This window comes from Gordionus sp. m RMFG-2023, chromosome 2 (genome assembly GCF_954871325.1).
Source record: "Gordionus sp. m RMFG-2023 chromosome 2, tfGorSpeb1-WG-v2, whole genome shotgun sequence".
In the NCBI taxonomy this organism is placed as follows: Eukaryota; Metazoa; Nematomorpha; class Gordioida; order Chordodea; family Parachordodidae; genus Gordionus; species Gordionus sp. m RMFG-2023.
In genome coordinates, this window is record NC_088776.1 from 36,355,590 (window position 1) to 36,427,678 (window position 72,089).

Sequence of the window (72,089 nt, forward strand, 5' to 3'; positions counted from 1 at the left end):
ATAAATAAGTGAAACTATTAATAATTAATTTTTAAAAAGTAATGTAATATTTAAATATGAATTTAATAATTGAATTTTCTTAGCTTTGATTTTGAGAAAACGGGTAAAATCATATTTTTATCCATGTCGATGTTATATTTTTCCATTCAAATCAATTCCAACAAGTCTTTTTTATCTCATTAATTTCTCCCGAAGATAACATCCACAACAGTTATCTGTACTTTGGTATTAAAAATGTTAAAATTATATGAGGCATGTATTTTTCAATGTTTACCTAATAGTTTAAATAACTAATAAAAGCTAAAAAAAATTTAACCCATCCGCTCACAATTTTTAAAATTATTTAACTAGCCCTCCCAATTAGATGGACGGGCGTGGGCTAAAAACCAGCTCGTTTTAGCAAAAAAATTCGAAAAGCTTAAAGATTACGATATGACAATTTTCACTTTTCTATGGTGCATCCTTATTTAAATTTCAATTTAAAATGTTTATTGCTTCAAAAATGATTAAAAATATCGATTATGATAATTGTCACTTTTCTATGATACATCCTCATTTTAATTTAATGTTTACAATTTTAACCAGTTGTTTCAAAAAAAATAACGATTATGACAATTGTCTTTTCTATGGTACATCCTCATTTAAATTTTAATTTAACAAGTATATTCTGCTTATTTGCTCCAAAAAATTTTAAAAAAAATAAAAAGTGCAAAAATAACGAATATGAGAATTGTTACTTTTATATGGTTCATCTTCTCTAATATCTCAAGTAGTCGGAAAAACTAGACTAATTAACAACACTAACCCCGACTATACAGTGATGCAGGTTCGGTTCGGCCTAAAAATTTGTTTTAGTTGACTAAGCCGAGTAAATATATCATAAACGAATTTTTAGACAATAACCGTTAGTTATTCGAATTAATTTAGCCGATTAACAACACTACTAAAGAAAATTGAATTTTACATTATAAATAATATGCTTCTTAATGATATCTTTTCCCATTTTTTAATATACCTATTATTTTCGTGAATACTTTGTAAGCTTATATTCATGCAATAATTCTTAAGAATATTTTTGTGCATTAATCTATATTTCTATCATTTACTTTTTAAAAATATATTAAAATTTAAATATCAAGTTTTAAATGTCTAAAATATATATATTTTTTTTTACAAAGTTCTTTTTCGAGACATTTATTTTATAGTGTTTCATATGCCTGATTTTATACATTTAATATTTTGTCATAATTTATTAGTCAATATTTCAGTCACTAGTACTAATAAATTTTGGAGACTTGAGATATTCTTAAAAAACTCCTAGAATATTTGTAACAAATAAAATTAATTATCCTCTCCCACCCCCATAGCGAATTCCTGCGTACGTGCTTGGATAATTCAAATAGAAAATCAAGGCGAGGAAAAAAATTTACCATTTTATAATCAGGTCGACAGCCCATTAAATTTTGCACGGTTGCTAGAATTGACTTAATTTTTGAAATGCGTTTACAGGGCTTCATACTTATTCCAAACCGACTTAACAGTGTGAAGACTGCCTTCAGCAATTGAATGCCTAATTCAAACGTTGCTGTATAAACATTATTTAGTGTAGGCATTACAGTTATTAATGCCTGTAATACTTTTTATTGCATTGGACACTGCTAATTCTAAATGCTGTAAATAATGCAGGTTATGATCGTTGGATATTACATTTTTAGGAACCAATTAAAATATGGAATTGTTAGTTTCTGAATTAAAAATGTTTAATTACATTACCATTTTGTTGATAAAATATTTTGTTCATTTCATAGTAAAAGTATTAATATTTTAAAATACCGCTATATAAACAAAAATTTAATATTTTGGAAGGGGTATCCTTGCTCTCTACTTTTTTAAAAAAAATTTTGGCGGGAGCACGCTTTATTTTAATCGAAGGTTGCCTGCCCCCCACCTAACTACACACCTGGTTAATAGAAAAATATTAATATGCTTTCAAAACATCTTAGTAGCATTGAACGCCGCTAAACAATGTTCCAGTTACCCTTAGTGTTCTTTAAATTATAGAAATTTAATTCTAATCCCAAATTTTCAATTATTTTTTTTTATCAAAATTTATAAGAATAAAAAAAATTTATTATAATAAAATCAGCTTATAGATTGAAAACTTATATATAAAAACTATTAAAACTTTAGGTTGGGATTAATAAGTTGAAAAAAATGAAAATAAAAAAAAGGATCTAAAAGTTACATATATGGAAAATCGTTTAATTAGTATGTGTTGAAGAAATTTCTTTGTTCAGAGAATCGTATATGGCATTCAGTTCTGTATTCGACTTCACAAAATTTTGAAACTCAATCACAAAAGCATTCTTATCTATATGATAAAAGTAAAATAAAAATTTTATTTGAGAATTTTAAAACTTCATTAATTAGAAATATAAAAGATTTTAAAAGTACATATATAAATTCTTAGAGAGAAATAAAGATGATACACTGCATATCCCCATACGGCCAGGTATTGCTGATTAGATGGGAGGAGCTCTGAGTTTTAGTATATCATTCACACATAACTATTTCCTAAAATCTCGTTTATATAAAAATAAGGTAAACCACTTATAAGAAAATTGACAAATACCTCAACCCCAAAGAAGATTACAATTTCAGGGGGCCCAAAAAATTTTATGAAATTCTCAAATATTTCAAAAAATATCTTCTTTTATCTAATATTTTCAAAAGAACTTTTTTTAACTAAAATTCTTAAAATGACCTTTTTTAAACTACATTTTCAAAATTACCTTTTTAAATGATTTTTTAAAGCTATATTATCAAAAAACCCCCTTTTTTAGATAATATTTTCAAAATGACGTTCTATTTTTAAAACAAATTCAGGGGGGCTCTTTAAATTTTTCAAGGGACTCGAGCTCGCCCTAGTGAAGCTATTGGCGAAGAAGGCAATAATCTACTATCAAATAGAATATAATTAGAATTTTTCGAATCTCCTCAAATTTTATACTAATATTTACCGAACCGTAATAATAAAGCGTAATGGTTACCATATCATACTATCCTAAATTATATTAGATCGCCATGAATCTTATTTTGATAACTACTAAATTTCAAGATAAAATTTAATATAGACAGAATAGTGATAAATTTTTATCTATAAATCGTATAGAGGCTTACATGCACTATATACTAAGGGTAAATCAATAAATTATAAATAAATTTTAGTAAATAGCATACAAATCAAAATGAACGCCACTTTAATATTAGTGATTCAAATTGATTACTAATTTTTCAGACAAGTTAAAGGTTTGTATCTTCTGTTTTCATGTTTATTATTATCTTATGCAATTGTTTTCTGTTTAATCCTCGAAATCGCAGGTTGGGCATAATTAGAACCTCAAGAAATTTTAAAATATGATTTTTTGAAATTATTAAGGTATTTTGATGAAGATTTTTCAATAGCTTAATAATTTTAAGGAAAATATATGTGTGCAAAATTATCTTGGGTTTCATTCAATCCGTAGTTTGTGATTTATAGCTATCTTTAGCGCTTGTGGGGGCCATTGAGCCCATTTAATCATCGTTGTATTTTTTTGCCCGTTATTTTATTAACATATTAAAATACTCATTATGTAAAAAAGATCCCTTTAACGCATTGGTATATAATGCAAGTGGAACTGAAATCTGTTTATTTATACCTTTAATAATTTAAATACCTATAATTTTGGAGAAAATCTGATGAAAAAAAAAGTTATTCTTTAAAATCAACTTAATTTTCCAAATAATATAATATATATTTTATAGGACGTGCCGATACCACTTTTTGGAGGCCGATCCGATATTAATTGATATCGGCCGATTCTGATCCGATCAGATATTGTATTTGATTTTGTATTCTGTAAACATACAAATCGTTTTAATTTTTAATGCATACATCTACTCATTTCATATACTTTTTGATAGTATTTAACATCTATAATTTAACTATACCATAACATGTCATTAAATATATTATAACGATCAGTTTAAGTTTATATTTATGAATATAAGAGTATATAAAAATTTTTATTGATAAATTACTTATTTATATAATAAGTAATAAAATATGTAAATTATAAATTAATTATTAAAATGGATTTCCATTTTATTTATAAAAATAGTGGTTTTTTTTAGATATAACTTAAAAAATTTTTTTAATATCCTATCGAAAAATTTTATAATATCGACTGATAACCAATATTTTAAAAAAGATAAATTATCGGCCCGATCCGATAAAAAATAATAAATAAAAATATGATCATTCAATTTATCGTTATCAAATTCAGGTTCAGAAGATTATAGACTAATTTTATTACCTTTTGATTGTAGGTAGTGAACCTAGATTTCGCCGAATTTAAAAAAACAGCCAAAATCTAGATTTATCAGCCTTTTAAAAATAGGATAAATCCAGATTTTCGGCATTAATATTTGTACCCGATGCTGAATTTATATCTATTGAATGGTTGAGTAAATATATCAGAAATGAAGTTATGTTTTAATTCCTTAAATTATAAAATTGAACGATATCTATATTACTCATTATTAGAGGTTGGTGCAGTCAGCCGGAAGCCTGACAAATTATGCAAAATATTTTTATGAAGTGGGCCAATGTTTTGAAATGATTTTAAAGTTGATAATGTGGGAAATTAATGTTGTTTTTTCATAAAAAATTATTATTAGCTGGGTTAGACAACTTGTACAAAATATATTTTATGGGTTGGGTCGGGTAAAAGATAATTAAAAGCTAGACCAATATCGGATAGAAAATTTCCATGGGCCAATTTGGGCCGACCTCTACATACTACCATATTGTTAAAAAAGATAGAAATTAAATTAAATATAAATTATTAAAAACGATCGGTATTATAAAAAGATTAGTCTATCTGATCTTATGATCAATATCAGCGCCAATCCGATACCAACATTAATATCGGAGCAGCCAAATTATAAATATTAAAATTTTTAAAAAATATTTTAATGATAGATTTTGTTTTCAAAAATTATTTGAGGAATTTTTTTAATACGGCTTTCTAATATGATTTAGGGTAGCAAAACTGAGCCATATTATAGTTATGATTTTGAAATCATATAAGAATACGACTTGTTTTTTCAACCCTTGTAAAATATAAGCTAGAAAAATCGCATGAAATATTAAGAGGCAATTTATCTTGGTCTCAAGCATATTACCAGCATCGGGTAAGGTTAATAAGGATATAGAAGCCCTAAGAGCGCATCGTTTAAGATCCTCTTGTTTCTCAAATTCTTGTTTAACGGAATTTGCTTTGACTTTGCTATTTAAAATTGTCTTCAAAGGTTCCAACAACCGTTCAATTCCTATCATATAAGAATTATGTAAATATGCTTAAATTCAAATATGAGCAAAACAAAATTTACAACAATATGAATATAAATTTTTTTAAATTAATTAACAATTCTTATTTATAACGACTATATTAATATACTACCACACATCATTAATATCCGACCACTCTTATTTTTTTTAGCTCATTAAAAAAATTAATTTAACAAAATACTTTAAAAAAATTAAAAAACTTTATTAAGTAAAAAAATACCAAAATATCATGAAAAAAATTTAATGTAACTTATTTAAATATATATGATTTAAAATAGGTAAATCTATTTAAATGACCATTATTTTCGCCTATTCTAAAATTTTGTTAAAACACCTTTAGCCTTAACAAATTGAAATTATGTGGAAGAATATCTAAGTATAAGGTGGCCACCTTTAAAACGCATATATTTTCCTTATAATTTACAAAAATGAAATTTGAAATAATTTTTTAAGAGATTAATAATTATATTTAAATTTGAGGTGGCGAATATCAATGGTGGAATAGTATTTAAAACTAGCCAAAAAACTGGCTAAAAAATTAATCTAAACTAAAAAAAATGTAAATTTTAATTAAACTAAAACAAATAATATACTTGGTAAAAGCAAAGCAGAGGGACAAAGGCAGGCTAAGCGTGATAGCATCAAGTAAGTCAGCATTTTAATGTCGTAATGATCTTTAAGACCCGTTTCGACGTGATTTAGGAATTGATCCAAATCTAATTTCTCGAAGCAGGTTGGAGAATCAACCAGAGTATACATGCATTCGTAGGATGTCTGAACCGAAAATAAAATGAGATTTAATTTTTTTTTTAAATCTAAAATAAAAGGGAGAACGGGCTAAATTAATTATAAAACAGAGACCTTCGTTCGCATGATTTTTTAGCCCTATAAAATAATATTCACTAATATAAAAATTCCAATATTTTCATATAAACATTCAGATAGGCATATTAAGGATGTTATGAACTTTGACTCTAAAGAGCAGCTTTGTAATTATAGATAAAAAAAATAGTAATAGGCCCCCGTAAAGGTGACTAATTCGGCTAAGTAAAATTATAAAAGTTTAGTAATAAAAATATTTTATTAAACAAAATTTATTTTAAAAAAATCATCAAATAAAAAAAATTAATTAATAGCAAAACAATCATTATATTTCAAAATATGGACACCAACATTTGTGAAGTGAGGAATTTTAAATAATTTTACAAATAAAACGACTATCGTAATTTTTTCATTGGTAGCCGTCATTCCATAACAATCGGGTTGAAAAATAATAACTTATTATAATATGAGAGCAGTATTAAGTAACCTAATCTCTCTATAACGACTCAACGTATAGTGAAATGACTGTCCATGATAAAATGACGATGAGCTTTTCAATGGTACATCGATTAGTATACTATATTAATATAATAAAAACGTACCTTTCTTAAATCTAAACCATCGTCCACGGAATGTTTAAAAGGCCCCATTTCGACTTCCCTTATTAGTTCCTTCTAAAAAATATAAAATAATAATTATAAATAATTACTTTATTTTATATCTGTTTGTGACTGTGTGTAAAGTCGCAAATTCTATTTTTTTCGGCCCGATATTTATTTTTAAGCAGGAGCTCGGCTCGAATTTTTAATTTAAATATAAAAATTGAACGCATTTTTATAAGTAAAAATTACTAATTGTTATGTCTTATAGCAGATTAATGAACAAGAAGAAATTTTTTTTCAACTTGTAAATTTAATTTTTTTTGTTTAATAACAAGGATTAGTATTTAAAGTAATGCAATTTCTGGAATGTGGTAATATAATAATTAAATTAAAACCAGTTTTGGTTATTATTATTATATTATTCCAATTTATATAGTGTAAGTTATACCTTTCTTGTAGATCTAAGTCAAGGGTATAACTACGAAAAAAAGCTATATGCTATTTTTAGGTTGACCCCTTTCCATTAACCATATATAGTGTAATTTATTTATAATTACGAAAAAAAACTATTATGGATAACTACTAGCACAATTATAGTGTAAATTATACCTTTCTTATATATGTTGTCGAAGTCAAGGGTATAATTACGAAAAAAAAACTTTATTGTATTGCTAGTTTGACCCTACCCCACTCCCCTCCCAATTTATTTGATTTGTTGGTATACTAATCATTTTACTATTTCTTCCAAATATTTTCTTATAAATTTTTGATAATATATGTATCACATATACCCCGTAATACAAATTTTTAATTCTTGTTATGATATTTGATATACTTTTCCCAGTTTTTTGATATTCTCTCAAAATTATTTCTCAATTGTATTGACATTACTTAATTTTTTTTTAATATTTTTTTTAAGGGGGGGGGGGGTGATTTATATTAAATACAAGTGACAATGTTTATTAATGGATTTTGTATCGTAGAGGACTTAAGGCTTAAAACGATATATTATATTATATTTAATATTAAATTGATGTTTTGAAAAGTTATACAATGATTTTTATTTAATATTAAATTGATGTTATTTTTGTAAATATACTTAAATGATCACTTTCACCTTTTGTTTTTTTATAACGATTAAATTGAATCATTCTTTAAACAAAGGTCTCTTCATCTTCAGACCCATACCTAACACGCAAAGGATGTAACCAGTCTCTTCAACTCAGACCCATACCAGGGGCACATATGTTGAATTCAGTCTCCGCACCAGCTTCCAATAAGCTGGTGCCCCTATCCTCCACCATAATGGACTAGTGGAAAAGGTATAGAAAGAATTGGGGACGATTGTATTGAATAACTACGGAAGATTGAAGGTTAAGAATATATCATCAATTTTAGAATGTGGAATCCGTGAAGATTAAGAATATTAATAATTTAATTCTTTATTTTCAACTAAGATTGTAACATTTTGAAAGTTTTGAAAGGATTGAGAGATTAGAACCGTTGTCAAATAAAGAAAGGTTAAAATAACATGATACTAAATCAGACTAATATCCTCGTTAGAACTAAAATGATACTAAATCAGACTAATATCCTCGATTATATATACTTTTCTATAATATTCGTCCAATAATAAACGTTAGAACTAAAATGATACTAAATCTTTATTAAATAATATGATAAAAATATAATCAAACTAAATTAATTTAAAAAAAATTAACATAATTTTTAATTTTGTTGTAATTGTTAAACCAAATTACAAAGCCGAAGGATATTCAAATCTACTCAAGAAAAAAGAATTAAATTTCGAATGCAAATGATTTAAAGAAAGATGAATAAAAAAGAATGATTATTCAAATTAAAGAAAGTTCAAGATTTTTTTCAGTTTGTTTGTAAAACATTATATAAATGAATTATAGAAAAGTATATATATATTCGAGGATATTTGTATAAGGAGATCATGATTTTACGAACTTAATTATAATTTTTAATTTTAATTTTTTATTATTTTAATTTTTTTTAAATTAATTTAGTTTGATTATATTTTTAACTTATTATTTAATAAAGAGTTAGTATCATTTTAGTTCTAACTTTTCTGATTTGACGAATATTATAGAAAAATATATATAATCGAGATATTAGTCTGATTTAGTATCATTTTAGTTCTAACTTTTCTGATTTGACGAATATTATAGAAAAATATATATAATCGAGGATATTAGTCTGATTTAGTATCAGTTTAGTTCTAATGAGGATATTAGTCTGATTTAGTATCATTTTTTTCTAACCTTTCTTTATTTGACAACGATTATAATCTTCCAATTCTTATTCTAATTTTTCAAAATGTTACAATGATGTTGGAGAGTGGAGGCGACAGGGCAATTTCAACAATTCAGTCTAATTAACTCTCCCACTAGCCTCAGCAATATAAATATCAATACCATATTGGTTCAGTGGTGTCTTACAGCGATTGATCCAAGATTTAGAAGATCAAAAGTCAGTCTAATTAACTCTGAAAAGAGATTCTAAATAAAGGGGGAAGGGGATGTATGAGATGACTATCACTAAGACAAAGAATGAGAGCAATAAAACAATGGTATCAATATTAATGGTCGTATTTCGGAGAATTAGTCGTTTAGCTAAAAAGAATGCGTCACAAGAGATCGTTATACGTACAAGTGATCGATGTAGCTAAAAGAAATTCGTTATAAATTTTTATTAAAGATATATGGTTGACTGTTATTTAAGTTGATAATATTTAGCAAAATATCAGGTTGTTGATTAACCTAAAAATCTTCATAAAGAGAAACGGCTTTTCGTCATTAGAAAATTTATGCCGCAATCGAGCTCAATTAGAGATCGGATTTTTATTTTGGATCAAAAGATACAAGAAATCATTATCGTATAAGAGATCTTAAGGCAAAGTGGATATATTGACAAGAAGACCAGGATGCTATCGTTAATCGTTGACAAATTATAGCCAATTGCTTATCAAAAATTTATTATAGGATAAAAAATCGAAGAAGAAGTCGTGGAAACCATCGTTACTCGCAGACAAATTATCGTCGTTTACCGTCATTAGTTACTAGAAACCGTTAGAAACAAGCAAAGACTAGGTTAATGTGGGAGTAAAACGAGATATAATTAAAAGAGCTAGAAGAATGTATCGGGAACCATGCCTATACTCGCAGAATGGTGGGACTAATCTAAGTGGAAGGGTGTTGTAATTGTTAAACCAAATTACAAAGCCGAAGGATATTCAAATCTACTCAAGAAAAAAGAATTAAATTTCGAATGCAAATGATTTAAAGAAAGATGAATAAAAAAGAATGATTATTCAAATTAAAGAAAGTTCAAGATTTTTTTTCAGTTTGTTTGTAAAACATTATGTAAATGAATTATAGAAAAGTATATATATATTCGAGGATATTTGTATAATGATAGATCATGATTTTACCAACTTAATTATAATTTTTAATTTTAATTTTTTATTATGTTAATTTTTTTAAATTAATTTAGTTTGATTATATTTTTATCATATTATTTAATAAAAGGTTGTTGATTAACCAAAAAATCTTCATAAAGAGAAACGGCTTTTCGTCATTAGAAAATTTATGCCGCAATCGAGCTCAATTAGAGATCGGATTTTTATTTTGGATCAAATTATCGTATAAGAGATCTTAAGGCAAAGTGGATATATTGACAAGAAGACCAGGATGCTATCGTTAATCATAGACAAATTATAGCCAATTGCTTATCAAAAATTTAGTATAGGATAAAGAATCGAACAAGAAGTCGTGGAAACCATCGTTACTCGCAGACAAATTATCGTCAGAGATTTACCGTCATTAGTTACTAGAAACCGTTAGAAACAAGCAAAGACTAGGTTAATGTGGGAGTAAAACGAGATATAATTAAAAGAGCTAGAAGAATGTATCGGGAACCATGCCTATACTCGCAGAATGGTGGGACTAATCTAAGTGGAAGGGTGTTGTAATTGTTAAACCAAATTACAAAGCCGAAGGATATTCAAATCTACTCAAGAAAAAAGAATTAAATTTCGAATGCAAATGATTTAAAGAAAGATGAATAAAAAAGAATGATTATTCAAATTAAAGAAAGTTCAAGATTTTTTTTCAGTTTGTTTGTAAAACATTATGTAAATGAATTATAGAAAAGTATATATATATTCGAGGATATTTGTATAAGGAGAGATCATGATTTTACGAACTTAATTATAATTTTTAATTTTAATTTTTTATTATTTTTTTAATTAATTTAGTTTGATTATATTTTTAACTTATTATTTAATAAAGAGTTAGTATCATTTTAGTTCTAACTTTTCTGATTTGACGAATATTATAGAAAAATATATATAATCGAGGATATTAGTCTGAGTTAGTATCATTTTAGTTCTAACGAGGATATTAGTCTGATTTAGTATCATTTTTTTCTAACCTTTCTTATTTGACAACGATTATAATCTTCCAATTCTTATTCTAATTTTTCAAAATGTTACAATGGTAAACATACAATTTGATAAATTAGAATTATTGAGAGGAATTACATTATATATTTTAGGTACTCAAGGGTAAGTTATTAAACATCATTATTATTAAAATTAATCTTTTATTTTAATAAAGAAAGATTTAACAAACCTTGGATTCTTAATGGCTCTCCCAATACTGATTAAACACCCTGAGTTAAGTTCGGAATTATAACAATTTGAGATCAAATAAAAACAAAAGGTGAAAGTAATAATGATCATTTAAGTATATATACATCAATTTAATATTAAAATAAATATAATATAGTATAACGTTTCTAGCCTTAAGTCTTCTACAATAAAAAATCCATTAATAAAATTGTTACTTATATTTAACACAGATAAATTTTATTATCATTTTATTTTGATCGAACATAATAAAACATCATTTTATATATAATCTATTTTTGTATTTTTTAGGCCATATGCTCGATTTTTTCTAAAAAACTTAAAAGAGCCATACCCGAAATATTTTTAAATATCTAGATGAGAGCAAGACTCTGGGTCGACTTGCTGGGCTCTAGATGGATGTTTGAAATTGAATTAGATTTAATATAAACCAAAGTTAAAAATTTTCAAATATTGAGCATATAATCTTTAAAAAAAAATTTAAGAAGTTCAAAATCATTGTTTAAAAAATTTGTTATTTCATCATGAAAGATTTTTTCATTTATAAAAATCATGGTAGATGCTTATAAAAGATTTTTTACAAAAAAGATTTCAAATTTTAGATAAAATTTAATCAAAAACATGTTTGAGCATTCTTAAAAAAATCTTTGAAGATTTTTTATATTGAAGAGTATTTCGAATTCTGGTATACACCAAAAATAATCAGAAAATGTTATAAAATAAAAGATAGATCATAAGTGATTGATGCAGTGGCTTCCCTCTCTTATCCTAGCAACCGGCACAAAGAGCCTAGTTAGAGATTAGCCAAAGAATAATTATTAAAATCTTTGATGTCCCGGAAAATTTTATAATATACACTATATTGAAAATATTTCTTCAAATTTATAAAAAAAACTAATAAAATATCGGTCTTTTGGCCAAAAAAAGATATGGAAGGTCATTACCAGGATAGGGAGTTATATGAAGATAATCAACTTTTAACCCGAAGACGCTTTTAACAGCGCTAATTGGAGAAAGAAAATATGAAGAGAAAAACAACTAGAACTAGGATTCTTGAAAATCGACTGACAATGAACATGATATAATCCTAACATGTTATTAGTTATTACTAACTAGATAATATAGACATAATTATATATATTGAGATTTTAATAACTTCAACATTATTTTATTATCATAAATATTTCATTTAATTATTAAGCCTTGGGTTATTTATTTAAGTTGTCACCAGAAAACGATTTAAATAACATTAATACTAAATAGATAAATCTGATTTTGATAATAAGTAAATCGATTTGTATATAAAGATTGGATTTTTTAAATATATATATTATAAATATCTGGATTTTGAATATTTATATTATTATAATCAATACTTAAATCTAATTTAATCATTTTTAGTATTATATTATTTCAATTAATTTGTTTGACAAAATATCATTTTTTTGTACAAGGTTTATTACTTTTATTTTCCTTATTTTAATTTTATTATTCAAATGTTTAAATATAACATTTTCAAAAAATTATATATATATATATAAGGATTGATTATTTTTCATTTTATTATTATTGAATAGAATCTTATGTTAGTTTTAAATTATATTTCTTCAAAAAATGAAAGCTGAATTAGTCCAGACATATGTAATATATAGTTAAATATATGTTACAAATAAAGCTACAATTTTATTCAATTAATTTTAATGATTTAATTATAAGTCTTGGGTCATTCCACGTCAAATCGACCAAAAAAACGAGATTTTCGGACGACCATCTTTAAAATCAACGAAACTTGGCATGATAGTTATTTATGTTGTATATGTTAATAAAATCAAAATTTTAGAGTGCTAGTTCCATCAAATCCAAAGATATACGCCTTCAAAGTCGAAAATCGCGAAGTGCGAGATTTCATTAAATCTTATTTTTTTTCTAAAATACTTAAGATAAAGTTACAAATTATATATCATGAAAATTTTACATTGCAAAATTCGAAAAAAAATTAATTGTTAGGAAGGGATTTTTTTTGCGTGTTGATATTCTCTAAAATGTTTATTACCTTTATATTAAACGATTCAATAAAAAATCTTGATATTTTTGTTTTTTTAATTTTATTAAAATTTTATTATTTTTATAAATAAAAAAGTTAATATAGATGGCGTTATATTAAAAAGATTTTATAATATGATATATTTAATAAAAATATGTATTCCTCTTACAACATTTAACCATATACATATATCTTATTCAAAAATCCCGTCAAACTCATAGATGTACCATATCGGCAGTAACTGATACCGGATACTTTATATTTTTATTTTTAACGATACCAGTAACTGATATCCATTATAATGAATAACCCTAATAAATTTAAAAAAATAAATTGGCCTACATTAAGCCAAGAATTGATGAGAAAAAAATTTTAATCTACAAATGTCTATGGAGCAAGAAAAGGTTGATAATTATAATTTTTCATTTAAAAATTTTGTTTTAGAATTAATCTTATTATAAAGAATATATATCGGAGACCTGCAGGTCCGGCCCTAAGCTCGGGTACAAGGGCTGGGCTGTATTTTAATTTTTTTTAAATATATCTGGGCCGGGCCTGAAAATTTTTTTAAAAAAATATCCGGGCCCCGTATATTTTAAAACCAAATATTTGAAATCGCCATTAGCTATAAAAATCAAAAATAAATATAATATATTTTCAAAAAAAGCCGGGCCGAAAATTTTTTTTTAAAAAAAAATCCGGGCGGGGCAGTGCAAATGATACCCTTGCAGGTCTCTGAAAATATTAATATTAAAAGAAGATAGCTTAAATTAATAATTAAAAATAATTTTGTGTGAAAAATGTGAAAACTTAAATTTTTGGGATAAAAATATTTTGGTATAGGTAAAAAAAAATTGGTATCGGAACCAAAAAACAATTTAAATTGAATATTAACCAGTCAGATAAAAAAAAAGAAACTATTTTGTTGACTTAGTCACCCCGATAAAAGAGTATCTCTAATTTGTCCGTGCATGGTTATAATTTAAAATATTCATCAGCCACTTATTATTTTGATAATTACCCTAATTTTAGTTTCGTTATAAAGGTAAGGCAAGATCTCTTTTAAGGAGTCCCTGACCAGAAAGGGTTTATTATGGGCCGCACAATTTAAGGCAATCAATCCCATCCTTCTAACATTCGGGTCTCCATCCTGTAGACTCGATAGAAAACTTCCGAAATGGTTCTTGAGCAATTTATCTATCGTGCTCATGCAATTGATTTGTTGAGCGTATTTAGGATAATTGTGTTGGTTTTGTATAAAAGAAGGAGGGCCATTGTCAAAATCTATTGGATTGTCCAGGTTTTCTGATATATTATCATCCAATTGGTTTTTGTTATTGGAGCAAGTTGAAAGGCCAGAATAATTGACCTGTGATTGTAAATGGTGGGAAAGGCCCCCGTTAACGTTTTGATTCCTTTGCTAGTTAGATTTAAAGAATGTTTGTTTATAATAAAAATAAATTAATAGATAAAATGCTATGGTAAGTTGGGATAAAAAATATTAATTTTCGAAAACAAACAAAAATTATAAACTTGAGCAGTGGACGAGACGCAATGAATTATTGATGCGACTACTGTACATTTAGCCAGTGATTTTGTAGCAGACAGACTCGTTTCATTGGCATCCAAATGAATCTTGTCATCTGCTGCTTTTAAATATTTAAATACAATGACATTATATTAAATCTTTACTATAAAATGTTAGAGATTTAGGATAAAAGTATTATAGGCCTGTTTAATAAATCTTAAATAAGCTTTCATAAATTTGTATCTTATATCTTTAGCTTTTTAAACTATTGGCTGAAAAAGAAAAGGGGTGATTGAAACAAATATTTTCGATATATCAATTTTAAATAGCCAAATAATAGTGTATTTGTAAAATAGTATGTCTTTAATCGAGGAATATGATTGTAGATTTTTAAAACAATAATATATTCTTTTTATCGTATAGAAAATATGGTCAATAGAGGATTATATTATTCCGTCCTAATTACAATTTTATAGAATAACATTTTCAAAATAGTAAGAGATGGCGTCGTATTTTAGTCAACTAAAAAACAGCTTAACCAAGTTTTAATTCTAAAATATTCGTCAAGTTGTGACTCAAATAATGATATATGTATTAAAACTAAAAAAAAACATGTTATATAATGTTATTACCTTTGATTCCGTTGTTCAGTGAACTTAAAGTGTGGTCGAGGGCGGGAATTAAGCCCTCGGGATCTAGGGCGCAAAACTCCCCAAGGCATTCCGAGATAACATTACGCGTTCCTTCCTCCCCAGAACCTAATAAATTTATGTTATCTAAAAGGGCAGACCATATAGGTTTAACATTATGGCACGATAAACGGGAAAATGTGAGAGGAGAACGATCGTTTAAAATCTGTTTTAAAAAAAATTAAATGAAGATGCACTGAAACACATATTTTAGAAATTTCATAAAAGCAAGAACAAAATAAGGCAAAAATCAAATAGAATTTTTTTTAATTTATACTATAATACCAAACCAAATCAAATTTATTTTAGATTATTCTTTTTTAAATGCATGATAAGTAAAATTTATACTAAATCTGAAATGTCGATGTTAGCAATTAATCTGCAATAATTTTATTTTGAAATAAAATTCAAAAAAATAAATAATAAATTGTTATATTTTGAAAAATCTAAACTCAAAATTAATTTAGAAAGAACACAAAAGACAAACTGTTTTTTTTTAATTTTATACTTTTTTGCTGAAATTAAGATATAATAATAATAATATCAAACACATAATGTATATTGAATGTTAAACTCAAAAAAGTATAATATATTACTTCTTTGAGGGCGTGTAGAGGCAAATATTGTTTGTTGGGAGATTTTTGTATTTCCAAAAGTATATATGGTATGAATTTATACAAATTCCCTGAACCAATGTTTCCTGAGATTTAAGAAAACATTACTTTGTAATATTTGATTTTCCCCAAAATAATTTATAAGGATCTATTTAAGTTTTAAATAGATAATTGTTAAGACTTAGAAAATATTGCTATGTTTTACCTACGAAAAAAAGAATTTGAATAATTTATCTAACTTTAACCTATCCATAACCCTTATATTTGTTTCTGTTTATCTTAATATCTTTAATAGTTCAAAAAGCTCTTAACGTTTCTTAAACAATGTAAAAATAAGTAATAATATTGGCAAAAAAGGTTTTAAAAAAACTTGGCAAAATAAATTTAAAATTAGCAAAAGCATAAACATTAATTTCATAATTATTTTAATAAAATCTTAGTTATTTGATTTAAAAATAGACATGTATTTATTTGTTTTTTAATCTATTATTAATCCTTCTAATCTATATATTTACTGAGATAAAAATAAAATAAGTTACAAAATAAAAATATAATATATAAGAGATTTTACCCAGAGCATAGGCGGCCGCAAATTTGATATCCTCACAAGGGGATTTAAAACAAACAGACATCAAATCACACACATTTTCTTGCAGCACGTCCTCAAAATAGGTGTACAGGTCGCATTCCTTACCCATTTCTCCAAGGCAGAGAAGTGAAAATATGACAACAACTCTTTCATTCAAGCTATTATTAACGGACATCGGTAAACTATTATCGACAAGGCTATGCTTTCGAGCATTGTTGTTTTGGGATATGGTGGTAAGATACTGTCTGATTTGAGCCAAAGAACGTTGAGCTAACTCTATCTGCTTGGGGTTAGGAGTAGGTATTTTGGCATTATCAGCATAATTCAAATTTTCAGAATGGGAAGATGGAAGAGATTTTAAAATGGAAGACGCCGACACCATGATACCCACAACTTTGGCTATGTTGACCAAGGCCTGTTTACCAAAAAAAACAATTTTAAATTAGCTTATCCCTTAATAAAAAGCAGACTAATTATATGCAAGTTGGTTTCGTGAGAATAATTTATTTAACTTGTTTATGAATAGCAGTGAGATTTTCATCGTTATAACTATTAAAATTCACAGGTTGATTTGGAGCCGGTGGAAGAGGTGACGAAAACCCAAGGGGAACTCTGTTAAGCTGTAGTTGATTTTGGACAGGAGAGCTTGAAAGTCTCGCAGGCATAATGGAATTGTTATTTGATTGGAAAGTTTGTAGATTTTGGTGATAATTGTATATAGGCTGGGTTATCAACTATTTTATATTGTGTAAAAAAAAATATATAGTATATTTATTATTTATAATATCAAGACAAAAGGAAGTGTATTAGGAAGGGAAATAGTATGGTTCGGTATTTAAGCGGATAGCCTTATCATACAAATAATATAATTTCATCAGTGGGCTTTGAGCACTTCTTTGACACGCAATTTATAAATTAAGTAGTAAAATAAATAACATAAATAAACTAATGAATATCATGTCGGTTTAATTACTTGAGAGTGTAACTTGATACCAGGAAAGAAAAAATTTTATATTTTAATTCCTATGGAGAAGAATAAATAGCTTCATGAAAACTAGTAGAATGTCCTGATATAACGATCTCATAGTATAGACTTTGGAGTTTAATTTAATTAGGAAGAAAGCTGTCGTGCTGATAGATGGTTAGAGGATTTAGTAAAGGAGTATTGCACATAGGGTAAAAAAATGCTGGGATATGACATGGTTCCTTGTGATTTTACTTCGAGATATTTTTTACTATTTATTTCCACTTTTAAACATTTTTTCTTGATTTTTTAATATATTATATCTTTAGAAAGGTTTTTGTGATTGTTTGTTAGACTATTTAGATTATGAAATTATGTAAAACCCAAGAAAAAAAAGTAACTAGGTAAAATAGTTTAATTAAACTTCACATAATAATTTAAAATTTATGCGCTTTTTTTACATCGAGTTATTGTTTATTCTCGAAGATATTTTTCTCATTAAAATACATATTATCATAATTTAAGTTAGCCATATGGAAGCTATTATGATCAGTTTGCCACTCGAATTCTTGGAAGTGGAATATATCTAGGAATCTGAACCCTTTTTTTAAATTAAGAAAAATAAGCCGGTTTTAACAAAAGGAAAATTAATTTTGGAGGGTTTATTTATTCTTGTAATCTTTTTAAATGTTTTCTGGTAGCTTTAACCGCTAGGAACCGAAAGCATCAGAACCGCGTCAAACTTAAACACAAGGACCTGACCCAAATTTTAGGAACCAAAAAACCAATAATTTAGAAAATATCTTAAACTCAATAAAATAAAACCATATAAAAAAAGGAGTTAGGAAAGGAAATTTTATATTTCGATTTATTATAAGCCATTGTCACCTTAAAATATTATATTTAAAAAAACGTATGTTTGTATAACTTTAAATATTTTTTATAAGCCATTTTATTTTTTGTGATCCGTTAAGCCCACACTCTAGTTCACAGATTTTTCACCACCTAAACCCTGTCTTATAAGGAGTTTCACAGCCCAGATAAAATAATTAAATCGTTAGTTAAAAATTGGTAATAAATAAAACCTCCAAAAAATTTTTTTGTCTAATTTAAACATTAAAATATGATAGTTAATTTTTAAAAATTAAGCTCTAAGTATCTACTATACCTAAACTAAACTAGGTGTGGGTAAATGCCTGATGTGATTTAGGGATAGTTTATAATAAGCTGGGCATAGCTAAATAAATATTAATTGATAATTTTGAGGGTTTAAAAAAAGTAATATCTTGACATATATTTTTCGACTAAAATTATTTAACCGCTCAGTGTTGATCATTAGCCGGAATTGTATTTGTTTTATTTAACAAATGAAAAAATTATATAAAATTTAACCTCAATTATTTTATCCATGTCGAGTGGATGTGGTGATCGAATCATAACCAAATCTAAGAAAAATCTCAGTAACGAACGCAATGCTTCGCCTATAGGTTTTTTAAAAAAATAACTTGTAAATTTAAAAGTAATATCTCGTCTGTTGGGTATTAGATTACTCTATCTGAGCCACAATTTATTATAAAAGGTATTCTTAAACTGCTAACAAGTAAATTTAAACAATGTTTCGAAAAATAATGTTTTAAACAAATTTATATATCACTCAGTTTCTATTAGCAAACTAAAAAAATAAATAAAATGTCAATAGAGCAATAGAAATTAAAATAAAAAGGAGTAAAAATATGAATGGTCAACCTTGCAGCAATGGGGACATAATTAATCTGCAGAGCGATTGAACAAAATAATTTTTGTTATCTCCTTTATTATCCTTATCCACGGTCCAGGCTTTGTATATGCAGGAAGGGTGGAAACGGCATATGGTACTAAGTAATCTAAGTACAAGCTAATAATTTTTTTAAAGATTATAATAAGTACATCAAATCTGCTTATATACCATAAAAATAACGAAAAGAGATCGAAATATGCAATTTTCGGTCGAATCTGATCGAAACATGCAATTATAAGACTCAATTTTTACCAAAATGGTGAGTTATAACCTTATAATATAGGTTAACAATAAAACCTAACTAATAGAGACCTGCAGAGATAAAGGCAGTCTAGTTAGGATTTATATAAAAAATTTTGCCCCGGCCTATGTTTTAAAAATCTGATGAATCGGTCAATGTAAGTTTCAACTCAAATAAATTGAAATATGTTATAGCCTTTTTTTAAATCATCTTGATGTTCATATTATTGAAAAAAAAAATGTTTTAAAGGGAAGTTTACATCAGTTATTCTCAAATCGTTGTCGGAGATAAGAACGGGCAATTCTATCATCAAATAATCGTTTATGCAATCTGGTTCCGAATAACGTTTAATTAAGGAATTTAGTGTGAGTAGCGATATAATTTTTAAGGCGCGGTTATTTTTACGTAAGAAATGGCTCAGGGATTGAATAAATTCTTTCTATTATTATAAATCAATAATTAAATATGGTTAATGGCAACCTCATTTTTTGGATTTCATATGCCATTGATTGATGTATAAGAAAATAAGGTAAAATACTATTAGACTAAATTGTATAGCTTGTTGTAGACTTTGTCCAAATAAACATATTGTAATGTAAAATATAATCATTTTTAATTAAAGCAATGAAGAAATAGACCTTGGCTATCTCTCACAATGCACCACACACATTTTAACCTCTTTTTACCAAATTTTTAACAATATTTTAATGTTAGCGGCAATTAGAGGTGGACTAATATAAAAGTAAATTCAATCGGGGGTTATGGTCACATGGCTGGGGAAGGAAATGTGCTTGCTCAGTAGGCTTAAATAAAAAAAATTCATCATAGGAGCAAGCGACCCCACGAGTGGTGGTTAGGCTTAGTATATCTTATAATTTTATGTTTGGGTGGGACTGTAGTCAAGGTCTAAAAATTTAATTTTGAAGTTTACAGCAAGTGGAAAGATATCGATTTGAAAAAAATGGGATTCTGTAACGTCTTTGATAGCTTTAACCGCTTCAAGTCTAGTTATCTCGTTTTTCATTCGCTCGTTAAAAATCAATAAACAGGTTTTATTGAGTTGAGGATCCAATTTATCCCCGAAAAATTGAATTATGCGGGCCCTTTTTAAAATAAATATCAAATTTATTTTATATATTAATTATTCTCCTAAGTAAATTTCAGAAACAAGAGTATTTGTGACCTCAATGAAATCCGGTTCAAGCTTATATTGGACCATTGGTAATTTAATTAAAAAATTGTTAATTATTATATGAATCAATGCTCTTAATGAAAAAAAACGAATATATATTTCAATAACTAAGTTAAATTTGAAAAATGAAGCAAAGTAATGATTGGGCAATTCTTAATATGTAGTTGATAACTATAAATATGCAAAATATTTAAATAACAGTTGATTTTTGTTATTTAAAATATAATCTTTTAAGATAAATTAGGAAATATTATTATTTAATATTTTTTATATCAATAATATGACTAGTTTGATATATTTTAGCGAATTTTATTATCTTTATCAATCAATTATTTTTTTCCATAAAAAAATTTTTATCATTAAAAGAATTTGATATTATTATTTTCTTATGCGATATCCTTTTTAATCCATATCCTTATCAATCATGGGTAAAACTCGGGGAAATTTTTAATTTTATTTTTTATATTAAAAAAATAATAAATATGCGATCGTCTGGATATTGGTGGAAATTTTCTGATGTAATATAATAATTATAACTCGGGGAAATTTTTAATATTTTTTTATTAAAACGATCGCACAAATCTTAAAATTTTATATTTTTTCAAGTTATAACAATAATGAAAATAAATATGATCATTACTCGGTCATCACGTCAGAAACTTTACAAATGATATATCGACCCATACTCAACATATTGAGCGCTTATGGAGGGATCTAAGGCAAGCATCCCCAGAACTGAAAGAAAGTCTTCCTCTCATATATATATATATATGTGAATATTCTTATTTTAGTAATATTAAAAACATGTCAAATTTAAGTAAATTAATTAAATTTTTAAATGATATAAATTTATATAGAACTATTTATGTTTTTACTTAAAATTACATATATCTATATATTATCAGTTTATATGTTATGTTTATTCGAATAAATTGCTTAATTATCTAGTATTTGTTAATATTCCTAACTTAGTAGCATCCAATATAGGACACGCTTTTTTTAAATTTTTAAATAATATACTCTATTTTTAATTTAAATTTAAGAATTGTGAAAAATTTCACTAAAAAATTATAGTCCTAACTTAGTAGCATTTAATATAGCAAACACTTTTTCCATTTTTAATGTAAAATTAAAGAATTGTGAAAATTTTCACAAGAATAAAATATGAAATTCTTAAAAGTTTTGAGTAATGAAACTTTGAATTATTATTACATCAAAAAATTTTCACCCATATCCACAGATAGCACAGTGCCATAATAATAACTTACCTGTTGGTTAATAATTGTATCAATTTAATATCGCAAATGTAGTTTTTATTTAAACTTTTTAACAATTATATTCATGAATGACAATATATACTGTGATGATTATTGAAGGTTAATTAATTCGGGCATATAAACTATCTTTTTGTTCCTATACCTATATTCACATAGCTTATTTTTATATTTAATATAGGAACGTAAAAAAAATATGCTTAAGGCAGTGGTGTATTTAAATTTTCATTTTAAACCCGGATCAGAAGAGATGGGGTGGGGGGTTCACATCTAAACTGTTTTGTAAAAGCAGGAAACTCTTCAGGCTTATAATGTAGTATGCGAGATAGCGCTCGCTATATCAATCAAATACCAAAATTAATTTTTGATGCTTGGGGATACTTCAAATAAATCTTATTTTTAATCCATATAAATTTTTTTTAAAAAACAAGGGACTCTATAGAGTTTTTAAGCGGGTCTGAACCTCCATAACAAATTCACTTTGCTATGGAGATCCATGCTCTTTATTAAGTATGTTTACAACCATTTTAAGGTTGAAAGCGACATTTCCTTTTTACAGGTGCTTATGGGTAAATTTGCCATGAATTTAAAACAAAAAATACATGTAATAAAAGCTTCCATGGCATTTTTGAGGGTAGATTTGGTAACAATACGCTCTAAAATGGTGGAATAAAAAAAAATGAAGAAATAAAATATTAATTATAGCTTACAAAAAAAATGGAAAATTCAAAAATAAATAATTTTAAGTTAGAAAAATGTAGATAAAAAAATTATTCACACTTGGAAAAAATATAATTATTATAACGTTCTATCGGTTTGATAATTTTTCCCAATCAACTGGAAAGATACTGCTACTACATCAGTTCGGGCTCTTAATTTAATTTTTCAAAAATGATATTTATTACATGCAAGATATGGCGCGTTCCTTGACCTCTTGATCGATATCAGTGATATTCAATCTTTGGAGTGTACTTTGGTATAAGGGTACGATGTAAGGTGTATAATCGAACGGTAGTTGAGATGAAGCTTTAAAAGAAAATAGTATATTTTTTTATACTTTCAATTGAAGTTATAATTTTTAAGTATCAATAACAAACTATTTTTCATACTTTTTGATATAGATAAATATTTTTGCAAATAAAAATAGGTGTTTTTTTTTAATTTGATTTATTTTTAATGTCAAGAATTATTTATTTTATTATCCGTATTTGAGAAGTAATTTATAAATACGAATATCATCAAATATCTTATTATTAACTTGAATTTTTGAAAGCTGAAATTATTTAATTTATCAAAAAGAGTTTAATATTAACCTTTGGTTTCAGCAGGCCTCATAATTTGAACTAGTTGTTCTGTGACGTTGAGGGCCTCGGCTACTATCTTGTAAAATGGGTCGTTTATGGCATTCAAGAGAGCCTTCATGGAAAAAAAAATTTTAATTATATAAAAAAAAATCCATTTTAGTTTCTTCTTTTGTTTATTTTTTGGCTCTTTCTTTTTTCTCTGGCATTTTATAAAAAACAAATAAATTATAAGTAATTATTAATATAAAATTTTTATTTTATTTTAAAAAAAATAAAATAATTTTATAATATAAACCGGTATAAGTTGATGAATATAGGGGTAGAACACTTGGTGTGAATGAGTTTTCAGAAGGTGGCTCAAAAATGTAAGTACATCGATTTTAATTCCAGACGAGGTATTATTATTATCGCTTTTGTTAAAATAAAATATAAGCACTATAATATCACACGAATAATATATAATGGTATTTATTTTTTAATCACTAAATAATTATTTTTATTATATGTATATGGGTCGTAGCCCGTAGGTCACTATTTTATTCCCAATATTTCTTAAAAATTTATTATTATGACTGTTTCAATGAGTCGAAGTTATGAAATACTGAATGACCCACGCATATAATTCCAAATTCTATTCGTTTAAAGACTACGACTGTTTCGATAATATTCGAAACGAGTAATAAATTTAGTGTCAATACTTAAACAATTTCTCAAAGATAAATATTTAGCCTACCGAATACATTTGATTGTAAAATGTTATATTTGATTTAAGTAATCAATATGAATAATTTACCTTTATTTTCAATTACAAACAGTAATGAAGAACACTATAAAAATCGTTATTAGGAAAATGTGTTAATTATATTTTTGATTTAACGACATCATTAAATTTACTTATCCATAATATTTTATATATGAATGTATCAGTAACATTTACCTTGTTAGGTTTAAAAACAACAATATTAATTAAAAAGGATGAGATGAAAAAATATTTTTTATCTTTAACTGGGATATGTTTATTAATAAAAAGTGTATGTTATTAAAATTTCAGAAAAATTTTTTTAAACCGAATATTTAGAATAATTAAGATAAATAAAAATAAAATTTTTGTATTCGAAATTGAATAATAGGAGGTTTTGATGGAGGTCTTTTCGGAAATCATTTGTTTTTTTTATATTATCATATAAATAATATAAATTTAAACTCTAAATAGTAAATTAAATATTTTTATAATTTTTAAAATTGACAGTAATAATCAGGCTTGTGAATGGAGGAAGGGGTATTAAAGGGGCCAACTGGCCTTGGGTAATCTTAGAAAAAGTAATTAACTCAATAAAAAGTTGGAGTAAAATCAATCCAACATTTACTGAATATATTTTCAAATTAAAGTCAATAACTCTCATATATTTGAGTTCGACCTAGTCATGGTAACTACAAGGCCTGTGGTCCAGGAAAATATTATTTCATATTCTTCCTTTTTTAAATTTTTTTAAAAAAAACAGGAGGTGTAAATATATTATATAGAATAAATAAAACTTTATACCTAAAGCCACTAGCTGATAAAAGACAATTTATTATTAAAAACAAATATTTGTTTATATAAAAAAAACCAAAATTAAATTAATTTTTTTCGATCTTTATTTAATGATTATTTCATTAATTTTGCATTAAAGACATTGAAAAAATTTATGTAAAGAATTAATAAAATTAAATTATTGAAATGTACAAAAGAATTAATAAAATATGTTAAAAATAAAAAAAAATTAATTTTATATAATTTGATTGTTTTTTTATATAAGATTTAATTTTTTAAGAGTAAATTGTCGCGATTTCAGCTCATGGCACAATTAACGATTTAAAGTATCGAGTTTGGTATCAGTGCCTGTCTGAAAAGTATATTTACGTGAGTGAGAATATGATTCCAGATACAAGAGTAGACATTGAGTCCTTAAGACAACCTCCAGGCAACGTCAATGTCAATTGGGTGAGCAAAGTAAAACATATCTGCCTAATTTTATGACTCTTGTGTCTGATGAGTCGTTTTAAGGCTTTGAGCAACATGGGGATTTGATCCTTTAAATTGTGGCCCACAACAATGGATAATTCAACGTTGTCGATGGGCGATAATAAACGGTGTCTTTAATATATTGAAAGAGCTAGCTTTAAAAAATTCTATATAGTTGCCTAATTGAAGTTAAGAGATAATTTCATATGTTTTTTTAGTTTATAAATAATAAAAGCCTCATTAAATTTGATGTTTATTTCTTTCAATCTTTCTCTCTTTATATAATATATCATGTGAGTAATTAGATTTACAATTACGAAAATGTTATTCATCAATCGTACAATCTAACTCATGATATTGTCTTATTTCGCCCCTGGATTAAATTTTTTTAAATCTTATACATATTTTTACCCATCATCATCATCCATATGCTCTTCCAAGTATTTATCAGATTTTTTATAAAGGTCGATATTTTCAACGTTGCTAGACAAAAGGATCTTGGTTTGTTTTAAAAGCGCCAGATAGGCCTGGATCAAATCTAGTTTTACGTTTTCTTCTCGTTCTTTGAATAAAACATTATTAAAATATAATTACATTTTTTAATTTTTAGTAGCACACTTTTATATGATTACAATAAAAATGGAATCTTAAAGAAATCTTGAAAAATTGTATCTATATCTAGATAGATATATTTTATAAAAGTAATCTTAGCTTTTTTGTCATGTAGCAGTGAAAGTATCTTTTAGCAAATACAAAGTGTTCCTACCCAAAATTATTTTTATACTCCCCGACCAACAGAAATAAATCCTCACAATTAATAAAAACACCACAATACGCTTAATTTAACCCCCAGCTATTTATATACCCAACCCTATAAAAAAGAAGCAATTTAATATAAAATCCTTCAAATCAATTGTTAAACGAATAATAAAGAAGATATTATTTTAAGCTTGATAATAATTGCTTAGTTAAATATCGTATAATTTAAATAACCTTAGACCTTTACTAAAAAATATCACCATCTATAATTCGTAGAATGGATCAACTAACAAATAATAATATTTTTTAGACCAGTGATGGCTTACTTCGTGTGTAATCCTTGTTATTTTTTCCCTTTCTTTCTTTTTTCTTTGTATAAAAATTTCCCAAAAAAGTGCATGTTACATTTAATATTAAGGACTTATTTTATTAACAAATTAAATAAACAAATTGAAAATAAAATTTCATATAATATCTTTGATTGGGATTTTGTAAAAAAAATAAATCAAAGTAGAAAGAGAAAAACCTTTGAATCGCCCAATGAGTTTGGCCGATACTACGGAATAGTGTCGTGGCAACATATCCAGAGTTGAGCATTCTATAATGGCTTTGAGACATTTAGATGCAGCTCTCCTAACTTTCCAACTCATGTCCTCGTCATCTTCTTCCAAGCTATCTTCATTATCGTTGAAATTGTCTTCATTTTCGACTTCGTTCCCGATGCCATTATTTTCATTAGCAATTGATTTTTCTTTTATAAGGGTAATCAGTGTAGACATGTTATAACTCGTATTCATAATAATTTAATATGGATCTCGATATTTATTGTTTTAAATAGTCAATCATACATCCAAAAAAAGGTATTTTAATTTAAATGGAAGACTATCTAAAAGTTTAACATAAATTAGAAGGGCGAAACATCAGGTTCGAATACTACTTATTTGTAATAACAATTTTAAAATGTGAGGAATAGAAAAAAGACACATTAGCACACAAGGGTTATAAAATAATAAATGCTATCCAGTTTAATTTGATTGTTTTTTATAATTTAACATTTTAAAAATTCCAAAAAGTGACATTAGGCTATGTCCTAAATATAAGTAAATAAATTTATTAATTTTGAAGAAAAAAAAATAACATGCTATTATTAATGTAAAAATAAAAGAGTGTTCTAAATCATTTATTGTCATTTACAATTATTTTTTTTTAAAAATAATAGAAATAAATAAATTTGAATAAAATTTTTTTCAAATATATTTATTTGGGTAATTTTTATGAAAAAACTAGTAATATTAAAGTATGTGATTTTTCGTATTTTATTCACGTATTGTAAAAAAAATAATGAAATATTTCGGACAGGTTTCATAATTTTATTAATTTGCAAATATTTATGAATTTTGGGTATTTTTCAAAATATTTAGGACACAGTTTTAGGTAAAAAAAAGAGAAGCATTTTAAGTGGTCATTCCATTCATACATAGTTATATATTTTTTTTAATAAGATAACAATGGAAAAAAATATGCTCATGAGTTTAAAAATATATTTTCAGGAAATTTTAATCTTACCCTCGATACCGTTATTTTTGTTTGTTTCGCTTAAAGGCAAGAAGTCGGATGAGTCCATTTGACTATCGTCGTAATTGTAGTTAGGGTCATAGGAAGCAAATTTTAAGGAAAGGTCTATCAGCTGATATACACATATATATAGTTTGACGAAAGGAATTTAAAAATTAATGATTATATAGTGTTTTCTATTAAAATTGTAGTATTCTAATTTTTGTGAGATATGGTGATTATCTGCCATTACATGAAATAATTAAACACGCAAAAATGAATAGTCAGCATTAAGCCAATTCAAGAACAAATCGTCACGATTCAAAGCGAATACGAATAATAAATTATTCGTTTTGTTCAAATATGAGTACACAATTATTCGATTATTTGTTTCAAATATTAAAAATTTATATGAAATAATGGAGTATATTTGTTTATTTTAAGTTTTACACCATTTTTAAACCTTTTATAAAAATATTACCCATCTTCAAAATCAATATTTCGAATTCATCTTAATAACGTTATAAACTAATAAATAAAAATATGAATCAAATAAATTTATTGTGATGAATTATTACATACAAATCTAGAATTTTATTATAGACAATACCCCGATGAATTAATTGACTTTGATGATCAAGTTGACAAAAGGTTCTTCCAGAAATGAGGAGCCATTAGTAAACAATATAAATAAAGTAAAAGATAATTTTTAAAAAACTTGAATAATTGCAAGAGCATTATTAAATGTAATGAAGCAACAATATTTCCACTTATCAATCATTTTAATATGTTCCATTCAGATCTGAATTAAAAAAGTTACAGTAGAGATTGCAAGATTTGTGAGCCATATTCGGGATTCGCGAAACCGAAGTCTCTGTTTGGGGGGGGGGGGCAGTTTTCATTAGCAAAGACTTTAAATAATTATGTGCGGATATAAACAACATCCCTTGATTAAAAAAGTTACAGTAGAGATTGCAAGATTTGTGAGCCATATTAGGGATTCGCGAAACCGAAGTCTCTGTTTGGGGGGGGGGCAGTTTTCATTAGCAAAGACTTTAAATAATTATGTGCGGATATAAACAACATCCCTTGGCCCACTATATCATCCTAAATCTAATGGTTGCCATTGTTAAAAATTGTCTAAAGAAGGCCAAACATGAAAAGAGCGAGGTGACGATGGCCAACTTATATGATAATAATTCCAAAAATAACGTGGTAACCTGGTTACTAAAAAATTTTTCGGGTCGAACCCGATTTTTTATCTATTAAAACCGAAGGGAGGTATTAGAGTAATCCCATACCAAATCGATAACTTTTCGGCCCGACCTTTTAATTTAGATAAAATTTGCATACTGAGAGAATATCATTAGAAAGCATCGAATCCAAAATTATAGCCTCCTAGTACTCATAGTTGCTGAGATATCAATGGTCAAAAGTGCCAATACGATTTTTTAAAATTGAGATAAGTTAAAAAATAATGATTTTAAAATTATAAGTTATATGTCAATATTAAGGATTTTTTTGAAATATTATTGTTGCGGTTTTTATTTACGTTATAAATTTTAAACATAAAAATTCCAGGAGTTTCGCTTTCCAAATTTTTTTAAATTAAAATTTTCTTATTCTCTAACCTTATATCAATTCATAAAAAGAATTAAAACTTGGGACAGCCATGGGTTTTTTAGTTATTGGGATTTTAAAATAAAAAAATAAATATTTTTTTTCAAAAATAGGTTGGCGCTCCTTTATAAAATAACGTGTTTTGTTTTAATAATTATTTTTTTAAACTTTTTTTCATTTTTAAACATAAATAATAAGATTTTCCAGCATTAATATCATGAAATGAGATTATTTAGCTGCGGTTATAATCATTTTTTTTTATAAAAATTTTAATTTTCGAAAAATTATTTTATAAATTTTAAAGATATAATAGATAATTAAAATTCATGAAAGATATTACCTAATTTCGGTTTTTCATTAAATTTAGTTTATTTGACGCCTTGATAATTTCGTTTAGCGATAAATTATAGGCACTCCCAGTAGCCATTGATGGGCTAACTATTGTTAAAATATTATTTTTTGGTATGAATATCTTGTGCCGCTGGATAAACAAAAGAATTTGCTGGTCCTTTAGGGTGAAGAAAATTAATTTTTACTTCATCTCTAATTACATTCACTTTTTATACAAATCCTAACCACCAATCGTTTTCATATGCACATGTTACATATCCTCTAATCTCATCGATTAACAGATCCTCAATCAAAGGATTCTCACGTGGATATATTATATCTCCACAATAAATGTCTGCGAATTTGAAAATAGATTAATGTTAAGTTTAGTTAAACCAATCGGAAACACTGCATAAATTTTTTGTGTCCCAGGTATTGAGATAGATTTACTAAATTTCTCACTTAGCCTCATCTCTTCTTCCTCATACTCTGGTATAGTGGCATAAAAAAAATTTATACCTTTTATATGCTCCTCCGCATATTTATAAAATTGTAGTGTAATTATTTGATCAGTATAAGGTCTTTGTAAGCTTGCCTTGGCAACTAACCTTTTTACTGTGCCGCCTATGCCGTCGAAGGCACTTTATGTGCCGTAGGAAAAAATGTCATTCTGCTTGAACACCAAAATCAATTTCATGGTAGCAAACATTGATGAAGTTTTTCCTATTTTTATATTGCGCTGCTGAACCATCAGAAAAGTAGTGAATTTTTTAGGTGGAGTGTAGAATTATTTTTTTTTTAAATGAATCAAATGCGATTGGAATAAATGGAATGAAACAGTATTATGAATTAAGGATTCCGATATTACCATAAAACTTATGTTGTTTATTTGATCTCCTATTTTATAATAAATTGAGAATGAATGCATCGTAACAAGTTGTCCAATGATAACCCTGAACTTCATCTTAGACAATTAAGGAATAATTTTCTGAAAATTCACAAATAATTAGGTAGAGATTATTTTCTAAACTATTTCTAAGGTTATTGTGAAATGAACTTTGTTTTTCACAAATAAATGAATGGCGTATGAGAATATTCATTTTATCAAAAAAATCATTAATAAATTCATCTGAAGATTGAGAAATAGTCTCCAGAGTTGTTTTAATTACCGAAACCCACTGTTTAAACGTAACAAGAGCTATATCATTTTTTATAAATAATTTTTCGATGCGTTCTTTTAAGTGTGCCGAGCCAGGACACTCGTTGCAGTCACCAAAATAAGAGGTGGGTAATGGAGGATTGAAAATCATTCTGCCTATAACATCTCTATAAGTTGTTAATGTATCTTCACCATTTTTAGTCAATGTTGCTAATTCACAGCCTAAAATCATAAGTTTAATATTCTAGTGTATGCTACAAACGCATACACTATGTGTCCCGCTAGCCCCTGCTAATACAATTTTCTGGTCTTAAGCTAGCAAATTTCGAAAATCCAATTGTTATGTTTGAATTACTCGCCTTAAAATGATTATATCATTCTTTTAAATTATTAAAAACTAACCTTTTTTGAGCGCTCACTCGTTGCCCCTTTTTAATAATAGATATGCAATCTTTTTTTTCTGGTAATACCCTACTAACTTCATCACTACAAAAAAATTTTTTAACAATACAACTGTTTTTTGATTGAGATATTTTGCAGGCTTTCGATTTGGAGTTGAAAAAATTTAGGACATTTTACCAAAAAATATTAAGTAACATATTTTAGTTTATTACTTTCGTTATCATATATAGATTTTTCATTTACTTTTTAAATATTCTAAAAGTAATGAGACATTGATTACTCAATTGTACTGGACATTTAATTATTTTTTCCTATAATTTTATTTTATCTTCCAAGGGCTTAAATCGGATCTAGTAACAATATGCCTTAATAACAATTTTATTAAGATTTTAAAATTAAAGTAAAATCTTTTAATTTCAGATCTTATGCTTTTTACTTCTTACATTTAATATTACTTAGTCATGATATTTCTGTTTTTGGAGTGTAAAATTTACTTTTGTTTTCAATTAATAATTCAAATAATTCGCTAACATATAAAATAATTCATACCAAAATAAATCGACAAAATTTTTTTTAATGCACATTTAATTTTAAACAGAAAAAATGAACAAGCAATTAAGTTATTCGGAAAATTATCTGATCTAAAACCCCCTATTTGTAGATCAGGGTTGGGCAAATTTTCAGAAAATTGTATTCGGATACAGATACAGATACTTTATAAAATTTTGTATTTAAGATACAAGATACTAGATATTTTAGAAAAATTTCAATAAGATATAAGATAATAGATACTTGTATTTTTACAAAAAAAAAGTATCTAAGATACAAGATACTTTTTAAAAAAACTTTAAATAGTCAAAATCAAAATGTATAAAGCTTTATTTTCTTATCTATAATATAAATTTATAAAAAAATATTTAAAATAAATTGTAGAAAATAACAAATTTATTATAAAAGATCATGCGATATTCCATTTAATAATTATAAATAATTATATAATTAATAAATAATAATAAATCAGCATCATAAATCAGAATTATTTTTTAATATTATTAATTTTTCAAATGATTTATCGTTCAATCTTTGACGATTTGGTCTATTAACCATATTAGCAAAGCTAAATAATCTTTCAACGGGGGTTGAGGAGGGTAATATTTTTATATTTAATAAATATTTCTTTTATATATTTATAACTAACATATTTATACTCCGCCTGTCATCTTTCATATAATTTAGGACCTCTATTTCAATATCATTTATTGAATTATTAGAATTGGATGTGGTACTTTTAAGGAAAAAGTAATCATCATCTTCATCAATTGAAGATTTTGTTGAAGTATTAATTTCAATATTATTTTTAAAAACAATTAAAACTTCATGTAATAACAAATCCTGAAGGTAATTTTTTTCTTTTTCACCATCAATCCAACGATTTTTAAAATAGGCATGAGAAATAGTTGCCAAAAATACACTTTTAAAATTGTTATCAAAATCATATATATTTTTAAATCTTTTATTTAAATAATTTTCTATGGCAATAGCTAATGGTTTGCAAAATTGTAGATTGGTTTGAATTAAATTTGTAATTTTTTTAACGACATTTAAAAATGGAGCTGATTCTTTATAATAGCAGTTGATTTCACTCTGTATTTTGTCAATCGCTATAGCCAATGGGGCCATTATATTGCAATATTCTTCTAAATATTGAATTTCAATATCTCTTAATTTAGGAAATTCTAATTTTTGACATAATTTAGGAAGTTCGCCTTTAAATTTTAATAAACTATGAAGACTATCACATACAAACTATTCCATCTAGTGCAACAAGGTGTAACTAATTGTTTTCCTAAAACTGCTTTGATAAGTTCTGCAGTTTTAGGCCTATTATTTGCATTCCATAGCTTAGTACATTTAGCTATTGCAGGATGATGAATTTTAGAAATGTTAGGAGAATCCTTAATAGCTCTCTCGACATCTGTTGTGGCAATTAGACTTATCATATGGCACAAACAACGAATGTGTTGAGGCAATGTTATTGAGGCTTCTTTAGACCCTTAAATAAACAAATAAATAATTTTATTTGAATAAAATTTTTTACTAAATTTACAATCATTATAAATTTTAAAGAAGTATTAAATAATACTTTCAATGATTTCGAATTCTATACATTCATCATCATTGATGTCAAAGTCATTCTCTACAGCTTCCATAGAATATCCAAACTCCTTGAAAGCTTTCTTAAAGTTAGAGCCGTAATCTGTAACAGTTGTTATAACTTTTTCGTCAATACCAAAGTCACGATGAATTTCTTTATTATGATCATCTTGAAGTACTTCAAAAAATTTGCCATTAAGTATGCTTAGTTTAAATTTATTGTTATAATTTTCGGTTGAAGAATCATCTGAAGACGAAGATAAACATATTATTCTATTTTCTTCTTCCATAATTTTAATAGACAGATATAAAATGATTCAAATATGGTAGTTCTAATTGTTAGCAAATTGCTATATGACGACCAATGTAATATATCAAAAATTATCTTAAAATATCTAAATTTTGATTTAAATCTTAAAACAATATCATTTTAACTTTTAATACTATTTAAATTAACCAATATAAATTTTTTTTAAAGTATCTGTATCTTTTTGAATACAAAGTTAGTTAAGATACAAATACGATACTGGATACAAGATACTTTCCAAAATTTTAAAAAAGATTCAAGATACAAATATCCGCGATACTGCCCAACCCTGTTGTAGATAGAGTAGAGCTACGCTAGGTTTTCCTCAAATCCATTAAACTGAATATTTCATAATGGGAAAAAAAAGAGGAGCCCTTCAAATTTTTGTGGGCAAGCTGCATGTACTTATATGCCTAATAGTCCTAGGACTATTATTAAAACGTCCATAGGCTAAGAAAGCTGGGCAAACAAAAGCCTATACCCAAGAATTATGCATTTATTTAACCCATTAATGGTGACACTTTTTTCCAGCGGATGAAAATTCTTGATTTTTTATATTATTTCCTTTAGTTTAACTAAGAAATAAAAAAAATCGGAAAGAAAAAAATCATCCTAAATAGGAAATCTGAACCGTTGCATATCTGTAACGTTGACCATTAGGGGTATAAAAATAAGATAAAATTATATTATTGCAAAAATCTAAATACAATAGATAATTTCCAAATTTATTAAACAATCAATATGTATGACACATGTTACATATATATCTTGTTTGACTGACTAAGACAAAGCTTACAACTTCGCCTTTTTTAATCGATAATAGTTGTAACATAATGACCAAATTTTCAGGTTTGACTTAGCGAGGAAAATTGACTAGGATTGCCTTTACTTGTAATTATCTTTTTATTTACCAGGGGAGTTTTCAAAAGTGTCAGTTATTTCCAGCCGAAATGTTAGTAATAATTTTTTATCATCAGGATTCACTCGATTCCATAACTTCCATGAATTTACTACTGCTACATCCATAAAATTGCTTAGACCATCACCATTTTTTACTTCATATATTTATTCTATAGGTTGACACTAGGTTATCGCACAGATCAACGCCCCATATGGTAATTTTAGGAATTTAGATTAGGTTGTGTAATTTTTATTTTTGAGAAATCTTGATACGTTGCATAGAGGGGTAAGAGATGTTGATGCAGCTGTCACCACTGAACTATCATTCAATCGAACTACAAATATTTCATATGTCTCTTCAAATCGGTAGTCGTAATAGTCCCTCTCTTTTTTGCCATAACTTTAATTGTTTTTAAGTTTATTTTCTCTTATAGTCCCAGTTGCGAAAAATCCAAGATGCTTCAAATATGATCAAAGCCTTAAAGATGTAAAAAAAATTATCAAGGTAACTAGAAGGCAAAGAAAGTACTTAAATTTGTAACAACCGTACCTCCTAGTCCAAGATTCGAAGTTATTTGACTTTTATTTTTACTTGGAAAATGCAATATATATCCAGCGAAGTAAACAATGGTTAATGATTTATATCTAAATCGAATGGGTTTACCTTTGATAAACATTTTACATGAATGTCTTCCTCAATACGATATCATTTGCTCATCTATGCATAAATTACATAAAAATATACCGAATTGTTGAAACTTTTATAGTAAATTTAAATATGGGCGGTCTTTATAAAGATTATCTTCTTTATCAAAAGTTGAGTTATTAGATAAATGTAGATTCCTTTTGATATCGCGAAATGTATGTTGTCATTGAATTCCTAACGATTGTTATAGCAATATTATTGTCATTCGACCAATACATTCTTTCTTGCAGTAAGGAATGATATTCAGTCAGCAAAAGAATTCCTATAAATCTTTACTGGGTTAAAATAAAATTTGGTCTATTGTTTTATTTAGAATAATTATGTGATTGATCCACAAACAGTGAATACATTTCTTGATCAAAAAGTAATTCAAATATTTCTATTAGAGTTTTTCCGATCAAATCAAATTAAAATTCGCATTCAGATATTAAGGTTTCTGAGACAATATCAATGTCTGCTGGATATTGGATTTTGATTTTCTCTGGAAGATTAGATGTGTCAGTTAGATCGTTTTCATAGATATCTTCTTCATCACTAACTAAAACAGAATTAGGAAAAGGCTTTTCGAGTTTAAACTGTTTTGCTGTCTTAAAATTGCAAGTCTTAAGAAGAAAGATTGTATTAAAACATAAAAAAAACATTTTTTTAAAAAATATTTATTTTTGAGTGCGCTAGATGCCATTGAAGTTCAACAATTTTGGACTATCAAAATACCAAATGTTCTAGGCTCCCTCTTTGAAAAAGTATTTATTTTTATTTAATGCTATTGACATAAAATTTATTTTTAGATGCCTTAACCTATTCTAATTAATTTTGGCTCATCGTTCTATCTATTCTCGGATTTATAATCATATGTTTTTACTGTATCATTAATGCAACGTTGACCACATAAGGGTTCAAAAAAAAGCAATGTTTCAAATTATATATAAAAAATTTGGCTTAATATTTTATTATAAATTTTTGTTTATATTCTTATTAAACAAAAATCGCCGGGGTGGTGCAGTGGTGTGTGATGAAGGCTTGTTAACCGAAGGTCCCAGGTTCAATCCCGGGAAGGAGCTAAAAATTTTCGGGTTTTTCTTCGATGGTGTATGGCTTTATACATATGATATGATAAATTTCTGAGCTGGGAAATGCCACCCCGGTCACCGACAGGCTTGGACAGCCGAGTGCTAGGATACTTGTCCAATAAAACCAAAAAAGAAGGCCAACTGAACTCGTGGGTCAGATGATAACGATTTCTTGGCCAGAGCTAGAATGATGGGATGATGGTGACCTCGGGGGCCGTTCAAGCTCAAGTCTGTCTATCAAGTTACAATGGAATTGATAACGATACTCCGGTGGGATATCCATCGATATTGATACCAGTGGGAGAGATCAGGATTGGGTTATCTGTCGATTTGATAATTCAGTGTGAGGAATACTCAGGTGGGATATCTGGTCGATATTGATTTGATGCCCTGGTGGGGGAGATCAAGATACTTTGGCCTCGTGATACACCGGTGATCGATACAAATGAAATCACAAATATTGGGAGATCAGGATTGGGAGATCAGGATTGGGATATCTGTCGATTTGATAACTCCGTGTTGGGAATACTCAGGTAAGATATCTGGTCGATACTGATTTCATACACCGGTGGGAGTTCAAGATACTTTGGCCTCAAAAATGATACACCGGTGATCGATACAAATGAAATCGATCAGAAATACAAAGATAAAAATAGATAGCAAGATTAATATTATAATAGATAAGTGAAGGAGCTTACCACCAGAAAAGGTGAAAGCTTAAAAAAGAAAAAAATTCTTATTAAGCAAAAATACTATTTTTTCATCATGATATTTTTATTATTTATAAAAAAAATCCAGAAAATTCATAGTTTTTTTGTTATTTTCATTATATTTTTTTAATTGAATATAAAAATTATTTATTATCATCTTATATTTGTCAAATTTTTAAATAATATTAAAATATTATTATAACAAAACAATTTTTAACAGTTGAAGCCTTATCCATGCTTTTTGATGAAGGTCCTATTTATACAAAGATGTTGTAATTACAAGCAGTTGATTTATACTTTTTAAACACGTTACTTATCAGGTTGATCAGCAATCAATTGAAATGAACAAATAAATAATCATTAAAAATAATTAGTATATTCACTAGATAATTTAATTCAAATAAGATTTATTGGAATAATTTCTTGAATAAACAAATTATTTAAATAATTTGTCAAATATTGAAATTATTCAAATTAAATAATTCTTTATTCATACTTGAATAATTTATGATTTGCATTTGTTATTATTCGCTTCTATTTGTTTATGAATTGATCTATCAAAGAATAAATCCAAATATTTTTGAACAATTCTTTAAAAGTATTTTCAAATATAGCCAGATCCAATATTAATTAGATATGAGCTTAGCAGGCTTGGCTATTTCGCATATCTTTAGCTCAAAAAGAGTGGCAAAAATTAACAAAAAAATTTTATATAATAACTTCATTCATGTGTGGTAATATTTCATTATAGCAACACTTGAAAATGGACTCAAAAGTTTGCAAACAATACTCAATCATTTCATCATTCTCTTCTATTGTCATGGTTCCACTTTTATCCTGGCATATGCCTATCAAAATAGGTACAAATTTTGGGATATAAGATGACAGTCTTGATCCAGAAGTTCGACTTTATATTTTTATACAAATAAAATGTTAAGATGATAGATATATAATTGTTTTTAATTTAATGGCAGTATAAATAAATAAAGAATAAAAAGAAATTAAAATAATTATTATACAATTATACAATTATATTTTATAGATTATTTTTAAAGTCTCCATATAGTTTAATATAAATTAATTTTCAAGTAAAAATTACTAATCATTTACAGAGTTTATAACAAAATTATTAAATTTAAATATGCACTTTAATCTCAAATATACAGATTAAATTTAAAAAATAAATACTTAGAATACCAAAATATTATAAAATTACCTTATAGCTCCAATACACTGTATATAGGAATGAGTGATTGAAGGCACTTTATTCGTATGGATTTGTTCAATCAAATAATCCATTATTTTATTAAATAATGTTGAAGAACATATTATAGTGAGATAACCTAAATTGCATATTAATTTTAAAGAATAAATATATTAATCACTTAGGGCAATAATACTCCTCTTCCTAACTGCTAATCGTTGACTGGATATTAATGGTATAAGGGCCTCTTCTATTAAAGCTTGTTGATTGCTTATAAGGCCTGTTTAAAAGGTGGTTAAGTGTTTAATTAATTATTTACTTCCAAAACGATTTAATATATCTCCCATAATATCTAGTGCTTCTAATTGTATAGCTGTATCTTTCTGTTAATATATTTTTTTATATTATCTACAACATAATTTGTACTTTATTAAGAATCTTAATTAGATTTATTATTAATTTTTGACTAATGCTTGATATTGAATTCAGATATGACAAAGGGAAGGAATTTATGACCGTTTTAAGAGCTTAGAATAATAAATAAATAAATAAAATATAAACTATTATATACCTATGCTTGATATATCCCTTAACTCTTCATTATCTGATAACATATTGTTACATAAGGTAATAAGAATATCTTCCACCTGATAGGGTTTAATTTTATTGACCAATGGTCCTAAACTTAAAAAAAACTTTTAAAAGCTATTTATTAATATACCATTTCACTGCTAAATTTTGAACTTCGCCATTTTTATCTTCTAACAATTTTAAAATCATTTTAACTACCTTTTTCTCTGTTTCATCATCTAACTTTATTGAATCTTTATGTAATTCTGTAATTAAATCATTAGTGGCCATAAATCTAAAGTCTTTATCAGCCGATGACATCTTCAACAAATATAATAATTTTATTTCATAATATCTATTACCTTTTCTAACAAATTTGATATATGGTAAGTAGGACTTGCCATTAGATTTTTAAAAGCATGTGTTAAAAAATGGAAATGGATATACTTAACTTACCACAAATAATGGCGGCTGGTATATTTGATTAATTTATCTAAAATTTATGACAAATTTAATTTAGTATATTTTTGACGAGCGAATTTAAAACATATAGGAAACTTGTTGGTATCTTTGAGAAAAAAATTGGCATAATTATATGAAGGGTGGGCTTTCATATAAATCACTTTCGCTCAGTTTGGGTAGGTCTATGACAAACGTGCTAGATAAGATAAGATATTTTTTACATATTGATATTTAACAAAAATATATTTTTGAATTGATATCGATTTTTAAAAGGTATATTATTTATAATATAGCTATCTAAAGACATATTAATAAATCAATTGAAAAAAAATTAACATTTTTGAATGATAAAGAAATTATTTTGTCTCAAATGAAAACATCTTGACTTTATTTTATTCCTTAGAAGTTATAATTAATAATCATAGGCGAAAAAAAATGCATATTCGTAAATATGATATTGCTAGTTTAATTTTTTTTACTCCATACTAAAGCTGTTAAGAGTTCGGGTTCTTGTGTAATTGACTGAGGAGACACAGATAATTATAAAATTGTAGCTTATTAATATAACATTTTGTTGTATTTATTTTGTAACTGTTGTTTACAATAAAATATTACTATTTATAATTTATTTTAACATTGGTTAATTATTCTTGGTATATTACTCAAGATTTTATAAAATAAGGAATCCAGATTATATAAAAATATATATGTGAAAAAATATTTGTATCCATAAATAAAAGTAGCGTGACAATTCTTTTCTTTTAAATTTTGATCCTGTACTACGATGTATATATCTTAAGATTATGATCGTGATTCGATCTTTTTAAAAGGATCAATTAACAAATCTGTATACTGATATGTATAGAAACTAATCAAGGTGTAAGTTTTGTTAGTGATATGGAAGAAGCCACAAGATCTTCATTTATTGTATATACTATTTGAATAACCCTATAAAAAGAATAATATATCTTTATTTCTTTCCAAACTAACAATTGGGGGTTTTGAAATTACATATTTTAAAAAGATTATTTGATGGAATGAAAGTTGATTAAATCTGCAAAAAAAATCCAGGGGCGTAACTAGCCTTTACAATCTAATGGGGCTCAACAAAATTTATGGGGGCCTCACTCCCCATACCCCTTATTTTCTGGGCTTTTGGCCTTCTTTTGCCCGGCCTTTAGCTGGGTTTTATATTAATATATTATATTTTTTTAATTGAAATTTGCAAACTGTGAACAATTCTTAACAACCTACATTGACAAAATCATGAAACTAATATAACGTTGTGTTACCTGTTTTATGAATGGACTAATAAGGAAAAATTTGTAGGCCTTTCCAAATCAATTCTTGAAGAAGAGAATATAAACGACTAAAAATATAAAACTATATCTCTCAGATGTTATGGGAGCTAGATAAATAATCAAGAAAATTATTGTAGATATTCGAGAAAATTATGGTGAGATATTCGACAAAATTATTGTGATATTAAATTTCTAAAAGATTATCTTCAATTTTTAACGATATATAATAACCACTAGACAATTGATCATTGTTGCTCATCTAATTTATACAATCAAATGCTTTCAGCAGCAGGAGTAACAATCTTAAATTATATTAGCCACATAAATAAGAGATGCTGATTAATTTACAGTCATAGCCATGACACTCACGATGTAAACTCATATCAGAATATATTATGTCATATGCGTAGCCAGGATTTTCATAAGGGGGGGGGGGAATTAAAAAATTACTGGGGGCTTCGCCCTTAGACCCCCTTTTGGGCGGGTTTTTGGCCCGCTTTTTCCCGGCCTTCGGCTGGGTTACTTTAGTCTATATATGGTTATAAAATATTTTTACAAATTTTAATAAAAAAAATAAGCCTGGAACAAATATTAAATATATTTTTATTAGTTTATATAAAATATAATAAATTACTTGTATATACATTAATATAAAAGCATGGTAATGATTTATTTCAAACAAGTATAAAAAAATATTAATAAAAAGTAAGTAGACATATAGTTGATCTTACTCTATTATATAGAATTAGTTATAAAATACTAGGTAAAATTCCACTTTTACAGACATATTTGACAGTTAGAGAATATATTACAGTTTATAATTTAACAAATTTTACTAATCAATGCTCTTGATATTAAATATAGCAACAATTTGCATTCAAAAATTTAACGCCATCTATTTATTTTAAGTAAAAATGATATTTAAATTTAATCTTATATTTTTCATTCCACAATGTCTTTAAAAGATATTTTCTGATGTCCTTATCAATATTTTATAGTTTTCTGTAAAATATATAATTCGCTATATTGGTTAAAATTACTTGATTGTCATTTGATAATTAGATATACTGTAAATCTACGACATATAATATTCCACTGTTTGTATTGTGCTTTAATATTTTTCTAATTTATGATTTAATTTTATCAATAGTTTTATAATTATATTTTACTTTTATTAAGATAAATAAATTAAAATTACTCATTTTATAAAAAAATATATTTGATATATTATATTATTTAGTAATTTTATGGATCTATTATTAATAATTCACTTCTGTCATAAGAATTATCTTTGGCTTATATTCCATTTATTAAAAAACATTTTTGGTTCATTTTATATATTTACAAATTTATTTTCCCAAAAATCTATAAATTATGATGAATAGTTTTATAAAAAAATATCAACTTTTACATTCTTTGTTTTAAATTATTATTTAAGATATATGCATACATATTTGAGGGTCAGAGAGTGGAGGGAGGACTAAGGGGAATATTTTTTATTACCTAAAAATGATATTTACAAAAAGTGATAAATTTCTGAAGGGGGGGATTTCCCCTTGCCCCCCCCTGGCTACGCCTATGTATTATGTTATATAAATTGATTAAACAAATACATTTAAAATCTTTAGAAGAAATAATTATGCTATTGAAACCTTGAGTTATTTACATGGTAAGGATACTATATTAGAAATGAATCATTTAATAAGTAGAAAATAAGGACCAAAGTAATTATATGATGAAAGCAATTTAAATTTTATATATTATTGTGGCACCAACTCTTGTTGGTATAATATGTCTTTAAATAAAATTAGTTTGTAATAATATCAAAAATATACTCGTATTAAAAATTTAACTCAAAACATTTTTTTAAAGATGAAAAAATAGCTTTCGTTAAAAACTTATTATTAAAAGAGAAAGAAAAAAGATATCTAATAAGGATTACATCCATTGTAGGATGGATAATATGATGAGTAATTTTAATAATACTTTTTATTCAAAATAAATAGATGGTGTTAAAGAATGTAATGCAAATAGTTGCTTATATTTATTATTAAAAGCATTGGTTAGTAAAATTTATTAAAATATTAACTGTTATATATTCTCTAACTGTCAAATATGCCTGTAAAAGTGGCATTTGACCAAATATTTACAACTAATTGTATATTAGAGGATTATCATCTATATGTTTACTTACTTTTTATAAAGAAATTTCTTATATTTGTTTGAACTTTGGAAATAGTTTTAAGAAATGCTAATTAAATTTTAAAATGAATAATATAATTGATTATTAATTTTGAACTCGGTTAATTACAATATTTAATTTGTTAATTTTCAATTAATAATTAAATAATTTAAATAATAAAAATCAAATAATCTTCGACTTTTAATGCTAAATTGATATTTAGACATTATGAGTGATATTGATATTCCATTTTTAAGACAGAATTTAATTGTTAGATGACATATTGAAAATATAATTTATATGTTTTAATCTAATCTAATAATTAAAATTGCACTCATTTAATTAAATTTTAGATAGTCTTATTAATTTTTAAATAATAAAATTAAATATATATAACACTTAAGAGAATTATAAAAGAGATTATTCAGAGGGCTATCAAAAAAAACTTACTTATTAGAATGGGATATTAAGGAGCTATAAAAAAAATTTTTTGCTCCAGAGGGCTATTCAAATTTTTTAGAGGGTTTGAGCCCCTACGCACCCCCTCCTAGTGACGCTACTGCAAAATCTTATTTTTCTTAAAGTATTCCTAGACAATTTTAATGCTGAAAAAATGCAATCAGAAATATTTGGCTTGTTTCAAAATAATGACTATTTCAGTTATTTCCTTCAGGCAAAATTTACATAACTAAACACCAATATGAAATTAGAAATTCGAACTATTTATACATATAATATTTATATCAATAAATGTTTCTACTTATATCATTGAAAATAATTTTATAAGTGAGTTAATGCTCAAAATCAATATAATTTTAATTTTCCTTAATTTGTTTAAATAATATAAACAATCAAATAATTAATTATTAAAAAAAAGAACTTAAATATTCTTCAAAGTATAAAATTTCTATGCTGTATTTCATTTTTTGAAAAATATTTAAATATAAATCTAATTTAAAATATATTTTAAAAAAATGACATTTAAAACGGAATAAATTAATTAAGTAAACAATTTCAAAAAAACAAAAATAAGTATTTTTTTTTAAAAAAAAAACATGTGGAGGTGGCAAAAAAAAGGAACTGTTTGAGATGCCAGGAAATTAAGATTGCCTCGAAATGCAGCGATTTGAGTTGATTATAACATTTTGAAAGAAAATCCATGATTACCTTTAATTTAAGAAATTTCTTTACTCCAAATCTTTAAAAAATGCTAGCCTAGGTTACCTAAGGACCCATTAATAGAAATAACTATGGATAAAGTGAAAATCAGAAAAATCGTGATACTTTATAATTTTTGACCTTTCAATTGTAATAAACGGATCAATATTTGGGTAAGAGGAAAACTGGAAGACACAAGTGAAATCCCAAATAAAGTGTTTTCCCTAAACAAGGAATTTGTGAGCCCTCGGATTTTTTTCAGACAGGAATATGTTGATGGGTTTGGTAAAGAGCGACTATTTCGGCCCTAAGGGTTAAAGTCATTCCTGCACCCTACATATAAGAACATATGTCATAGCCAAATCTATATCCTATGGTCACCCTAAGCCCCTTGTCGGATAGCAAAAGATCGAGATCGGCACTTAGTTTCAAGTTAGTCATGGCCTGCGTTTTGTCCCAAGTATTTGAGGATTGGAGTGTCTCCGATTTCTTAGTTAGTCAGAAGGGGGGAAAGGCTGTCACTTTGTGGCGAGGTTGTGGAAGAGATAAAGGGCATCAATTTTTTTCCCATGCCACTAGCAGTTTTAAATAGACTATCTCTACTCCTCACTAGCCTACTTATGACCTCGCATTGAAGACGAGAAGAAAGGAATACTGATTAAGGAAGTTAATTAATAGGAAAAACCATAAACCACCTTACTTGGTAGTTGTACAATGGCCCAATTAAATTCGGAAAAATAAATGTTTAAGGTAACCTCAATGAAGTTCTTAATTTTCATGTCTAGGGCTCAAAACAAGGAAAAGTTAAAAAATGAAGATAAGGCCCTAGAAAAATGTAAAATTTTGTGAAGCCATAACGATTTCTTTATTAAATATAAAGATTGATGGGCGGGTACATTACGCAATATTGCTTCTCATTTAGTTAAGCAAAGAATTGCCTTCTCTAGACTTGCTATTATGGGGATAGCACTATATAACGGGAATCCTAAACGGGAGATTGACTCCCAATCAATAACTTTAAAACAATTAAAACTTCCTAATGGAAATCCATTTAAAAAATTAATTATCTTTTTATCCTTATTTAAAACAAGTATAATTTTCTATTCAATTGTTAAGAAATTAATAGCTCAAACACAGTCTCTAAACCCTTTAGGGTTTCGTATTTCTGGTACCAAAGGTGTCAAGATTGAAGACTTCATATTAGAAACGATGAATATTACAGAATAGAGGCGTCACTAGTATTTACAATCTCACAATTATTTTTGTTTCAATTTAAATTAAATGCATATATTAATTTTGAGCTCAGTGTTGAAGAATTACTGGTGATTTGAAAATATTTGATACAAGTATAATTTAATCCATTTTGGTATAGAAATTTTCAAAGAAAATCTTGATTTATATATTATAAAAATATATTTCAGCAATAGTACGATATTGAACTAAAATAATGCAAGATATTTTATCAATATACAGGGTTTGCCATTGTTTTCGCATAGAAACTCTATTTATGAGAGCACAAAATAATGGAACATTTTTTTATATTATGTTATCATTCAATTCGATCATCATATAAAAAAGTAATAAAATATCTTTATCATTCTTTTGAACAAATTCTCATTCAAGACAAACATTTATAAAAAAAAAAAATATTCTTTGCACTAAATAAACTTATAATTTATTTATTAAAAGTCAGCGGAATATCTATAAAATTATTAAAATAATTTTTAAATTAATATATTATTTAAAATAATTTTGTATATCAATGATATTAACCTAAGAAATATCATATATAATCAAAATTAGTAGATAACTCGTCAAAAATGACGGGGAATGAGAATTTTATCGTTCTCTTATGATTGAAATTACCTTTTATTAAAAACCATATACAATTTTTATACTTTTTATCCCCCTCCCCCTTTATACCAAGTTCAGCCAATTAATTATAATACTAAGTGAATAATATTTTATGTTTAAAAATATATATAAATTGGCTTTTACTCAAAATTATTTGTTAAAATATTATTGATTACCTATGGCTAATATTTAATATTAAAAAAATCTCAAACCCCCACAATAATATGGGAAAAATTTCCCCAAGCCCGGTTCTAAACTATAAGAATTTTTAAAATAAAATTTTTAAAAAATCGTAATGCATTAATCAGAGATCTTTATGGTCCTTTTTTTAATCAGGCCCGGCCCAGGTTGGCTAAAAAATTTTTTAGGCCAATGTCTGGCCCATATTATATTTTAAAAAATTCCCAATCTTCCAAGAGCTCAATAATTTTAATTTTTTCTAAACCCAGCCGAACCCATTATAATTTTGAAATTTTACATATAATAATACCTAGACTGACAATTCATTCATAAAAGCATGCATCAATTGAAATCAGCTGGAGACGCCATTAACACCATGTTGATTACCACGATGATAATGTGTCTTACTACCTATATTTAAATTTTTATAAATATTTTAATAAATACTTTGGTTATATATATAATTATTTTCCTATAGTTAGTTTTTAATACCATGATCTGTTAAAAATTATTATTAATTATTATTTTATATTTGATTTGCTACTTATACGATTTTATTAATCAAATATTTTATTTTATAAAAAGCATTATTTTTCTTTCTAAATTATTAATATTTACATTCATTACAATAATATAGTCATATCTTCTAAAATAAGTTTAAGCTCTTTGCTTATAATAAGCAGGTAAGCAATATCAGCAATTTTTATTCAAGTTTGTTAGAAATCTTATTATTTACTGTATGCAACCTAAACGGAAGATTCCATATAATAATATCCATACAAATCAGACACTGACAAACTTTTTTGGGTTCCATATAAATTACATTTAATTTTATAAAAACTTAAAAAATTAAGAATAATATTTACTTATGAAATATGGAACTAAAATGATGTATCATCATCAGATTTGTATTTAACAATTCTTAATGCATCATAGGTTTAAGTATTATGTCATTGACTATGCTATATGGGGTTATGAGTGTAAATTTTATAACTCACAGCTTATAAATTGTTTTATTTTAAAGGTATTTTTTGGAAATTATAAAAAAATTGAATTCCAATTTTTACAATACTATAATGTTTTTAAGTATAAATATTAACATTTATTAGGATTCTAAATCCATTTGAAGGGTTAGAGGTCTACTACTTACCTCTTAAAAAACAATCAGGGAGAAATAACATTAATAATTGAACGATATTTGAACATCCGATGATAATATTAGTCTTCAAAAAATGTTTATTATTAAAAATATCAATATTAAAAGTATACAGTCACAAAAAATCTAAAAATATTTTATAAGATATAATAAATATTCATAATAAAATATAATATCAACATTTAATGGTCATGATATTCAATATTAAATTTAAATAAATTAATCATAATTCAGGTACACTATACAAATTTATTTATTAGCCATTAAGTAAAATTGTTTTGGTTAATTTCTGATGAATATTTATATTAGATTTTCTATTTTGATTATCACCATAATGATAAAATTGGATGTGCAAATAACATTCAATTATTAATGTTATAAAAATTTGATAATGGGTGAATAGTGCTTTTTGATTATGCATTAAGAATTTAAATATTTGGTAATAAGGCAAATTATCATCGTGGTAATAAACATGGTGTTAAGGGCGTCTCCAGCTGATTTCAATTGATATATACTTAAAAATGCATTTTAATGAATGAATAGTCAGTCTAGGTATTAATATATGTCATTGGGTCCAACACATAATAATTTTAAAAAAATTTCCTAAGCCAGGTTCAATCCAATATTAATTTTGAGGAATATTTTCCATATTCAGTCAAACCCAAAATAATTTTGAAATTTTTTTCCAAAGCTTGGAGATAGTTAAATCTCTAATTAATTTATCTATCTCTGTTTTCGGTCTGAGGGAGTGTAGCCTGGGAATTACAAATGGCGAGGAATCTGAAATTCCCATGAATAACATATGGCGAAGGATCACAAAATATAATAAGGGTATGGGGTTAAGAACGGATATTAAAAAAATATTATTAATTTATGCATTGCTATAATATAAATGAGATTTTCAATAGCTAACTTTATTGCGAAGGAACCATGAGAAATAAAAATTATACAAATATTTACTATATGCAAAATAATAAGTATATATACGAATTAAGATGAATATTTATTTGGAGAACCATTTTGGCAAGCTTTCTATAATGTAGGATCCTAATATATTTTTTTAAAAAATATTTTTTAAAAAATAACCTTTCTTTTTTTGAATTGGAATTTTCCATCAGACCTTTTTTTTTGATAGAACCTTTTCCTTTTTTGATCAAACTTTTAATGGGAATTACCGATGCTGGGAAAAAAGTAGCAATCCAGACTCAGCTGGAATTAAACTTTTTCTAAGAATAATAGGAAGAAAGGGAAAAGAAAAATAGAAAGAAGCAGGAGAAATGAAAAGAATTGGGAAAGGGAAAGAATAAAGAAAGATAGAAAAGAAAACGGGGTAATGGAAGGTGAAATAAAAAATAGAGGAAAATGGAAAGTGGAAAAAAGAATAGATTAAAAGGGAAAAATGAAATAAAAATGAAAAGCAGAAAAAGAAAAAGGGCAAGGAAAAGAAAGAGCAAAGAAAAGTAAAAGGTAAATGAGGAAAAAAAATTAAAGGGGAAAAAGGTATAGGAAAATGAGAAGGAATAGAAAATGGGAAAGTAGAACGGAAATAAAATCTGGAAAGGAGCAGTGAGAGTATTAGGTAAAGAGAAAGAAAATGGAAAGGCAAGGGAAAGAGAAATGCTATATTGAAGAAAAGAAGGGGGGGGGGGGTAGGATTGTTAAAAAGTCTAATTTAGTTTTAAAATCAGCCCAATTATTTTAGCCAAAATAATATGTAAGACTGAAGATTTTATTTGTAGGTGGCAAAAATGTTTGGACCTATATTTTGCCAAATCTCTAGGCTTATACAATATTATTTTGTCTAAAATAATAATTGGGTTATTTTTTAAATTTACTCAAATCAGCATTTTAATAATCCTATAAAAATTGAAAGGTAACGAAATATGGTAGAAAAGGAACAGGGAAAGGGGGAAAAAAAGAAGAAAAAGTAAAGAACCAATACAATTTATTATTATTTTCATTGAAATAAAACGTGCAGAGGAGTCACCTAGTATTAATAGCCTTTAGAGAGCATATCCAGTGTAGTAGATTAATATCCATTGTTTGGAATTTTAAACCCATTTTATAGTATAAATTTCTAATAGGTGGTGATAAGGTACATCTTTGTTTTATACCACATTTTTGCTTAAAAAAAGGTGAAGTTATTATATTGTGTTTAATGTTAATGAAACTATTTTCATAAATATTAAAGGGAGGGGGGGGGGGGATAGGGCACATCCTTGTTGCGAAATCCTCCTAACAACACATTTAAAAAAATGAAAATAGCCACCCTTAATAAAATGTATATTTAAAATTCCTCTCCCTTTACAATGTTGTAAATGATATTTATGATATATATAGCTTTATCATTAATATAAAATAATTATTAGAGTATAAAAGATAATATATTTTGATTTTATAAATTTATAAAATGCTTTTTTAAAAAAATAAATCTTTAAATTTGAATGATGATTGATCTATTTATAAATAAAATAAACAAGAAAATTAATTTTGATTATGTAATATAATTGATATAATGAAAATATTATGTATCATATTGTATTTTACATTGGTGAATAATTGTTTTCACTGATAACAGATTCTTGAGGGAGTGGTAATATCATCTTGAATAGCTTTATAATTGATATAGTAAAAATATTATGTATCTTATTGTATTTTACATTGAATTGGTGAATAATTGTTTCACTGATAGCAGCTTCTTGAGTGAGGTGGTAATATCACCTTGCATAGATTTATAAATGAAATAATAAAATATTAAGCATCATAATGTATTTTACAAATTGGTGAATAATTGTTTTGACTGTTGGTATTTTATTGAGTAAATGTATTTTTTTAAATGGTAGTTTTATAAAATATTAATGATATAATATGAATATTTGTAATATTTTGTAACAAGATATATTTAATGAATTACTTTGACATCCAATACTTGCATAGGAAATAGAAACTTTAATAGTATATAATGTAAAGGATGATTATAAATAATATGTATATAAAAACTGTCTTAGTTTGATAACTTGCATTTGCACAAAATGATTTTTAAAATGTTTTAAATATAAATTAAAATGATTTATAAAATTTTGTAAAGATAAATTAAATTACTCTGGCATCCTACAGTTGCATAGTTAACTGAATTTATAGGCTCATCTGTATGTATAGATATTGAAAAAAAAAATAAAATAAATTAACAAATACAAAATAAAATAAAATAAATACGTACCGATACATGACGTAACTATGACATGACGTAACGATGACATGACGTAACGATGACATGACGCAGCGATGACATGTAGGGAGGACATCGGAAAATTATAATATAGATAATCTATTTTTTTTAATTAAAAAAAAAAGAATATCTACAAACTTATTTAAAAAAAGAAAGTTGTGATTTTTTTATTTTTTTATAGAGAAGAATACTAAATATTCTTATTTTTTATTTACGATGAAAATTGCTATATAAGATTTGGAAAATAATATAGAATTAAATTTTTTTAATGAAGGAGACTAGGAATTACATTAACTAATTTTCATTTACAAAATAGCCATCATTGAAACATTAACAAGAAATATGTTCATTTATAAAAAAAATTTTTAATTAGAAGATATAAACCGTATGTGCATAATTAGTTAACTTCTCAAATACAAAGGTAAACAATAATAATATTATTTTTTCCCCCTTTAAATCTATAGATATCAATTCAAGATGGTATTTATCTTGTATAAAAGAATATATAAATCTTGCTTGGCCATGACTCCCACTAATTATTAAAATCACTATATAAATATTTTTCATGATTAAATATTAATTGTTAAGCTATAAATTAATATTTTAAGATTATTTCGATTGTTTTATGATATATTTTCATTCAATACCACTGATGCGCATTTATTATTTTAGGTAAATAAATTTATTTAGAATTTTTTAATAAATAAATTATAGATTTAATATAAATTTTTTTTTGTAAGTATTGTTTCTAAATTTTTATGAATATTACTGATAAATTCCACAATTTATAAGCTAGGATACAGTACTTAGTATAGAAATCTCTTTCAATTAATAGAATATTGTTTTAAAATATAGCTCAAATTTAGCCTGATATGAGCCAAAAAGCTTGCAACACTTCTAAAATATACTTTGTAAACATACATCAGGTAGTAAATATTGCTCAGTTTTAACCTGATATGACCCAAAAAGCTTGCACAACTTTTAAAAAGAATTTATAACTTTAAAAACTTATACATCAAGCAGTACCAATATACTCATCTCTTTCAATTGATAGGAAAATTTTTTAAATTTAACCTTTCAAATTTATTTTAACATGCATAAAACTTTAAAAAACAATATAGCATTTCAATTATGTCATTTGGTGGGAAAGAATGCGGCAAGATGTTATTGACTTTGTAAAATCATGTGACCTATGTCAAAGATTCAATTTTCGATTTGAACAAGTTTGGAAATGCAGTCTATTCCTATTCCATCTAAGGTATGGACACAAATAGGGGTAGATCTATGTTCATTACCAGAGACATTGATGGATACAAATATATTGGGCCGTGACTGCATATAACACCTGTGATATTTAGTGAAAAACTAAACATAACACCTGTGATATTTAGTGAAAAAACTAAACATAACACCTGCTATATTTTTTTAGTGAATAAATTAAATATCACACCTGCTATATTTTAATTTTTTAATACACTTTGTATATTTAAAATATTAAAGGATGTTTTTAATTCTTCCAATTTTTATTAAATATAATTTTTATTTACTTGAGCTATTAAGGTAATATTTTATATTAATAATCTAAATATTACTGTAGATCCCTATAAGTATTTTTATTGAAGTCTTAAGGAGTAATAATGAAGAGGAATATAAGATGAACTTAGCCATATTTTCAAATATCAATATCATTAAAATTTTTTTTAGCTGAATTCTGAAAATATAACGATGACATAAATTTAGGGATCTTGAGAATTAGGAAATAACTAATATAACGTAAAGATACACCTTTTTTAAAGGTTACAATGACATTCAAGAAGACCTACTTAATAACCAAAGCTTAATATACACAACACAATCCCTTATAGCAAACAATTCAAATTTACAAACTGCTCATTAAAAAATATGAATATGGGTTTATAAATGAATATAAATACTTTGATATGGTTTATCAAAGATATATGAATAAATACTTTTTTGATTATGCCCATTAATTGTAATCATATTTAATATGAAAAATATAAATAAAGACTCCTAAAAATATACTCACAAGTTTTATATGGTACAATTTTTTAATGTATTTTGCATAAAATTTATTTTTAGTTTTATAATCTGCAAATTAAAAAATAATTTGAACCCAATTTTTTTTTAAAACACCCTAATATTTAAAAAATATTAATTTATAAAATTTTCATTGCCTTGTCCTAATCTCAGGCTCATTTTTTTTAATAAATAAGAATTAAAAACATTTTTTATATTTATCTGGTTTCTTAAATTATAAGCCTCCTACAACTACAACTTTTAAGGCATTAATCTTTTTTGTTCAAATTTTATTTATTATACATGGATAAATACTGATATTTGTATTTAATAACTATGATCAATAGTCAAACCTTCTAATATTTAATATTATATTGTTCTAACTGACAAGAAAATTATTCTTTACCTTTCATAAAATAATTTAAAATGATAAATACAGGAAAAAAAATACTCAATCCTTTATAGCATGGAGGGGTGAGGGGCTATACATACTCTAGTTGTATAAAAAAATATTATTACCTATTTTTTTTGTATAAATTTTAGCTTAATATTTGTAGGTAAAGTGTATATCTGCAAAATAATTTTTAATTTTGTTTGATTATTCAGCATTTATAGTGGTGTAGCTTGGGATTGCATAGACCCCACCTAATTATGCCTATTATGTGGGTTTTCCACCTGATATTAAGATTTAAGCAATTATTTTTTTTTAATAAATTGGTTGATTGACTAATACTTGTATAAATAAATAATATATTATTTACATGATAGGTTACAAATATACTTTTATGCACAAATACAATTAGTTGACTAGATATATATTTATAAATGATTTGATAATATATTATTTACAGGATAAAACTATACTATAATGATAATTTAAATTTCTTATATAGATACAACCAATGAATTTATTTATTTCAGGAATAATAAATAATGGATGAAATAAAAGCCATTTGTCATTATAAAAAACGAAGATGTTTGTTTGAAGCAATGTAGCTGCACAGGAAATCTCAATATCTGTGGCCCACATGCCATTGCAACCCATTTTGTTTTTCACAATGTAATCCATTGTGTTATCCCCTATGAATCCGCTAAAGAAATTTATATGTTTTTCTTGAACCATAAAGGATATCATAACACTCCTGATTATTTGATGATATTGCTCATCATTACTGATTTCCTTGCTAAGACATCTAAAATAATATTTAGAATTATAAGTTGTTATTAATAAAATACCTGAAAAAACAGTTTCCATCACCTATAATTGGATCAACCTTATCAGGATCCCCCAAGCTTAATGATTTCTGATTTTGAGTATTTTGCGACACAATCAAAGTCATGCCTAACTTATCAGAATGATATTTTTTCCAATCTGATGTTGTAGGCTGGAAAACAAATGGAATCTTGAGAGGTTGATAATTATGAACAAGTTTATTCACTAAAATAAATTATATATTTTAAACTAAAAAATGTAATAGGTGTATTTCCCCTCTGTTGCTTATTAGAAGAATATGGACCTTTTTTAATAAATAAAATGTATAGTAACTAGTGTATATTACAACCTACCAAAAGCAAATTTTAAAGTTAGGGGTTCAGAGCTTGTACCTTTTGTCATATCCAGTCCCATATTGTTTGGTATATTATTACCTAAAATATAAAATTTACTTATATAAATGTAATTATGTTACTTGAGGACAACAAAATCTGGCTTGACATAGCATTTTTAGCAAAAGTATTGCAAGGTTGTGACTTGACCCCATTTTATTTGGTATTATATTATTACCTTAAATATAAAATTTACTTATATAAATGTTTTAGCTTGTTTGCCTTTGGTTTTAACGAATTTTCGACTATTTGCCCTTCTTCCACAGAAAGCATTCTTTGTTTAGGTAAGGATTGGAAAGTAATACTATCTATTTATATGAGTTATATTAATTTATTATAATGTATAATTATACTTAAATCATGATTACAGTGCTCATCAACCATGGTCACAATTTCTAAGTAATGTCCAGTGTCCTTATGTTTAAGGTATAATGTAAATTTAAAGGAACACTTCTTGCAAAATGTTGAGGAATTTCTGATACCCTTGGAGTTGCTTTTTTGAATTGTGCCACCATATTTGCAAGAATAATAAACTTTTCGATATTTTAAAAGATTTATAACGTCTACAGGATATGGTGCTTTTAGTAGATAGGACCTTGCTATATAGACATTTACAAAATTAGAATTCTCAAATTCTAAAATATCGCTCCAAGATGTAGCATCTATAAATATGTTTTGAATATTTAATTAAACCACACTTTATTATATATATTATATTACATGAGAACTAGGCAGAGGTATACCCTAAAATAATAAGACAAGAATTTAACAATTCCTTGAGAACTCTAAAAATTTAAAAACATCTTAATACCACATATTGGTGTTAACAGACTTTATACAATGTTAAATTAATAGTTTATTGCATACTATAGAATTAAAGTTTCTCATCATGAAGTAAGATATTTGTGTAATATATTATATAATCTATTTACTATTAACGAAAGTAATTAGCTTATAAAATAGATAACATTTAAATTCAAATGAAAAAGTATTTAGAATAAAATAAAATATCTGCATTTTATGTTTAATTATTGGAATTAAAAAAAATTGTTTACCTTTGTACTTTTTGTTTCTGTGCATTCCATATCAGTAAATTTATAGCAGAGAAGTATATTAAAAATTTTGCTCTAACCAGTGAACACCTATTATTTAAATTTAATATATAAAAAATATAAGCATGTATTTTAGGAATCTCTATCTGATAAATTAAAACAATATTGCTAATTGGTTAATTATTGAAATATAAACTAATGTATAATTCAGTAACTTTAAAAATAAAATCCAATTATAAAATGGATGATTTTGAATATCGCGGGTACAAGGAAATAAAAATATTAAATGAATGTGCGATATTTAATTTTTTCACAAAATATCGCTGGTGTTATGTTTAGTTTTTTCACTAAATATCACAGGTGTTATGTTTAGTTTTTTCACTAAATATCACAGGTGTTATATGCAGTCATGGCCTAAAAAAGTATTATATACAAGAATAAAATCTGGGAATTATTAGCCAAGCTGTATAATATGCCTGGTAATAATTTTGCATACATATTATATTTATAAATTTTTTTAGGTTCATCTCTCAAATCTCTCTGGAAAAATCTGAGAGATTGTTTTATAAAAGAGATGTAAAAGCTAAAAAGACTGAAAAGTGGGTCAGAGGGTGGCCATCACATCTCATGGCCATTCTATCAGGATATGCTATTGGTAGAAACCTTAATACCTAGATCACAGAAATCCTCTTTAGATATAGAGGAATGTACTACTAAATTTGCAAATGATATATTTAATGAAATAACAGGGGGTATACATGAATGTAATTAATTGATAAAATATATTTATTATTTAGGTGATCTCATTGATAGTGAGAATATATCAGATGATATATTTATTCCTAAAGATTCTGCAGCACTAAATCTTAGTAATGATTCTAGTAATTAACAATATCTAAAAATTTATATTATCTTTTATATAGAATATATGTCCTGTGTTGGGTCATCTAGTTCTTATTATAAATGTCCTAAGAGAAAGAACAACGATATGGGTAATTTATATTTTTTGATTTATTGATAAATTTTAAATTCATGACTATAGGAAATTAATGGAAATAGAAGCAGATAAAGCATTAATAACCTTGGAAATGCTTAAAAATAAATCAACAGAACATTCAATATGTTTAATGTTAAAAGAAAAATTAGATGATTGTACCAAAGAGGAAAAAAAAAGAAATAACAAATAAAATATTTGATATTATAAAAGATTATTGATTAAAATTATTTTGTATATTTTTTGTTATTTGAAATATATATTGTATGTATTTATATTATTTGAAATAAACATTTTGTGAAATACATTGAATGATATAATTATTCCCAAAAGTCCTGCATTAATTAAGCTTTGTACTGAGTTTGGTAATTAATGTCTAAATATATATTATTTATAATGGATGATCTTTATCTTAGAGAAAGTTTAATGACATTAGTAATTTATGTAAACTTGCTTTATAAAAATATTTTCAATAGATGAATTTAGAACAACTATATAGCTTTTTAAGTGACATATTCCTACATATATATTTTATGAGTTTAGACTATAATAATAACTTTATTTTTTATTATAATATAAATAAAATACAAAACAAGATATTTATAAAAATTAGATGATTGTACTGTACCAATCAGAAAAAAAAGAAATAAAAACTAGAATACTTGATATTATAAAAGATTATTGATTAAAATTATTTATAATATAATTTTGTTATTTGAAACTATATTAATAATAACTTTATTTTTATTATAATATATATAAAATACAAAACAAGGTATTTATATAAAATACAAAACAAGATATTTATATAACATACAAAATAAGATATGATTAAATTTATAAAAATCTGGATTTTTATATAAATATAAGCATAATCATGGAATGAATCAGAATAGCAGTGTTGATTTAATACTACATGAACCTTATGTTGCTAAATACCTAAATAAAAAATATATTTAAATAATAAATGGCTTTATTTTTACCTTAAACAAACCATATTCTTCAGCACATAGGATGTTTTATAAAATTGGTACATTTGGTATGTAATAAAGGTTTTACAAGTTTGAGTATATAATAAAAGGTTTCCTAAATTAAAATGAATTATAGATAAAATAGAATAAAATTACTTTAGTCTGAAAAATTTAGGCTCATTTTTTAATAGTTTAGGAAAGAGGACATTAAATTCGCCCTCTTTTGGTTTATTAATATTAAGATGGTTTAATCTTCTCCTCTTCAAGATCATTCTGTAAAAAAATAATAATTTGAGGATGGATACCATTTTGAATTAATAACGCTTTGCACTGCACTATAATGAAAATCGCTGCAAAATTGAAATCGCTCCTAGCGTAGCTTTGTTGTTTATTCAACGTCAGAGGGCATATGCGCTATATATCACGGATCACGGAAATATTAAAAGGTAAAATAAAATGCAAAAGCTCCTTTTAAGGCCTATAAATTCTATTATATACGCGAATAGGTTTATGTCGAAATCTGATAGTAAGTTTTATATTTATATTAATTAGAATATATTTCCAATAGTATTTTATCGAAAGCATTTGTCAATTAGTTTAAAATATTTAAAAGAACTTTATTTCTAATAGTACATTTTTATTTAAAAAACATTTAAAGCATATAACAAAGAAAATATTAAAGATGCAAAAGAAAATTTAGTAAAAACGAAATTTGATAATTCAACATATAAAAATGATGAATATTTTAAAAATAATTCTTGGACATTTTATGAGCAAATTGTGAGAGCTGAAAATGAAAGATTACCAAGGCCATCAAACAAAGATTGAATTTTTTTACTTATAAAACTAAACATTTTTCTTGATATATGTTCTGTAAAACTTTATTTGATATTTATTTTGCTGTAATTTTATATCTTAATAAATAAGTTTATAAAATTACACAATGTTAAGTTGGACAAAATATTGATTAAATATGTAAAATACATGGCCATCATATATATTTTCTTGTTAGACCATATTTATGATGTAAAATCCTATTTTATTAAGAGAATTTATGATATAAAATTTACAACATTTTTCTATAAAATATTAAGCTTATGTCCAAAATATATGGTATGCATGTATTATATTTTTAAAATCTTTCATAAGACATCAATGTATAACTATTTAACCCTGATCCATTGTTTGTGTGATATTCAGTTTATTGAAATGGGGTGAGGGAGGGACATGTATCTTAATTTAAATATGATATGAAACATATGATCTATAAAATCTTGGATATCAATTTAATATTTTAGAATATTGTAATTAATTTGATAATTTTTTTAAAAAAATATCCCATTTTTGAAAAGCACAATTTTTAAAATTGTGATTAAAAAAATACTATAAATAAAAATTAGATTACTTTAAAAATAATGTTGCAATATTTATATATTATAAATTTTAAACCTGAAAGCTTAATGTATTTGTTCTACTGGTTTATTTAATTCATTAGTGGCATCAGACAAGGGATGCATGGTTGGGGTTGTCCCCACCCCCCACCCATTAAAAAAATGAACTAAATATAAATTTATAAGTCATTGAAAAGAACAATCAACACCTAAAAAGAACATAGAATCATATATTCAATATTATTTGGAATCACAGAAAAACTTTAATAAACATTCATTTTTGAATTTTTAATTAGCACTTGGCATAAGATATGCTTATTTTTTATTTATTGATTAGAAAAACTAGTAGGTACTCATCTTTACCTAACACAATTTCATTGATAATTTATTTCTTTATATTTAAACTATCTACCAAATGGGTTAAAGCACTAAAAAGTATGAAATACACACTAATTTATTGATATAAATGAGATTATGCTTCCATATCTTTGGATGACTTTATAAGTTCTGTTTGTATTTGATTTGTATTTGGTTACATAGTATTATTATTGTTGAATATGTTGATCGATGTTATTTTATTATTTATTTTGGCAATTGATTTATTTTTTATATATCAATTTGTATTTAAATTTAATCGGTGAAAATTTTATATTAACATTTTTTTTATACATAAATTTGTATTAGTTATTTTTTTTATTATTGTTTAAAAAAAAGATATATAAAGAGATAAAAAAAAATGTGATGGATCTTAAAAAATAAAAATGTAATTTATCAGATAATAAAAAATAAAATGTATTATAATTATCTAACTATAATAAAACGTGGAATTAATTTAATTTCAACAATTATATATTGTTTTGTAGCTATAAATCAAATATTAATATAATGAAAAATTTATATTAACTTTGTTAAATATATTAAATTGATTGAATATATATGCAAAAAAATCTATATGAAATAATCAATTTACAGATTATTTGCTTTTAACTTCAAAATACTATACGAAAAATTACCTTTTAAATCATCGTTTTCTTTTTGATATAATTTACCTTTGATTATTTGTTTTATTTAGTGTTGTAAACGACATACGAAGTTCGTTTTTAAATGATGAACGGCGTTCCTTTTATTTTTGACGAACTTTGAACGTGAACGCGTTCCTTTTTTATGACGAACGCTTTCGAATTTAACGTTCGTTCAATTTTAAAAATATTTTTATTATATTTATTTAAAAAATTTAATATTTCCGAATTTTTTTAAAAAATGTATTATTTATATTTTTTAATCGGCTGTGTATTCTTTTCACATTTCAATCTTTTTAACACATAGTTTATTAATTTGAATATTATTGTTTATATTTTAATTTAATAGATTAGCATAAGCATGGATATTATTATTTATTCCTCATCATCTGATTCTGAAAATCCAAAATCAGATGAATTATCATTACCATGGCCAAATATGATAAATGTTTTACATTAATTGAAGGAACTAATCCAATGCTTGCCAAGTGTAAAATGTAGCCAAAAAGTTTATTGTCAAAATCTTCAGGTTCCAATTTAAAACAACATTTGATTTTAATATTAATTATTTGATTTTATATGATGTAACTAAGTTAAATCATTAAATTTGAACAAATAATGTATTTGGGATATTTGACCACAACAATAACGATAGTTATTTAAAAATTAAAAAAATTAGTGGCCTCTATGGTCAACCATTGATAGACGCCTTATTAAATGGGATTAATAAAAGGTATTAAACCTATCACTCTCAATTAATTACATATTATTTTTTAAAGATTTGAACATATTATATATAATGATCAATATGTTATTTCTGCAATTATACACGCAGCATTCAAACTTCAATGGCCATGGATAAAACTTACACAGAACGAACCTATTAAAAATAAACTTATAGCGTTAGTGAAAAAAATGCATTGAAAACCCTAGAGAACTGTTAATTTCGAGATATCATTTTTTTTGTCGAGAGTAAAGAATGGATTGGAGGATATAAAATTTTGAACGGTTTTATGAACGTGAACGGTTCGATTTTTGTCAATGAACGTTGAAAGCGTTCGATTTTTCTAGAAATGTTTACAGCACTAGTTTTATTAAATACGTTGTCCACGTTTAATCCTTATATAAAACATAGTTGTACTGAGCTAATCCCTATCTTAAATTACAGCAGTAACTTTTTTTTGTAGCTGGTGAAATTGGTTAAAGAATTATTAAGAGACTAGATATCAAGGCAGACCAGATAGTCATAACTTTATTCTCCATTCTAACATGATGCTAATTTTGAAAAATTTTTCCCTTAACATCTACCAAAGAGAATAAAACGATAAAATGTTCTAATAAAGCCTTACTTAATGGTTTTGATAAATTTTATTATATCGTTACAAAATTATATTTTATTTAATCATCTTTACAATTTTCTTTTCCACTATAACAATAAGAATCAATAATTAGTTTTATTTCGATCCCCTGTTACGAGTTTTTATCAACTATATATGATATTTTAATACAATTACGTGATATATAGCGCTTTTGATCTCTAGCGTTGAAGGTTCAACAGAGCTACGCTAGGTTTTCCTCGTTTCCATCTAATTGGAAAAATTTAATTTGTGTATAAATATGAGGTGCCCTCCACATGTTTGTGGGCAAGCCGCACGTACTTGTAGGCACAACATTCCGAATAATGTTGCTTATACTTCTATAGGCTTATTAAAAAGGAGTGGGGAAAAAAAAGAGCCTATACCCGAGAACTACAGTATAATTAAATTACTTTAAGGGTGGGTGGTGGTTGATGTGTGTTTTAATAATTACTATCAATATCGAGATTTAATGTTCATAGAATCTGTAAATAAATATATGATTATATAAAAAAATTTGCCTGATTTTCTTTTAGGTGACTTCGTTTGAAGAACTTTTTGCTATCTAATGATGCCACATTGAAGGGGTGCAAAGTGGTATGGATCTAACCAATTTTCTTATTCTTCCAAAAATTTTGCACTGGATGAACCTCACCCATCTTTTTAATTTTTAAATCAGAGACCTAGAGCGGCGGATACATGGGCCGGGCAAATGGTACCTGTGAGGTAGTGTTGTTAAAACACCTGGAGTCGCGACCTCGACCCGAGTTCAAGCAGAAAAAACGACCTCGACCCAAAATATGGGTCGTTTTTTTCGACTCAGACTTTAAGTTTATTTTTTAAGGCAAATATGTAAAAATATATTTTGCAAACATGTTAAATTAAAATTTCATTGAAGATGTACCATAGGAAAGTGACAATTGTCATAATCGTCATTTTTGAACTTTTTTAAGGCAATTGGGTAAAAATATATTTTGTAAATATGTTAAATTAAAATTTCATTGAAGATGTACCATAGGAAAGTGACAATTGTCATTTAGCTAGTTTATAATTTATATTTTAACCATTTTCTTCAAAATATTCCAAAAAAATTATCAACATGGCTATTTTAATTTTTTCAAGGTTTTTCATCACTGAAAAATTGATTTAACATGTTTACAGTAAATATTTTTATCTGTCTGCTTCAATTAAATTGAAAAAAATGACGATTATGACAATTGTCACTTTCCTATGGTACATCTTCAACGATATTTTAATTTAACATGTTTGCAAAATATATTTTTACCAATTTGTCTAAAAAAAATTCAAAAAAGTTAAAAAATGACGATTATGACAATTGTCACTTTCCTATAGTACATCTTCAATAAAATTTTAATTTAACATGTTTACAAAATATATTTTTACCCATAAAAATTCAAAAATGACCATTATGACAATTGTCTTCCTATGGTACATCTTCACTGAAATTTTAATTTAACATGTTTACAAAATATATTTTTACCATTTGCCTTAAAAAAGTTCAAAAATGACGATTATGACAATTGTCACTTTCCTATTGTACATCTTCACTGAAAATTTTTATTTAACATGTTTGCAAAATATATTTTTACACATTTGCCTTAAGTCGAAAAAAACAACCAAACTTCAAGTCTGAGTCGAAAAAAATGACCCATATTTTGAGTCGAGGTCGTTTTTTCGGCTTGGACTCGGGTCGAGGTCGAAATGACCCATATTTTCAAAACTTGGGTCAGCTCTGTTCGAGCCGACTCGGCTAAGCCGATTAACAACACTACTCTGAGGTTTCTATTTAAAGTAAAATAAATGAAATATCTTTAATTAAAACAAAAATATAAAATAGTTTAAGTTCGATATAAAAATATCTATTTATATTAAGCAATAACAAAATCAATTAAAGAATAAGTTTTAGATTATTCCATAAACTTGGCTGACTTCACTCTTAACCCTTTAAGTTTTCTCATAAAATTAATATGATGCCGTATTTTTAATAAATGCATGAAATTTTATTTTATAAAAATACAACCTCGACACCACATGAAAAAGTATCTTAATAATATATTCGTGGTGGTTTCATTTTTGATCAACTCCTTTAGAAGATATAAAGGTTGAAAGGTGATTTTATATTTGCACTACCCTGACCGAAAGGGTTATAGCGTGACATAAGCTGTAAACATTTTTAAAAAAATCGAACGAAATTCAAAAAAAGGAACGCGTTCATACGTTCAAAATTTTATGATAAATTTTTTTTAAAATATAATTTGATATAAATAAATGCCTTATATTTTTCAACACAATATATTAGCCATGATAAAAAATAATAGTTTTATTTTGATAATATAATTATAAATACAATATAATAGAGCGATAAAAAAATAAATTTATAAAAAATTTTTCTTATTAATTTTTAATAATAATTGCTTTTCAAAATTTTCATCTGATAGGCATGAACGCTTGTCAGTTAATACAGCGTTAGCTATACTAAAAACTCGCTCAACAGGGGCAGATGAAGGGATTGCGGTGTTATACTTGATAAATAATTCTTTTAAAGGGGGGAATTTATTAAAAACATTTAAAAAAATTGAGCTGTTATCATCCTCCAATCTGCCCTCTTCTTCCTCGTCAAAAAAAAAGGATATCTCGGAATTGATTTTAAAACAGTGAAATATTTTTGATATTTGGGCCATGGTAATTCTAATTCATCTAATATTGAATTTTGATTTTCAGAATCTGATGATGAAATATTTATATCCATTCAAATGCTAATCTATTAAATTAAAATATAAAATATTCAAATTAATAAACTTTAATCTTATCTTCTCTAGCAGTAGCACTATGGTACGTTAATTGCAATATGAAAGAGGAAAAAGTAAAAACAGCTGATTAAAAAATATGAGACTTTTTTGTTAAAAAATTGGATTAAATATTAATTTTTTAAATAAGTAAAAATATAAGACTTTTTTGTTAAAAAAATTGAGCTGTTATCATCCTCCAATCTGCCCTCTTCTTCCTCGTCAAAAAAAAAGGATATCTCGGAATTGATTTTAAAACAGTGAAATATTTTTGATATTTGGGCCATGGTAATTCTAATTCATCTAATATTGAATTTTGATTTTCAGAATCTGATGATGAAATATTTATATCCATTCAAATGCTAATCTATTAAATTAAAATATAAAATATTCAAATTAATAAACTTTAATCTTATCTTCTCTAGCAGTAGCACTATGGTACGTTAATTGCAATATGAAAGAGGAAAAAGTAAAAACAGCTGATTAAAAAATATGAGACTTTTTTGTTAAAAAATTGGATTAAATATTAATTTTTTAAATAAGTAAAAATATAAGACTTTTTTGTTAAAAAAATTGAGCTGTTATCATCCTCCAATCTGCCCTCTTCTTCCTCGTCAAAAAAAAAGGATATCTCGGAATTGATTTTAAAACAGTGAAATATTTTTGATATTTGGGCCATGGTAATTCTAATTCATCTAATATTGAATTTTGATTTTCAGAATCTGATGATGAAATATTTATATCCATGCAAATGCTAATCTATTAAATTAAAATATAAAATATTCAAATTAATAAACTTTAATCTTATCTTCTCCAGCAGTAGCACTATGGTACGTTAATTGCAATATGAAAAAGGAAAAACAGCTGATTAAAAAATATGAGACTTTTTTGTTAAAAAATTGGATTAAATATTAATTTTTTAAATAAGTAAAAATATAAGACTTTTTTGTTAAAAAATGCGGATTAATATTAATTTTTCAAATAAATAAAAATAAAAAGTGTTTTTAAAATTGAACGAACGTAAGATTGAACGCGTTCATCAAAGAAAATGAACGCGTTCACGTTCAAAGTTCGTCAAAAAAAAAGGAACGCCGTTCATCACCTTTTTTCAAAAAAACGAACTTCGTTCATTTTCGCGTTCGTTTACAACACTAGCGTGACATCGTAGTTTTCATTTTGTTTGTATCTCTTTTTGTGGGTTTTTATATTTAATTATGAAATTAAAAGTACTAGTATGCACAAAAAATTAGCATATGCCAGATATATAGCTTTTTTTATTTTCCATTATAGCATAATGGCAATCTTTTTCTTTCTATTGTCTACCAAACAGATTAAAACATTGATAAAATTTTCAGAATAATACTTTAAATCACTTTTTAATCGTAAAGTTCAAAATTTCGTTACTAATAATTTTTTCATTAATGCTGCCTACTATACTGTTTAAAATTAGATATTAAAAAAACACAAAAGATTGTCATATTTTAGAATTAGTACTCCAATTGTTCAACGAACTTTAACGGAGATGATATTTAAAGATTACCACGAAAGAATCAATAATATATAAGTAGGTATACAGCCAAAAGTTGGGCAAAACGGGGTTTAACCCCCTCCAAGATAAATATGGGCTACGCCAATATTTATATAATATATATTTACAAAAAAATTAAAATTTAAAAAAATAGGAGAAAAGAATAATTTTTCAAAAAATGTTAAAATCAGGGGAACAACGAATGTAAGTATGTTTGTAGTAGGGATGTACCGATATTTTTATCGGATCGTGTCGATATTTCATCTTTTTTAAAATATCAGTTACCGATATTATATATTTTTTCGATCCGATAAAATGGCTTCGTAATTTTTAAATATTTATTTCAAATTTCATAATATATTAGTTTATTACACATTTTGTAAATATATTTTATTATATAAATAAGTGATTCATCAATAAAAATATTTTATATAAGATTCATGAATATAAACTATAACTAGACATGTGCGTCGAAGAAAATATGGAAGGCCGGCGCGAATTTCAAAAATCTAATTGGCGGACGGCAGCGCGTCAATTTTTAGCCGCCGTCTACATAGGCGCTGTAAATCGGCGTCTCATTATAAATTTTTTTAAATGCTAATTAATTTTTTAAGATATTCTATTTAAATAAACATTTCACTACAGATATATCGGCATATTTTTAGATCTTTATTGAAGAGAAAACTCATAAATGCAAAATCGGGTTTGTAATTTTATATAAAATTTTTCGGACATAATGATGATCTAGAATTCAACGAATCCAGCGGTAGAGATTTGCTAGTTGCTAAAACGCAAATTTTTTTTAGCTAGCGTGGAAAGATTAGGAACTCTTTTCTCTCCAGAAATTAAGAAAATGCACATTTTGTGAATGCCGTTTTCCAAGAAGAATATGGTATTCTTCTTTAAAGTAGAATCATAATTTTGTAATTGTTGAAGATTTAGTTGCTAATTTTGTCAAATTATTTGAATATAATATTTCCTCTTGATTCTCAATTATATTTAGTACCCTAATATCATCGCTATACGTTTAAGATGTTTTATAATAATGCTCTATTATATACTTGGGCAGAAATTTTGAAATCTTGGGCTTAGAAGAGAAATTAACACCTAGATTATTTAATAAATGAATATATGTATTATTACTTAAAATCACAAACCGGAAATCGTATTGCAGTTTTTTTAAATATATTTTCCTTTAGGGAAAGGATTTCTGAGCTATCATTTACTATTAAATTTGTTCTAATTTCATTTCTAAAAAGTGATGCCAAGTTTGATATAAAACTTTTTATGCAGATAGAAATTCGATAGTTTATTTAAATTTTGAAAGAAAAGCTAATAGTTGTACTACATCTGATTCAGTATGAGATAGTGTTTTCCGGTTCTTTTAAAAATAATTAAATTGTTATCATCAATGGAATCGTCAATTTAAAAAAAGATATCAGGGTATGGATCAGTGTTATCAATATCTACCATACCTGATGTTAGATCTATTATACTTAAGCATTTCCTTTGATCAGCCTCGAACTCAAATTCAATATATGCAGTTTTCATAGAGTAGTAATAATTTCTCTTATTCTTTTGATAAGATTTTCAACAAAAGGTATTTATTACAATCCACTCTAACCAGATTATGTAAACCATGGCCTAGCATAAGTGGTATTCATAACCTAATCAAACACCCTTTCTATGGCAACTTTAGGAATTTTTGATTGATTGAATTTTAAAATAATGTCAAAATTATTATGATTTAAAATAGATATAAAATAAGAATTCATAAAATCCTGATTGACATATAAAAATTTACAATAATGTTAATCAATTTTTAGAATAAAAATGCATAAAATATGGAAATTATTTGTTAAAAAAATTAAGCGCCTGTGTGATTTTCATAAACGGCGTCGTTAAAAAATATCGGCTGCCGGCCCACAGGTCTAACTATAATTGATCATTATAATGTAGATTTAATAAATGATTTATATTATGGCATAGCTAATTATAGATGTTTTTCTATTAAAAGGTAAATGAGATGAGTAGATGTATCCATTAAAAATTAAAACGATTAGTATGTTTACAGAATACACAATTAGATAATGTTGGATAGGAAATAGGCCCCTATCAATTTAATATAGGATCGGCCTCCAAGAAGTGGTATAAATACACCCCTAGTTTGTAGCATACACCAAAAAATTAAACTTATGATTTTAGGTTGAGCAACTTATAGATATTATAAGCAGAATTATTATCTATAATCTTGGTGACTGCCACAAGTGTCCTGGCTGCACTTTTAAATGCACACATAAAAATTTATTTATAAGAATATAACCCTCATTACTTTATAATAATGGGTTTCGGTAGATAAAACATTGCACTATTTTTCCATCTTCAGAAGAATTTATTGAATACATTTCTATAAAATGAATATTCTCTGATACAACATTTATTCATTTGTAAACATCAAAGTTCATTTTATAACATTAAAAATAGCTTAGAAAATAATAATTATCTAGTTATTCCTAACTTTTCAGAAAACTATTGCGTTATTGTTCAAAACCGAGAATAGTGTTTTTAATAGGCTGGATTCTTAAAAACGAGTAGTCCAAAATTTTAGTCAAAAAATATTCTGAAAGGGAGATTTTGTTCAAAAGTGGCAGAAAGGTTGGAACACCTGCTTGCCTAATATTATTTTGGCTAAAGTATTAATTAAAAATCGGCTAAATCGAGCCGTTTAATAGTTCAGTTATCAATGGGCAACTTCATAAGAGTACTCATTTTTAATTTATAAAATGAGAGGTCAAATAAACAATCTAAGTTTTGTGATAAATGGGAATCCTTAAAACTGAGAAAAAATTAATTATTGATGGTTCAGTAGCTCAGTACAAAATAGGAAAAAGTTTATCAATATTTGATACCACAAAATATATTTTGGTGTGCATAATGGTTTTTTTTTTTTGCTACAGCGCATGATTAATTATATTTGTTCTTCATAAAATAATAGAATTTTTTACCCTTTGTACCCAACTAAAAGTTAATTTGTTAAAAATATATTATTTCGGATATCAATATATATCTGGAAATTATTGAGTAATATGTTTCAAAAATAAAACATTGGAATTTAATTTTCTGAAATCGATAATCCAGGTGAGAATATTTTCATCTATTTTATTTATATAATATAAAAAATATATTATTTATTACTATAAAACAATAAATAATTCACAATTATTTCTAAGTAATTAAAATTGTTCCTCATCACTTGAGATAACCAAAGCTTTTTTCTTACGTTTAGCTTCCAAAGAGATATGAGGCGAGTCATTTACTATCTCAGTATTCTGTTCTTTGTTATGACCATTACTTTGATTTACTTTTAATGATCTAGAAGCAGCGGTAGATATTCTATGAATAGGAATCTTTTTCTCAAGTTTAGATTTAAGATGACCACTGGACATATCTAATTTCTTAACTGCATTGTTTATGGAATTGCATTCTAAATTTGCATTAACATCATCATAGATAGCTGATTGAGCTAATATAAAACTATTGGCCTTGGTACTTTCCTTATTGACACGGCTAATTTTTTGCGGTTGAACTGTATGACTTTGCACAGTAGATAATGGTTTATATTTATGCGATATTTTTTTACTCGTTTCTTTTCGAACCATGTTTTTTGATAATCTCCTTAAGTTAGCGTTTGATATAGAGTCATTTTGCAAAGGTATCGATTCCACCCTATTTTTTTCATCCTTCAAAGATAAGAAGGGAGTAGGTTTGGAGTCACGTTTTTTGAGGGGGAGTTTTGGTGTAATAGATGGTGAAAAGTGATGTTTTTGTTTATGCGAGTTATTGATGTAATTATTGTCGACGCTAGATTGAGAAAAATTGCTAGGAAGAGTATTATCATCTGTGTCTCCAGTGGAGTTTAAGCTATTTTCAGTTATCATTAAACGGGGAATGGATGATGAATTTTTATGAGATATTGCATTTGTTTTCATAGAAGCTTTAATTAAAAAAATATTCATATATATATGAATAGTAGTAGTATTGTTAAAAGTAACTAGTTACACTGAACGTTACTTTATAAATTATTTGTATAAATAATCATTTTAATGTAAAAATTATTTTTAAATAATGAAAAAATATATTTATATTTGACTTTAACAAAACCATTTTATTTACAAAAAAAATGAATTTTTATGAAAACTTTGTTAAAAATTTTTTTTTAAATTAGCTTTTTAATCTTATCATATGCAGTTTTAAATTAGAATGCAAGTCTTTCTTCTATTGTACAATTAATCAGCTAATATAGTTTAGTAATATTTCAAGCCTCAGTTTAGGATAATTTTTATTCTGAATCAGGCGTCATTATCAAAAATGTTGTTAAATATTTTTTTAGATGGTTAATTTTTATTTAAAAATATGTAACTGCGCATTTTAAATATATTTAAAACAGTGATCGATTATTTTACTTCATATTTGAATAACATACTTTTCAAAATTGGTTTCTAAAAGATGGATTTTATAAAAATTAAGCTCACCTAGACTAAATAAACATTTGACAAGAAAGACAGGGCAATGTGCGTATTCTCTTAGATTCAATTCGTGAAATTTTAGTTTAGTAATAATTAATAGCTCAAAATTAAATATCCAAATTGTTGAAATTTACACATATTGGCAAAATCATATATTCAAATTTAAAAACAAACTATTTTAATTATTTTTGGTAAAAATGTAACTAGTTACTTCAACATTAAGTAGTATTACGACGGGTCTTCCTATTCCAAAAATATTTATATTAGAAATTTATGAATATTTAACTGAATAATAATAAGATATAAGAATTGGGCAAATATTCAAAAATCGAATATAATTTTGCTAAATAACTGCAAAAAGAGGATTTAAATACAAATACTTTTGGGAAATAGACATTTTATAATATTACCAATACCAAAGGGGCTATGTTTGACCATAATGAAGGTCAAAGATAGGACAGAAAACTGATATCAAAAGACGGACTCGCGAAACCTCCATTTAGACTTGGAGCAATAACAAACAAAAAAATCAGGAAATATTAAATATTTTGTCTTGTTGTTTTACTTTTTTGAGTTCTTTTATGTGATTGCATGTTTTTTATTTAATTTTTACTAAAATCGTCTATGGTTTTGTTATGTATAATTTGTATACATAAATTTTGTCAATTATTATGATAATTAATCGGATGTTTTTTTCTTATTATTATCATGTAAATCGTTAAATATGCTACGTAAATTTTATTTGTTTAAATTTGTATAAACAGAGAGAACGAAAATGCTGTTTTTCATGAAAGTTTTTCATTATTAATTATAATTTTGCTGAAAATAAAATATGAATATATTTGTATAATTTAATTTAATTATATTTTCAAATATTGGTTTTCATATTTTTTGGCCATTTTTTAAATGCCCTCTTATATATTTTTTCTTTTTTTAAGTGGTCACTTTATACACTTGAAGGTTAGGTTTCCAGTTAATATAATACATTTTACGGGCAATTTAAATAGCAGAGAAAATGAACTTAAGGGCAAGAATAAAGTTAATAAGGAGAGATCGCTATTATTAAATAAAATATTTAAGCCATTTTGATTTCTTTTTTGACAAAAAATAATTAAAATAAGACATGTATTATTATATCTAATTAAAATTTAATATTATTATGAAAAACATTATAGAGCCATTTTATGTAAAATCAATCACGTTTCTCTTGACCACTTGGTATTTGGGTGAAATTTTGCATAAAAACTAAAGCACACGTGACTAAAGCAATTTTTATATTTTGGTAATATTATCAAGGTAAGAAAAATGACCCAAACTTATCGATTATCATTGGATTCAAATTTACTAAAAACCCCATAATAATAAATTGTTCTGATAATGATCTGCATTGGGGCAAATTTTTCAACACCGACCCGAATTTTTTTTATAAATTTGTCTCAAAAAGCCCGACCCAAAATAAAATTAATTGTCGGCCTGCTCCGAATTTATTTTAATACAGAAATTCATTTTTTTTTTCAATACAGTTTTACATTTTTATATTGAGCATAATATATTTTTTATTATTCTGCAAATAAATATAAAATATTGGCGCCTTGTTTCTTGATGTTAAAGTATATCAATTTTATTTTAAAGTTTAGCCTAGTGTTGTTAACCGGTTCGATTTAACCGATTTTAAATAAGAATTTTAGCCAAAATAATATTGCAGACCTCGAGATTTGGATAATAGATGTCCAAATCATTCTGCCACCTAAGCAAAATCTCCAGGTTTGTGTAATATCTTTGGCGAAAATATTATGTTAGTCGTTTAACGCCCTACCCGGCCCAATTTAAAAAACATTAGACCCGAGACCAAATTTTTAGGCCCGCACACTGCTAATTTTTTTTTGAAAAATAGCCCCCTCTCCGGTCTGGGCAGATGTCTATTTCTAATATTAAAGTAAAATGTGTACATTCTATTTTTTAAAAATATTATTATTTTTTTAATGTGGGGGTACATTTAAATTAACCTATTCTAAAGTTTAAGATCCTAAAAAATTATGTGTTTTTTATAAAATTTTACGCAAATATCACTAAGATGAAACTAATATTGGAACAAAGAGCATATGTATTCCTCCTACACACT

General features: G+C 25.7%; 1 protein-coding gene and 1 long non-coding RNA gene across 5 annotated transcripts; both read right to left on the minus strand.

Moving 5' to 3' along the window:
- Positions 1–2,128: 2,128 nt before the first annotated feature.
- Positions 2,129–39,647, minus strand: LOC135925134 (cullin-associated NEDD8-dissociated protein 1-like). 4 transcript variants are annotated; one of them, XM_065460334.1, is made up of 29 exons: positions 39,523–39,647; positions 39,312–39,481; positions 39,162–39,274; positions 39,017–39,117; positions 38,910–38,973; positions 38,772–38,870; positions 38,603–38,729; positions 38,107–38,293; positions 28,041–28,161; positions 27,001–27,225; positions 26,127–26,277; positions 25,614–25,847; positions 24,006–24,120; positions 23,720–23,822; positions 23,312–23,432; positions 20,872–21,043; positions 20,200–20,379; positions 19,669–19,816; positions 19,315–19,403; positions 17,471–17,692; positions 16,941–17,373; positions 16,352–16,455; positions 15,699–15,921; positions 15,072–15,187; positions 14,560–14,958; positions 6,820–6,891; positions 5,989–6,169; positions 5,230–5,376; positions 2,129–2,371 (listed from the first exon to the last, which is right to left on the minus strand). In XM_065460334.1, exons 1-29 carry the CDS (start codon positions 39,562–39,564, stop codon positions 2,262–2,264), a joined length of 4,569 nt encoding a protein of 1,522 aa, XP_065316406.1. In that variant the 5' UTR covers positions 39,565–39,647; the 3' UTR covers positions 2,129–2,261. The 4 variants fall into 4 exon arrangements, with proteins under 4 accessions (XP_065316406.1, XP_065316402.1, XP_065316404.1 ...); XM_065460330.1 differs by having other exon boundaries at positions 2,130–2,371; positions 15,072–15,184; positions 39,523–39,646; XM_065460331.1 differs by lacking the exon at positions 2,129–2,371 and adding an exon at positions 2,512–2,574.
- Positions 39,648–57,189: 17,542 nt separating this feature from the next.
- LOC135924753 (uncharacterized) lies at positions 57,190–57,873 on the minus strand. The gene is made up of 3 exons (XR_010571393.1): positions 57,498–57,873; positions 57,354–57,456; positions 57,190–57,309 (listed from the first exon to the last, which is right to left on the minus strand). It is a non-coding gene; the product is annotated as an uncharacterized LOC135924753 (long non-coding RNA).
- Positions 57,874–72,089: the final 14,216 nt, after the last annotated feature.

Coding starts and splice junctions, on each gene's coding strand:
- LOC135925134 (XM_065460334.1), bottom strand. CDS start 39,564: ATGGCAAGTCCTACTTACCATATATCAAATTTGTTAGAAAAG. Junction 38,730..38,771: donor GAGGAGTATTATTGCCCTAA/GTGATTAATATA, acceptor TATGCAATTTAG/GTTATCTCACTATAATATGT. Junction 27,226..28,040: donor CAAAAATAACGGTATCGAGG/GTAAGATTAAAA, acceptor CCCTTATAAAAG/AAAAATCAATTGCTAATGAA.